Source organism: Diplotaxodon limnothrissa, linkage group LG10, assembly GCF_057381915.1.
Source record: "Diplotaxodon limnothrissa isolate DT_005_m linkage group LG10, D_limnothrissa_male_GT1.1, whole genome shotgun sequence".
Lineage (NCBI taxonomy): Eukaryota > Metazoa > Chordata > Actinopteri > Cichliformes > Cichlidae > Diplotaxodon > Diplotaxodon limnothrissa.
The window spans coordinates 34,796,223-34,867,851 of record NC_140605.1 but is presented as its reverse complement, the minus strand read 5'-3'; the positions used below and the strand labels follow the sequence as shown (position 1 = coordinate 34,867,851).

Genomic DNA, 71,629 nt, shown 5'->3' with positions numbered 1-71,629 from the left:
TCCAGCACCATCACACTCAGCACCGGGTCTCCACAAGGATGTGTTTTGAGTCCCCTCCTGTTTACGCTCTACACATCCGACTGCTCCCCTACCCATCTCTCAAACACCATCATAAAGTTCGCGGATGACACCACAGTGGTTGGACTCATCTCAAGGGGGGATGAGTCGGACTACAGAGATGAGGTCAACAGACTGACTGAGTGGTGTTCAGTTAACAACCTCCAACTGAACACCACAAAAACTAAAGAACTTATCTTGGACTTCAGGAAGGGCAGAGCAGACCCGGCCCCACTTTACATTCACGGGAACTGTGTGGAGAGGGTACACTCCATGAGGTTTCTGGGTGTGCAGATATCTGATGACCTCTCCTGGACTGCAAATACTACGGCGGTGGTTAAAAAGGCCCAGCAGCGTCTCCACTTTCTGAGAGTGCTCAGGAGGAACAACCTGGAGGAGAGGCTGCTGGTGACATTTTACAGAGCCACCATAGAGAGCATCCTAACGTACGGCATAACATCATGGTATGCAGGGTGCTCAGCTGCGGACAGGAAAGTACTGCAGAGGGGCATCAACACAGCCCAGAAGATCACTGGCTGCTCTCTGCCCAGCCTGGAGGTCACTGCAAACTCTCGGTACCTCAGCAGAGCTGGCAATATCATCAAGGACCACTCTCACCCCAGCAACCAACTGTTTGAACTATTACCGTCAGGCCGACAGTACAGGTCACATAAAACCAGGACAAACAGATTCAGGGATAGCTTCTTTCCCAGAGCTATCACCGTAGTAAATAAGCACAAAAACAACTGAACCTATTGTCAAAGGAGCTTGCAAAGAAAAGCGTCTGGACTTCTTTAAGTTGCTTGAAGACGTTTCACCTCTCATCCGAGAAGCTTCTTCAGTTCTAAGGTCAAATGGTGGAGAGTCCCAGATATAACCTAGTGGGAGTAACCCCCCACAGAGGGACAAAAGGACCCCCTGATGATCCTCTAATCGCCTGAGCCAAGGTGTGAAACTGGGCGTGGGTCCCAATCAGCCAGAGTTTCGGGTGAGTTCATTGTGAAACCTGGCCCCACCTTATCATGCGAATTCCTGAGGTCAGATGGCCCAGGATGTGAGTGGGCGTTAAGGCGTCTGGGAAGGATCTCAAAACTGGATTATAGATGGCAGAGAGTTGTCGTAAACCCCCGCCTCTGTTCAAAGATGGTCGCTCACAGTGGACTCCTCTTTCAAACCATCTGTCCTCTCTGTCCAAAATGTGAACATTGGCATCCTCGAAAGAGTGACCTTTATCCTTAAGATGCAGATGGACTGCTGAGTCTTGTCCTGTGGAGGTGGCTCTTCTGTGTTGTGCCATGCGCTTGTGAAGTGGCTGTTTGGTCTCTCCAATGTAGAGGTCTGAGCATTCCTCGCTGTACTGTACAGCACACACCACATTGTTTAGTCTGTGTTTTGGCGTTTTGTCTTTCGGGTGAACCAGTTTTTGTCTGAGCGTGTTGCTGGGTCTGAAATGCACCGGGATGTCATGCTTGGAGAAAACTCTCCTGAGTTTTTCTGATACACTGGCTACATAGGGGATGACAATGTTGTTGCGTCTGTCCTTCTTATCCTCCCTCGCTGGTGTCTGGTCTTCTTTTCTGTGCCTCTTTGCTGACTTTAAGAACGCCCATTTAGGATGGCCGCACGTTTTGAGTGCTTCCTTTACATGTGTGTGTTCCTTCTTTTTTCCTTCAGGCTTAGAGGGAACATGTTCTGCCCGGTTGTGTAGGGTCCTGATTACTCCAAGTTTGTGTTCCAAAGGGTGATGGGAGTCAAAGAGGGAGTCAAAGGGTCAAAGTCCAGACGCTTTTCTTTGCAAACTCCTTTGACTACGATGACCTGGATGTCTGAGAACCTTCACAGACAATTGAACCTATTCCATACCGTCACTGTCATTATATTATGCTGCTATTCATACTGTCATTATATTATGCTGCTATCCTGTATATATTGTACATACTATTGTTTGAGTACTTACGATTGTTTTTTTGTACTTTTTATATTTTACATTTATATTTATTATTGAAACTTGCACCAAGGGAGTGGCACTCCAATTTCGTTGTACTCTGTACAATGACAATAAAAGGCTATTCTATTCTATTCTTGTGACCTTCTTTACAGTTAAACAGCTAATCTTCCAGGACGGGTGATTCTCTCCGCTCTTTTCCTCTTCTTGCTTCAAACTCAGGGGTGGAATACCCTGAGGTCCGGGATTTTTTCTGACTCAGCCAAGTCAGGACCTCCGGCCTCTTTGGTGCAGTGCTTCTGTATTTCCACCAACCCCCTTCGTGATTATTGCTGTGGTTCTAGAATCCTCACGAGGTGACTAGCAGGAGCCCAAATGGCATGACCCTTGACCCCAATTGCTATCTTGGCAGTCTCGGCTTCTGCTACCAAGGATCCTCGTATCTCCGTGACCTCACCTAGTGTCTGCTCCTTTCTCTGTAAGAGACAGAAAACAAAAACACCTCTTTGCCTAGCCTTAATAATCTACTGTTATTATCCATTGTTCTTCTAGTGATTCAAAGTTGGTTTAGAATATCATATTCGGAGCTCTCTGACCCAGAGACTTATTCTAATCATAATCTATGTGTTTAAGTGTGTTTGCAATTACCCCTCTGCACTCTAAGTCATTTCAGTATACAATATATCAGTCCGGACAATCACGCGGAACAAAGCTTTTGGCCTTCAAAAGACTGAGTGCCAACTCTTATGAGCACATTCACAATGTGTGTATGAAAATAATTATAACTGCTTATTTTAGTAAAATAAATCAAACATTTTCAACCCTAACCTTCCCTCGTTTCACACATTTTAACATGTGAACAATAGAGCATGTGTTTTGTTCAGCCTGTCTCCTCATGAAAATGCACTAAATGAACACAGGCATTTTATCTTCTAAACACGATTCAGTTTCTTTTGATCGTTAAACCTGTGTATTAATAGCATTGGAAGTTTCAAGATGGCGCTGTCTTTCAAACTTTTTTTTCTCCACCTTCCTTTAGTTTGTGGAGAGCAGGGAAATTATTTTGCTGCTATTGTCAATAATCATCATCATTACCATTGCATTAATAATATAATCTACAGCATTGATATTGCATTCAGATGTTTAAACAGTGTGTGTCTTTCAGAAAGACTAAGTTGCAGGCTGACAGGAAATTGCATGTTTGCAGAGTGTGCCTTTTGCAGAAGTGAAACCGAAAGCAGAGTCTAAGTGCAGGTTATTCTGAGGAGCTGTTTGGATGATGCTATTTGAATAACCAGGTTATTCATTGTTATCTTTTATTTCATTTATATCTGTTGATTAAGCTTTTAGTAGAGGTTCTTGATTAGGACATTTATTCAATATATTACACATATTGTTTCAGTTGTGTACGTGCTGGCCTTCTGTCTGGTGGAAAAGGTTACAAGGTTCAGCTGATGAGGCGAGGGGGGAAACTGAGTGCATTTCATGCTGACACCCACACACACACACACACACAGTACATAGACTCATTTATAGGTGAGAGGTTAGTCATGTTTGCTTGCAACTGCGAAATTGTCTCTGCAAAAAGAGGAACAGTTTCTTGCAGGATGTGGGTCTGGTGTTCCAGACGAGAAGTGAAAGTCAAAAGGTTGACAGGAAACATCTGCCATGAAGATAGAGACAATGTTCCTTTTTAAACTGTGTTAAAAGTCATTGTGGTTTTGATCTGACCTATGTATGAAATGTATCTGACGTTGAAGGGGCGTCATTAAATTCAAGCCCTGATGGTATAAAATATCTGCTTATGCTTTGATTAGTCAGAGATCAGCGCTGTCTGTGAACGGAGCTGGTCCCCCCACGCGTGTATTTCATTAAAATCAATTGTTTGACCAAGCTCTTCTGGACCATGGTGTTTTGTATTCTCCTTCCTCAATTTTTGAACCTTAACAAGTTACTTTACTTTCTACCTTTTAGATATAGTATGGATAACGCACTTTTTAAAACTTCTGGAACCAGCTCCTTCATCTACTCGAGAATGGAGCTGCTGGCACTAAACACAAAGACACAGACTGGCATGAGACACAACATCCCAGCCGAGCGAAACAGGAGCTACAGAGGCTGCAAGGCTGGAGTGAGGAAAGCGGATCACCAAAGGCGATTCATGCCATCAATCCCGACAGTGATAATGGGCAACGTGAACTTGTTACAGAATACGATTGATGACCTGTGCGCTCTGAACAACCACCGACTCTACCGTGGGTGCAGTTTGTTTATCTTCACGGAGACATGGCTTACCAAGCTAACGCCGCAGGCTAACATAGATCTATGTGGATTCACATCCGTGAGAGCCGATAAGGGACACAGGCCAGCGGAAAAAGCGGAGGTGGGGGACTCACTGTCTACATTTTAACATTTTGTACATTTTGTAACCCTGGACACGTCTCCGTTAAAGTATCGGTATGCCGACCGGACCTGGAGCTGCTAGGCATTAGCTTGTGGCCGTATTATCTACCTCGGGAGTTCAGTCATGTGATCTGTGTGTGTGTTTACATCCCTCCAAGGGCCGACGCAGCAGCTGTCTGTGAGAAAATACGCACAGTTACAGCAAGACTGCAGACACAACACCCCAAGGCTTTCATTATTATATCTGGAGACTTTAATCATGCCACACTGGATTCTACTCTGACTGCTTTTCACCAGTTTGTGAATTGTCCCACAAGGAGCAACAGGACAATTGACCTACTGTATGCTAATGTGTCCCCCCACTAGGGAAGTCAGACCACAATCTGGTTTACCTACAGCCACAATACACACCCTTTGTCCAAAGGCAGCCTGTGACAACACGCTCCATTAGGAGATGGACCCCAGAAAAGGAGGATGCTCTGAGGGACTGTTATGACACCACAGATTGGGATGTGCTTCTGAACCCACAGGGTGAGGAGATAGAGGGGGCGACACACTGTCTGACAGACTATCTCAACTTTTGTGAGGACGCAGTCGCCCCTGCTAAGATGGTTATCCTAATAGGGCTTTGGAGTTGATGTCACGCCGCAGTGCATTGTGGGATCATGGCGCCATGTCAGTAGGCCAGAAAGCAAAACAAGCGCACAGTACTGGAGTGTTGGATTCGGGACTGCCAGAACCATGCTCAAAATCAGCGCAAAAGACAAAGAGCTTTATCGTGACCGATTGTGCCCAGACGCCAAGAGACAGTACTTTGAAAAAATTGCGTGCATCTTTGTGACCTCGTTGTGTGGACACAGAGAGACCTTGCTGTGATTCGCGTCTTCCCTGCTGTGGATTTCTGGAAACCGCGCTTAAAGCAAGCACAAGACTTCTTTCGTAAAGTGTGCATTCCTGAACTTGTTGGGAAATACTTCTGGAAACAACGTGCTGCTCTAAATAGCCTGTAATGTTTCATGTTGTGGTTAAAGATTGATGACAGCTGTGTGGTGTGATGTAAATAGTTTGCATTTCATTTTTATGTGATTGCTGTGTACATGTGAATAGATCTATAATAAAGAAAAACAAACAAATACACTATTCTTTTTTGTTTTATTAAAACAACTTCACACATAGTACAACTATTTACAATGTACTGTACATCCAAAAAAACAGCTTTAAGAATACTCAACAGGAGCAAGTGTCATTTGGCCCTGGTTTGGAACAACACATATTAACAAAAACACAGCAAACCTTAACGATCTTATCAAGAAATGTTGTGTCTTCAGCCTCACATGATAAGAGTAATCGGATTGGCATTGTAGTGTGTAACATTTTGAACGTATTGCGCAAACTACCTATTACTCGCTCAACATGAATTCTCAGGTGGGCAGTTGCTCTTGTTTGTTCAACGTCCCTTGCATCAAGTTGACAGTAGCCTTTTGTGAAAGCTGGAATCTTGACCTCCGCACACATCATTCCTACAGCATCTCTGATGTCAAAGCCTCTGTCAGCCAATACTACGTCCCCTGGTAACAGCCTTTGAAGAATGCCACATCTCTCTGTGATGTGTTTATCTGATGCACGACCCCCCCATCCCCTGGAAATGAAAGAAATAGCTCCATGGGGTGTAATCCCGATGAGGTATTTTATGGTGTGTGTACCCTTGTAATGAGAGTATGTTTGTGCACGTGCCTTTAAATTAGATGGTCTTTCTGTTCGAATCTCAAAACAGTCAACAATGATGGCTACTCGTTTTCCAAAAGTTTCAGTAAACTGTGGAGGCATTGTTGCCTGCAGACAGTGCCTCTCAGGCCAGTGCACCAGTGCTCCTAAGCGGGCATACAAAACATTAATGGTATCGGTGAAGACAGAAGACAGTGTTTTGTGGGACACATCGAATAGATGACAAAGATGCTGGACTGGAAGATCAAGTCTCAGACGCATCAGTGTGAGTAAGAGCATTTGGAAACCTGTCAGTGTCTTCGATATTGGCAGGAAATCTTTGACAGTGTTGAAGAGGGACATCAAGACAGCATAACAATGAAGTCCAGTGTAATAGCTTACTTTTTCGGTATTGTCCTTTAAGAAAGTTTCATTCAGCTCTGTCTTTTGCAACTGTGCTCGAAGCAGTCTGTTCTCCTCCAACAGCCGGTTTATTTCTGCTCTGCCCTGTTGACTGTACACACAATCCTTCGTCTGCCCTTCAGCTTCTGTGACGCTGTCACTCCCATCACCACTGTCCACATTTGCAGCTGGTACGTCAACCTCCACTTGTCCAACTGCTGTCCACTGCCTGCATGTCATGGTTATTTTGTTGTTGTTCTTCTGTCAGACCTTCATCGAACATCAAGCCTGTAAGATAAAAATAGTGCATAGACATAAGGTTAATGTACACCAATATTCCAATGACAGGTGTGTGATTCATCTTTAAGTTATGTGCGGATTAGTGTACCATAAGAGCAATTTAGTATGTTTTTAGAGGGGGGGGGTTTACCTGCAATGGGTGCTCTTTTTCGCTTCCGTTGCGTACGCCTTGCGTGCCGCTCCGAGTCTGACACAGGTTTGTCGTCCTGCCCCATGTGCAGTGTTGGTGCCCAGTCTGGATTTGTTACATCCATTTCATATGCTGGTTTGCCTGCAATAATGCCAAATCAAAAGCTACTCAGTCGACATGACGTGGTTCTGCAGCATCACACATTAGCATCTTTTATCTCATTATCTATGACTGCAGCGTGTTGAAAAAAAATTACTAAAAGCCTTTTAATAGTGATATGAATTAATTTAGAACTCACCGGAAAGAAAATGCCGTGAGCAAACCAACAAAAAGCTGGGGATTGCACGGAACTCGATATCCGCTCGTCTCACCGCTGCAATCCATGCCTGCCGTCTTTGTTTGGTGATATCGGATACATGGGATCCCTCACGTTGCCGCCAGGATGGAAAACGATGAAAAGATAGCCCATTATCCAGTTTCTTGCCTTCACGATCGTGAGATCTAACATTGCAACCGACTACACAACACGTACGAACCATAGCTGAAGCTGTATCCTTTGTCTGGCCTACTGTCATGGCGGCGGGGGGCGTGGCCCGCCTCCTGTGACATCACGCTCCAAAGCCCTATAGCAAACAGTGGGTTTGTTATTAGGATAGGGAAAGCTGTCCTCAACATGAAGAAGAAGGCCTTCAGGAGCAAAGTGAAGGAGGAGATGAAAGCAGCACAGCGGGAGGTAAAATGCTGCCTGAGGGAAGCACACCTACAGGAGGAAGGTGGAGCAGAAGTTGGAGAGGAACAATATGAGGGGAGTCTGGAACGGCGTGAAAACCATCACAGGCCACAACATCAAGAACAGCACAGTGGGGGGGACTGTGGAGAAGGCAAACGAACTCAACAACTTCTTCAACAGGTTTGACCAGCCCACAACCCCCCCACCCTCACCTTTACTACAGAGCCCTCTCCCTACTCTCGTACCCTCCTCGCTCCCCCCCCCCTCCCTGACACTATGACACCCCCTCCTCCTCCTCCAACCCCTCTCTAAACAGCATGACAGCCCCCCCCCCCTTTCCAATCCACTCCCAGTGTCATAGTTGACCAGGTCAGGAGACAACTGAGGAAGCTTCGCCCCAGGAAGGCAGCAGGCCCAGACAAGGTGTGTCCTAGGATGCTAAAGGTGTGTGCTGCTGAACTTGGGGAGCCGCTACAACGAGTCTTAAAAAAAATACATAAATACAATTTTTATTTATATAGCACCTTTCAAGACAGAATCACAAAGTGCTGCATATAAGATTACAAGTCACAAGATTACAAGATAGATTTAAAAAGACAAAATAAAACAGGCAAAAAATTAACCAAAAGCAGTTTTAAAAAGGCGAGTTTTGAGTTGTTTTTTAAAAAACAGCTACTGAGTCCACAGTTCTTAATGTTTGGGGGAGAGAGTTCCACAGTCTCGGTACCACAGTGGCAAAAGCTCTGTCACCCTTAGTTCTCCTCTTAGTACATTCAACAAAAATATAAACGCAACACCTTTGTTACTGCTCCCATTCCCCATGGGATGGACGTAGAGACCTAAAATTCATTCCAGATACACAATATAACCATCCCTCCCAAACAGTGGTCACAAATCAGTCCAAATGTGTGGTAGTGGGCACATCTGCTATATTGAGATAATCCATCCCACCTCACAGGTGTGCCACATCAGGATGCTGATCTGACATCATGAGTAGTGCACAGGTGTACCTCAGACTGCCCACAACAAAAGGCCACCCTGGAATGTGCAGTTTTGTCTCACAGCAAAATGCCACAGATGCCACAAGCAATGAGGGAGCGTGCAATTGGCATGCTGACAGCAGGAATGTCAACCAGATCTGTCGCCCGTGCATTGAATGTTCATTTCTCAACCATAAGCCGTCTCCACAGGCGTTTCAGAGAATATGGCAGCACATCCAACCGGCCTCACAACCGCAGACCTCGTGTAACCACACCAGCCCAGGACCTCCACATCCAGCAGGTTCACCTCCAAGATCGTCTGAGACCAGCCACCCAGACAGCTGCTGGAACAATTGGTTTGCACAACCAAACAATTTCTGCACAAACTGTCAGAAACCGTCTCAGGGACGCTCAACTGCATGCCCGTCGTCCTCATCGGGGTCTTGACCTGACTCCAGCTCGTCGCCGTAACAGACTTGTGTGGGCAAATGCTCACATTCGATGGCGTCTGGCACGTTGGAGAGGTGTGCGCTTCACGGATGAATCATGGTTCACATTGTTCAGGGCAGATGGCAGCTGAGAATGTCCCAGTTCTTGCATGGCCAGCATACTCACCGGACATGTCACCCATTGAGCATGTTCGGGATGTGCTTGACCGGCGTATACGACAGCGTGTACCAGTTCCCACGAATATCCAACAACCTCGCACAGCCATTGAAGTGGAGTGGACCAACATTCCACAGGCCACAATTGACAATCTGATAGACTCCATGCAACGATGTGTTGCACTGCATGAGGCAAATGGTGGTCACACCAGATACTGACCGGTTCTGGGTCCCCAGACCCCCAATAGCGCAAAAAACTGCACATTCCAGGGTGGCCTTTTGTTGTGGGCAGTCTGAGGTACACCTGTGCACTACTCATGATGTCAGATCAGCATCCTGATGTGGCACACCTGTGAGGTGGGATGGATTATCTCAATATAGCAGATGTGCCCACTACCACACATTTGGACTGATTTGTGACCACTGTTTGGGAGGGATGGTTATATTGTGTATCTGGAATGAATTTTAGGTCTCTACGTCCATCCCATGGGGAATGGGAGCAGTAACAAAGGTGTTGCGTTTATATTTTTGTTGAGTGTATTTTGAGTGTATACAGCCAGTGTAACTGAGATAACAACGGTGTCACATGTGAGTACTTTGGCAAACCTCTTCAACCTCAGCCTGTGACTAGGGAGAGTGCCCGCCCTCTGGAAGACATCCTGCATCATCCCGGTCCCCAAAAGGAACCGGCCCAATGAGCTGAATGACTTCCGACCGACTTTCAACTCCCGCCACAGATTTTCTATGGGGTTGAGGTCTGGAGACTGGCTAGGCCACTCCAGGACTTTCAAATGCTTCTTACGGAGCCACTCCTTTGTTGCCCGGGCGGTGTGTTTTGGATCATTGTCATGTTGGAAGACCCAGCCTCGTTTCATCTTCAAAGTTCTCACTGATGGAAGGAGGTTTTGGCTCAAAATCTCACGATACATGGCCCCATTCATTCTGTCCTTAACACGGATCAGTCGTCCTGTCCCCTTGGCAGAAAAACAGCCCCATAGCATGATGTTTCCACCCCCATGCTTCACAGTAGGTATGGTGTTCTTGGGATGCAACTCAGTATTCTTCTTCCTCCAAACACGACGAGTTGAGTTTATACCAAAAAGTTCTACTTTGGTTTCATCTGACCACATGACATTCTCCCAATCCTCTGCTGTATCATCCATGTGCTCTCTGGCAAACTTCAGACGGGCCTGGACATGCACTGGCTTCAGCAGCGGAACACGTCTGGCACTGCGGGATTTGATTCCCTGCCGTTGTAGTGTGTTACTGATGGTGACCTTTGTTACTTTGGTCCCAGCTCTCTGCAGGTCATTCACCAGGTCCCCCCGTGTGGTTCTGGGATCTTTGCTCACCGTTCTCATGATCATTTTGACCCCACAGGATGAGATCTTGCGTGGAGCCCCAGATCGAGGGAGATTATCAGTGGTCTTGTATGTCTTCCATTTTCTGATGATTGCTCCCACAGTTGATTTTTTCACACCAAGCTGCTTGCCTATTGTAGATTCACTCTTCCCAGTCTGGTGCAGGTCTACAATACTTTTCCTGGTGTCCTTCGAAAGCTCTTTGGTCTTGGCCATGGCGGAGTTTGGAGTCTGACTGTTTGAGGCTGTGGACAGGTGTCTTTTATACAGATGATGGGTTCAAACAGGTGCCATTCATACAGGTAACGAGTGGGGGACAGAAAAGCTTCTTACAGAAGACGTTACAGGTCTGCGAGAGCCAGAGATTTTCCATGTTTGAGGTGACCAAATACTTATTTTCCACCCTAATGTACGAATAAATTCTTTACAAAGCCTACCATGTGAATTCATGGATTTTTTTTTCACATTCTGTCTCTCACAGGTGAAGTGTACCTCTGGTGCAAATTACTGACCTCTGTCATCATTTTAAGTGGGGGAACTTGCACAATCGGTGGCTGACTAAATACTTTTTTGCCCCACTGTACACCTAACTGATAATAACCTTTACGAACAGTTCCAGTCTGGCTTCCGTCCTCTGCATAGCACCGAAACTGCTCTTATAAAAATAACAAACGACCTTCTTATGGCAGCTGATTCTGGTCTCCTCTCCATCCTTATTCTCCTTGATCTGAGTGCAGCCTTTGACACCATCTCCCATCCCATTCTTCTTAGCAGATTAGCTTCTATTGGTCTCTCTCATACTCCATTAGCCTGGTTTAAATCATACCTGTCTGACTGCACTCAGTTCATTCAATTAAAATCCTTCACTTCTCAGCCTTCTCCTCTATCTACTGGGGTGCCGCAGGGATCTGTCCTCGGGCCCCTTCTTTTCATCCTTTACCTTCTTCAACTCGGACATATTTTTCGTAAATATAATATTCAGTTCCACTGCTACACCGATGACACCCAGCTCTATCTCTCTACCAAACCCGATTCTACTCTTCCTCCACCCTCCCTTATCCTCTGCTTAGCTGAACTCAATTCCTGGTTCTCCTCCAACTTCCTTAAACTCAACAGCAAAAAATCAGAACTTCTTCTGGTTGGCACTAAACGACTGCTATCCAGAATTAACAATTTCTCTCTCACCATCAATAATTGGCTGGTCCCTGTCTCTCCCTCTGTGAAAAGCTTGGGTGTCATTCTCGATAGCACATTATCCTTTAATTCACATATCAGTAATGTCACACGTGCAGCATATTTTCAACTCCGTAATATCAATCGCCTCCGCCCTTTCTTCACTCCTCATGCCACTGCCATTCTCGTCCATAATCTTGTTATCTCTCGAATTGATTACTGTAACTCACTATTATTTGGCCTTACACAAAAATCTATTAACAAGCTGCAACGTGTCCAGAACTCTGCTGCCCGTATTATTACTAGGACTTCCTCTACCCACCACATCTCCCCAATCCTGAAGCAGCTTCACTGGCTCCCGGTTAAATTTCGCATCCATTTTAAAGTAATCCTTTATACATTTAAGGCTATTCATTCTCTCACTCCACCATACCTCTCCGATTTAGTACAGATGAACTTCCCATCCCGGTGCCTCAGATCTTCATCTTCTCTTTCTCTCTCTGTTCCTTCCGCTCGTCTGATTGCAATGGGGGGCGGGGCTTTTAGTTGCTCTGCCCCTCGACTTTGGAATTCCTTACCCCCTGACCTCAGAAATATTATAATAATATAATATTATAACAATATTATCATTCCCTCTTTTTAAGTGCACCCTCAAAACTCATCTGTTTAAAATTGCTTATGTTTAAACCTCTGTATGCTCTAACTTTTATCTGTTATTCTTATTATTGTGTATATTTCCAGTTTCTGTGTTTTTATCTGTTGTACAGTGTCCTTGGGTACTTTGAAAGGCGCTATTTTTAAATAAAATGTATTATTATTATTATTATTAAAGGAGGCATGAAAGCCAAAAGACTGCATGATGGAGAAACACGAATGGCATTTCACCCAATAGTTACCACTTTTTTGATTGCCTTGGATGTTCCTCATTGAATAAACTTTTTTGACCTCATTTAAACAGAAAATGACATTTAATCCTCTGCTTGTTATCTCAACTACCCTCGTGTTCGTCATATGTTGCACTTTTTTAAGTTAAACATTCTGCTCTGCTTGTTTACTGAAAGCTACGTTCTAACTAGATACTTCTCAATCATCATGTCATCATAAAACTTTTGTGTAGTTAATTAGCATGAACCAAAATTCTAATTCTTCCAGCTGCTCCTTTTACAGTTCATCACAGCAGATCCTCTGCCTCCATCTTACACCACCTTAAGCATCCTCCTCTGTCACACCCTCTGCTTGTCCTCACCTGCTATATACACAAATCTTATAGCATTTTAAGTCTGTTCTGACTATTGCCAATTTTGTACATTTTTTGTTCAGCATGGTGGTTAGTGTGCTGACCCTTTAAGAGAAAGGCATGGCCCATGCGGACAGGAGACGTGTCAGAAAAACTCAGACAATCGACTTAACATGTGTTGTGAAAGGTTCATAAAAATACATTCCCTGTGAGTATGCATTATTGCTTGGCACTTTATGTCAATTAATGGCAGTTACTTACATGCTGTATTACGCAGGCTAATTTATGGTTTAGGTATTTAGGTATTTATTTATTTATTGTCATTGTCAAGAACAATGAAATTGCGTTTGGGGCTTCCATACAACCCAAAAAAAAAGAAGAAAATAATAAATACCCCTTTGTAGGCAGTTATTGGCTGTCAGCATAAGCACATGGTCATGCCGCTTGTTAAGTAACTATTTTAGTTTGTCACTCATATACACTGTATTTTGTTGTTACAGTTTCACACCTGCCATATAAAGCGAAGTCTAAACCCACACTAGCGTCAGTGACTTTTGTGTGGAGGTGTTTAACTCCTGGAAAGTAGAAAGTGGTTCCACGAGACCAGTACGAAGTCAACCAGAAAACCCAGGTTGACCTCTCTGACACAATCCCAGCAAAACCTGTTGAAAATTACACAAGTGCTTCATTGTAGATTCTCAGTTTCCATTTATTTTAATTCTGTGTGTATGCAGTGTGTCTGTATGGTATGCAGGGGACACTAATGGGAACAGGAAGGCTGCGCAGAGGGTAACTAACACAACCCAAAAAATGATTGGCTGCTCTCTGCCACCCTGGAGGCCATTGCCAGATCCTCCTGTCTCAGGTAAACCAGGGCCCTCACAGGTGAACCCGCCCACCACCTGTTTGACCCGCTGCTCTCTGGTCTGTGCCTCAGGTCAATCAGGTCCTACACCTCCAGACTCACTAACAGCTTCTTCCCCTTGGTCATTCAGACTGTTAACAAACACTATTCCCCCACACCCCAGCCCTGCCCACCCACGTTAATCTGAGCCATGGTCAGATTAACCCTACATGACTCTATTCAGACCAAGTCTTGTCTTTGCACTACTTCCAAGCACTTTGCTCTCCACTGTGTGCCTTTCTATGTTTTGTATATGTATTCCTCTAGACTCTATATGTCTTTTCTGTTTGCTATTTATTCCTATTTATGTATTTTTTTATACTCCTGCAGAGTGTAGCACCCATAATTTCACTGTACATGTACAATGACAATAAAGGGCTATTCTATTCTAAAGTAATTAACTTCCTTGAGGCATTAAGACATTCACTTTTTTTCATAGATGTAGAAAGGAAGACAAATCAGGTCATTCATTCTGAAATTACAGGAGTTTGGGTCCATTCATCTTGACATTAATACAATTTGGTATCATTTATATATAAATCACAACAACAATTAATAAATAAATATTAATTAATAATATCAATAATATTAAAAAACTTTGTTGGGCTTTGTTCTGCCTCTTGTATGAGTATCCAGTATTTTTGGAACATTTACACTGCACTAGATTGTGAAGTGTTTAATGATGCTGCTGCGTAACTCTTTACTGACCAGTCCGTAGATAATGGGGTTGATGGCTGGTGGAACGATGATGAACAGAATGCTAAAGAATTTCTTTAGGTTTTCAGACACTGAAGGAAACCTGTAACTCACAATTATGATCACTGAGGCTATTTGGTAGAGCACGTACACGACGAGGTGAGAAGCACAGGTTTGAAAGGCCTTGCTGCGGATGCTGGTGTCGATTCTGCTGTGTTTTAGAGATACTTGCAGGATCCTGATGTAGGAAAAAGCAATGATAAGGAAGATCCCTGTACTCACAGTCCAGGTCATGGCCAGACCTACCGAATAAAAAGAGACAACTGTCCTTTCAATCAAGTATTACATGTCCCCATACCCATGTGGTTTAATTGTTCCCTCAGTTAAAATCTGTTTATATCTGGAAAAAACAGCTAATAAATGCTTGAGATCTCACTGTGGGGACAAGCTTTTCTTTAAAAAAAAAACCATGACAACACAATCAGTTTAATTCCTTTCTCTAAAAATCCAACAAAACACAGAAGTTGCTTGTACAACAGTATAAAGTGGAGACAATGGTTTGCAATACTGCACTCATCATTTTAACTATTGAGGGAGAGAAAAAAAATTAAACTGTGAAACTAAGGCTATGAATCAAGCTGATTTGAAGCTGATAAAATGTTCAATCATCTACTGCATACACTTAGGACTGACCATAGATGTCACTGGCAGGTGTGGGAATGCAGGCCAGGCCTAGGATACCCCGGTTGCTGCAGTAAACATGCAGAATGACTCTGCCACACAATGGGACATTCATGTGGAAGCTGAAGAGCACAGCAATAGGCAGCAGAGCAAGCAACCAGGCCAGGGCGCAGCAGGAGTGCAGCCAAGCCGAGGTCATGATAGCGTGATACCTGAGAGGCTCACAGACTGCAATGTACCTGCACAGAGAAATAGAAGGGGCATTTATACTAAAAGATATGTAGTAGGTTTTAATTTAGAAGTTTTGTTAATGAAAAAAAAAAATTTGTCTTTTCAAAATCCTGTACTTTCTCATTTCTTTGGAAAAAAAAACTTTTTCTTACAATTCTACAAACAAAAAGAAGATAAAAACAGAAGAAGAACAGACGAAAAGAACACAATGCTGACATACAGCTAAAGGTTGGAGACATAATCCATTATCAATTCAAACAGCAGCATCAAAAAGGAAAGTTCGATTTTCTTTTTTCTTTGATTTTTACGTTGAGCTGATAGTTTTATTACCTGTCGTAGGCCATCGCACCCAGAATAGCCTGCACTGCTAGCCCATATGTGTGCACAGAAAAGGCCTGGGCAATGGCTGGGATGTATGCAATCCTCTTCTGCCCCATCAAGAAGTGCATCATGAGACCAGGCAGCACAGCTGTGGACCCCAAAAGATCACAGACTAGCAGGTGGCACACCATTACAAACATGGGTCTGTGCAGGTTCTTGTCAATAACAATCACGGATACTATGACACCATTGCCCAGCAACACCAACATGTAGGTAAACAGAGCCAGGAAGAACAGTAAAGGGCCAAACCCTGGAGGTATATAGAAGCCTTCAAGTTCAAACACAATCGGCTGTTTGAGAGGAGTCGCCATTGTTAGGTTCTCCATCCACAGCAGCTCGTTTCTGCAAAACACATCAAAACCCAAGAAACAGGTAACACAAACCAGACAAAGCTTTTAGATTCATAGATACATGTTTTAGTAAAATGTAATAAAAGATTTTTTAAAAAGCTTTGAATTAATACACCACAAGATCTGGAATCAAAGAAGAGAATGACAGACAATGTCTAATGATCAAAAACTCGAAAAGCTTGAATTATACTTTTTTATCTTCTTATCCTTCTGCCTTCTCGTCTGCGTGCTGAAGTTGCTCTGACTGTTTGAGGAAACTGTGCTGTGCTTTTATTAATTTGCAGATCGTTTCTCATTCATGTTTACCACTGAAACATCAGCCTCCATCCTGGATACAACCAATAAGCTCTGTGCCTGAAGTGCCACAAACTGCAGTTCCTTGCATGGCCATTTGATTCTGGCTCCAGAATCAGTCACTCAAAGCTTCCATGTTAAAATGTCCATCTATGCAATAGAAAGCAACATGTAATGAACCAGAGATTCATATAAAGTTTTTGGACCCAAATGCAGACTCATAACATGCAAATGACTATTTACAATAATTTATTTACTCACAAACTTGAGCTCAGAATCACAACACAACTTCAGATGACAAGCATCGCCAGGGCAAGGGATCATCAGAGATTGCTGCTGGAGAATGATTAGTGACAGGCAACAGAGGGAATGATGGAGCAGCAACTCTGCAACAAAGGAAAGAGGGGTTACTGGACAAGAAGGCAAGGAAATGGCTAAAGATGAGTACTGATTGTCGTGGAGTTGGTGGGAGTGTGTTATGTACAGATTGGACGCAGGTCCTGTTCCAGAGATTCCAGAGGGGGTCCAGGGGAGGCACGATGGGCAGGAGGGCAGACAGATAAGCGGGATGAATATTGAAACCTTTGCTGTAGACAGACCTTAGAAGTGGAAGCAACCTGAACCAGCACTGGAGAGTAACAGGGCAGGAGGAGAAGACACAAAGAGGCAACGGTAGACACGGGTGAAATGAGCATATCAAATCAAATCACTTTTATTGTCACATCACATGTGCAGGTACATTGGTACAGCACATGTGAGTGAAATTCTTGTGTGCGAGCTTCACAAGCAACAGAGTTGTGCAAAATACAACAATGTAAACAAGCAAAATACAAGAATGGCTACATCTGAAACTAATAAATATATGTACAATATATAATAGTATATGCTGAGAACAAAAGAGTTACTACCAAATGTAGCAGGATGAACTGGCAAAGAGTAGGAGGCAGCACTGATTTAACCCTCTGGGGTCGACGGTTGCAATTCACATGACCAATTTAAGACAACACTGCAACAAGATGCAGTGACCCAGAGTCTCCATTTCACTTTGTGTTAAAGTGCAGACTTCAAACTACATACCGGTTTCAAATTGTGTTGATAGGCCATGTAACACCAGAGCAGTTATGAAAAATGTAAGCTGTGTTTCTTCCTAAATACTATTGTCGCATTTCCTGCAGGAAAAAAAATGCATTTTCTAGCATACACTCTCTGCTATGCGTGTTAAAATGTATCATGTCAACCAATCAAAAAATTATATGGCAACATGCATAGCTGGACTGTGATTTCTCTTTTTTATGGACCGATGTTTTTTTTGTTTGTTTGTTTGTTGTTTTGTTTTTTTGTGTGGTATAAACAATGAAAGGTGGTGGATTGGCCAGATGCTGGCCGATGTGTAAAAATAACTCAGTTGTTTGCAGCGATGGGAATAACGGCGTTACTTTTTTCAGTAACGAGTAATCTAACTAATTACTATTCCTATCGTTACAAAGCCGTTACCGTTACTAAGAAGAAAATGCTGTCTGTTACTATTTTTCAACAAACAGACGGTTGAAGCTGTGTTCAGCTTACAGCATCTTATATCAGTTGCACGGAAGTAGCTGTAAGTAATCTGGACGCTACGGCTTTAAGCAGCTGCGCTCCCGCGGTAATCATGATCACTGTCTGGCACAACACCTGGAGCTCAGGGGGCAAAACAATCACATGAGTGCTGCTGTTTGACTGAGGAAGAATAAAGTAGTCGTGGTCAATCACATGACCACTTAAAGACAAAGCAACAAGGTGACATATACCAGTTTATAAACTGTGTTGATCGGCCACGTAAAACCAGAGTCATGATAAACAAGATATACGCAGCATTTTTTCCTCAATAGTTTCATGTTTACTGTCTAAGGACAGCGCAGCGAGCACTCTCTGCTTATGAGCAAGAAATAAAAAAACAAAACATAAAACAGCCCGTTTGTGTTGGTGGAAAAATGCACCATGTCGACCAATCAAAAAATGATTTGGCAACATGACATTTGGTTGTTTAGGAAGAGGCGGAAGATTTAGGAGTGACGGCGAGAGAGAGCGAGAGAGAGAAAAAGAGAGAGCGAGTTTTGAGATGTGAGAGATTTGTGACGTTTAGCGTGTTTGCAGTGTGTAGTTAATGTGTAGTGTTGTGGATAGTTTTGTGTTGTGTGTCAGAACATTGAGGCGACTGCTGTCTCCAGGTAGAAACAGGAGTGATACACCTGCTGCTGTCAGACCTGCAGGTATCAGGCTGTGATGTTTCCTTTATAGTGGACAGAAATATTTGGAGTGGCACAAGTTACAGTAAAAAATATCACTTTTTCTACTCGGATTTTATGTTTTTTGTCTGATTTTAGATCAGTTGTGTTAGTACAGTCAAAATGAAAACAAAGCTGTAAATTCAGACACGTGAGGTTGTGCTGAAAAGAATGAGACCAAACAAGGCAAATAAATAGTTTTTAAAGGTGAAATGTGGAGGAAACATCAGACGTAGTTAAAAATGGCCAATTATACCCTGGACCCCAGAGGGTTAAACATTTTTTAAAGTAACATAATAGTTACTTTTGAAGTAATTAATTACTTTTTAGAATCTTGTAACTCAGTTACTAACTCAGTTACTTTTTTGAAGAAGTAACTAGTAACTATAATTAATAACTTTTTCAAAGTAACTTGCCCAACACTGTTTGGTGCTGGCTTCTGCAGAGGCCAGCAGTTGGAAGCTTTTTGAAACAGGAGCCAACAGCAGATGAATGGAGAGGCAAGCCTTTATTTGTCTGGTGGCAGATGATGAGCATGAAAACTATGAAAAAACTATGACACACTACGAATCACTACGACAGACTGTGGTGAGGATAACAGACATCCTGACAATACACACTGACTAAATACACACTAGGATGATTAGGGGGAGTGAAAACATATGAGGAAACAGCTGATACACATGAATGACGGGACAGGGGAAGTGAAACTGTGGCGTGGGTGTGGTCTCTGGCCAGCTGCAGAGGAGGGTGACGCAATGAGCTCCCGAAGCAGCGCAGGGGCGGGGTGAACAGGTGTGCTGGAATGTGAATGTGACTCTTTATATGTTCACAGTGACTGTCGGAGGGGAAGGAGAGCGGCCATGACAGCGGAGCGGGACTGTCTTTGTTCCATTGTAAAATCACACTAAAACCTAATGTCAAAATAAAGAAGTGCTGTCACCACGTCCGTGTCTTGTACGTGTGTAAAGGGTCCAACTTCACAGAAACTAAATACAATGAACAAAGAACACAAGATTCCTTCAAAATAAAACAGGAAACATGGAGAAAAATACAAAAAAAAAACAGCGAAATAAAACTAAAATGCGCACAACACTGCGTCGCAGACCCAGTACCATGAAATTTTTTGTCTGAATTTCTTAGGGTGCCTGGGTCATCAACCCAGAGTTTTCAGTTTTGCGTTATTATTGAACTGATTTTTATATTATTTATCATTTTGTTTTGGTTTCTTTGTTAGAGTTGTGCTTTCTGGTTTCTCTCGCTGGTTCCCGTGTCTGCTGTATCCGCTTGTCAGTGATCACTGTCAGCCTAACCATCGGGAACCCTCACGTTAACCTTTATCAAGTGGAAAAAAGTTAGCTTTCATCCTCCAGCTTCACTGTGTTTATGCTAACATAGCTGTGTCGCTAGCAATCACGTAGCACATCATTATATACCAGCTAGCCCAACTTCAGTAACCCTACAAACGTCACTGCTGTTTAGTTTTCTGTCTTCATTTATGTTGGAGGTGGCAGCAGAGCTGGTGTATCATGTTCAGGTGGAAACAATCTAACTTCTAACTGTTAAATTTCATATATTCTGTTTTCATGGATGCCTGGATGTTACACCTGGTAAAACAGCCACACTGATCATTTTATTAAAGATGAAAGAATTTAGACAGTTTGTAACTCTCAGTAATGCTGCAGAGCTCCTTTGACTTTGGGACCTGCAGCGGAGTTTGGACCTGGAATCAGCTAATGACATCAAACTTAAAGACCGGATAGCATCTCTATTGCTTAATGCATAATTGTGTTGTGAATATTCATCCTTAATCTGTATAAATGCACATGCTTCAGAAAAATTATAGTAATTACAAAATGGTACATTTCAGGCTAGAATAGCAAAGGGGAAGCTGTCAGAGGAACGGAAGAGAACGAACAATGATATTTAAAAAAGAAGGAGAGAAAACATTAACAGCCAGCCTGAGTTGAAGAAAGAGTTTCTCATAAAGTGAAAGATGGAGAAAAAGAGTGAAAAAGAGAAAAATAAAGAACATCAGTGATCTGAAAGGAAGAGAAAAAAGTCAGAAGAGAAGGTTTTGGAAACAAGCACAGAGACAAAAGGAGAGAAAGTCCAGCAGCGTCTAAACACAACCACAGAGAACTTTAGGAATCAGGAGCAGGCGGCTGCTTGCTGGTGAACTATTAAGATGCAGAACTTGACGTGTGCAAAAACAGAATAGTTATGATGCGTCTTGTGATATTACAAAGGTTGTTAAGGTTTAATGGTCATTTTGAAAGAAATAATATCTTGTTTTCTACTAGTTTGTCACCACCGTCAGACGTTGTCAACTCCATAATATGGAGTTTTTGTTTACTTTTCTGTTTTGAAGAACCATATATTTTCCTCCCATATCTTTTTGAAAAATCAAAAAATATATTTTAGAAAATTAAAACCTGTTTTGTCCCTGATCTCAGGAATCACTGAGGTACATACAAGGGTTAAAAAGTTTAACACAGATTACAACTCACACTGGGTAAAAAGTCAAGGAGAAAACATGTATTTTTAAGTGAGTTAAAAAAAAAAAAAAAGCAGGGGCTGGAGCCTGCCCGACCTCCAGAGGCAGGTTATTCTACAGTTTAGGAGCGAGAACTTCAAAGGCTCCTCTGGATTTGTAAAATGTCTTTGAGACAGTCAAAAGCACCTGGTTAGCTGATCTTTAGAGCATGTGATGGCATGTGATGGTGAAACAGCACAGACAAATACGATTAAGACACTTAAAAACAAATCAAATAATTTTAAAATGGATTCAAAACTTAACGAGGAACCAATGAAGCGACACTAAAACCGGAGTTATGTGCCCTCGTTTGCTTGTACCAGTTAAAAATCGTGCAGCAGCGTTTTGTACCAGCTGTTGACGAAAGGGGAAGGACTGGCTAATCCGAATCAACAGAGGATTGCAATAACCCAGACAAGAGGTGATAACTGCATAGATCAGAGTCTCTAGGTGTCATCTACACAGGAAGGTAGATATTGACACACACAGTCATTACTTTTACTGTGGCACAAATTGTTGTAAAGCTTTTGAGGGTCAGCCTTCAGTTTACTAAGTCATTGTGATTATTTTGTAAGCTTGTTAAACAGTTTGACGCTTTTTCCAAAACTTCGGTTTCAGCAACAAACAAGGAGCAAATAAGTCACTGAGGGCCGAGTGCTTGTTTCTTTGAGCTGCAGTGACGGCACTCATTAGTGACTACAGCCACTCCAGAGAAAATCAGTCCAGCTGGGACTCTTTTCCTCTGCTGAGATCATTTCATGTCTTATTAGCGAGAGTTAATTCTGCAAGTGTCCTAGTTTCAAACTAATTGCACAATGAACCTTTAGAGTCTGAACAAATAATATTCCTTATTATAGTTAGACCAATGACGCTAATATGAAACATAAACATAGGATATACATGACTTATATTTTTTCATTTTAACAGTGTGTGTGTGTGTGTGTGTGTGTGTGTGTGTGTGTGTGTGTGTGTGTGTGTGTGTGTGTGTCTTCTGTTTTGTATCACAAGAGAAGATCAACAAAAACTAAATATAAACAGTTCCAGTTATCTCTGTGAAATCCAGGATAGTTTTCGACTATCACTGATGAAACTGTAAGAGTTTCAGCTTATTTGGTAAATTCAGACACCCAGAAAAATTACAGCTAAAAGGTTAAATTTACAGAGCTCACACTTTGTCATGTGACTCAAAGTTTCCTCCTCTGGTCTCCTCCTTCTCCTGCAACAAAAGACACACACCCATAAATCCACCCCTTTGTCACATCTGGGTGGGGGTAACCTTGCATAGTGGTGTTAAGTCAGTCAACTTTTGTCAGCTTTTACCAGTCCAGTCAGTTCCCCATTTTTTCATTCATTATTCATTCATTCATTGCTGATTGTGGAATCTATCGTCGCATTTCATTTCCACCCTCAGCAATATGATGCCATTTCAAAAAGAAAAAGAATTGAGACTAGATTACTTCGCTAAATCCTTTCAGACAGGAACTCACTTTGCGACTGTTCCTGACAACACTGTCTAGCTCTTCCTGTTCTGATTGTGGTTGTTTTAGGCTGAGAAACACCAAACACTCTGCATATTATTGTTGCTTGTTTTCATCAACAACGCAACTATTTTCTTTCGTTTGTGTCCACTGGAGTAGAAGGTGACCTGCAGACTCACCTCTTCCCCAGTTGGAGACCGCTTCACACACACTCTTCTGGAGCACGCACACACACACTGACATCAGACACATTCACCTGCTTTGCGCACTTATTTTCTTCCTTCAATGACCTACATACTACGTGCTGCCCGGTGAATACTTTCAATGTATTCCATCCCCTTTCAAGGCAGATTTACTCAGTTTATTCCCCATTTCAAGACAACTTTCAGCCACACACAGAACACGTCTGGTCTGTACTCACTCACATCCTGCACACACACACAAAATAGGCCTATGATCTCCCTTACAGCAGAGGAGAAACCATCCTTAAAAACTCAACGGCCCTAATTGCGGAGAACCCTGCTTAAAAAAACTTGCGGAGAAACCAGACCTCCTTAAAAAACTGGTGGGGAAACCAGGTAGCTTGCGTCTGCATGCACAGCTAGCACGCTGCCGTACATGCGTTTAATCGCATGGTCACGGTGACGAATAAGGCCCTCTCTCTTTACTTACTGTTGTGTTGCTTCTCGTTCACAGGGAGAGTCTCTGGATGCCGTCAATCAGCCTCCAACCTGAGGGGAGGTCAGACGTTAACTCACCGGCCTGGCCACAAATTAAATACCGGGGCTTTCATCAAGCATCTCGGACGTCCTGGCTGCTAGCAGACTGCGGCGTCGGCGTCTCTCCCTCCTCAGTGGAAGCCATTTGCTGGGCTCTGGCTCGGAAGGACCAAATAAATGTTGTGTCTGCGCTTCCACAGGCCCCGCTGATTTAGAAACTTATTCCCGTTAACGAAGCAAGACAAACAGCTTAACCGGGATTTCACATGCTATAGCAAGGGAAGGATCTCAGAGCAGCCCTTTTGCCTTCGGTGTCAGACCACTTCGAAGAACCACCACCCCACAGCAGCCTTTTATTTCTGTGACACACAGTTTACACAAACACCCATTGTAAACCCCCTTATGGTGTCAAGCACTAGGTGTGTGTGTGTGTGTGTGTGTGTGTGTGTGTGTGTGTGTGTTTGGGGGTGCATTTGTGTGACCTCCTGCTCACAAAAGGGTCATAAAGGCAGGAAGTTTACTAAACAAGAAAACAGAACCTTCATGTGCCTATAATAAAGCACTACAGCCTCCCCCACCATTCAACAGGCTGGGGAGGGGGTCCGAAACATGTCTTTGATCCTATAGTTTGAACCAAGACTTACAAATGTAAGTACAATGATGGCAACATTTAACAATTTGACTCCAACAGGAAACATTTCCCAGCTTGGTGAAGAACACTCATTCAGACAGAAAGATCCCTCAAACATCAGTAAGATAGTTTGGATTCATGCAGGTTTCATAGTAAAAATGTAATCAGATTAATTTATCTGATTCTTCACAGTACATTTATGTTCCCCATTTTTGTCTGTGTGCTGCGCTCATTTCCCCTTTGTTTTTATTGTTTTAAGATCCCAGGTATCACTTTTTTAACAAACTAATAATTAAATACATACACAAACACCACTTAGCTGATTAACTGGCTAGAGCCTGCTTCACACTACATATATGCAAACCACACAACACTATTAAATATCTCTTTGCAGAGATTGTCTGAAAATATGTACCATTAGTCTGTTTTTTGGAGAATGTGAGAAAGTAATGGCTGCGCGTTATTAAATGTTATGGTCCTTAACATGTCAGCTCAAACTCTGATATACTATGTAGGTATAGTGCACGTAAACTATGGAGAATTTCCAACTGTTGGCATGCTCTATCCAGAAAACACAATAATCTGAAGCAGATTATTTCCTGCTGGGTCCTAAATATGGGAAAGTGTAACTTTACACAAAGTCCAAACAACATTATCATGACACTGTTAATATGTTGATGAATGGTAATAAATAAACTGATGTTTACTGACAAGTGTGAGAATAGATTATCGTATTATTGGGGATTTAGTTGTATTAACCATAGTAAAGCATTATATTCATCATTCATTTACACACACACTGAACATTCTGGTCACTTCATCACTTAAATCACTTTAAGCATATTTGCACTGCACAAGACATAATGTGGATCGCACAACACTGGTCACTATATTCTTCATTTCCATTTAATACTTGTACAGCTGCTGTTATTGTGTATATATTTATATTTCTCATACATTCGTATATAGTTCTATACTGTGTATTTTGTTGTACAGTTATTTTATTTTTCAACTTTAATTTTTATATTTTATTTTATTTTATTCCTTCCTAGTTAAATTTACCCTTTTTAATTTTCATATTTATTTCCTATCTTATTCGTAGCCTTTTCTTTTTTCTTTAGGTCACGAGCAGTTGTGTAAGCATTTCACTGCATATCGTACTGTGTATGACTGTGTATGTGACAAATAAAATTTGAATTTGATTTGATTTGAATTTTAAGTAGGTCACAGGTAAAGCTACTAAACATTCACACATAGAATTGGGAGAATAGGTCACAGGTGTATGTGAGAAGCAGAGGCGACAGAAAAGCTGCCGTTAGTGGGATAAGGAGTTGGTAAGCCAAAGCAAGGAGAATACAGTGTGCGAAGAAGTGGGCAGCAAGGACGTGAGATAGGGAGGCAGGAGGTAGAGAGGGATCCGCAGGAACCTAGTTTGAGAGACAAAGGTTGTTGATGTCTGTGATTAAATGTGTGCTGCTGGAACTGCCCCAGCAGATTTTGATGTTGGATGCTGACCTGTGAAAATCCCCATGTATATGTAATAAAATTAATTGGTTGTTGACTTTGGCTGCGTTAGGTTTGTTTTGGTTTTTGCTTTTGACACTATTACATGTGTTAGGGAGTTTTTATCATCATTTTCCACTCATCCATTCGTTCACACACTACTGGTGGTACTGATTACACACACCACTCTGTTTTTGACAGTAGGGTTCTTTTCGGTTTTATTTGTTTAAAAGAATAAAGCAGCTTGGATTACATTCCTAACCATGTCTGTGTTAGGTGTGGCTGTGTGCAGACAGGAATAGGACCCAAGGTGCAGACTCCGGAGACAGAACTTAAACAAAAACAGCTTTAATGCTGAACGCAAACATGACATAACTGGAAAAACTCAAAATAAACTTACACCGGTGGACAGGCAAAACACACAGCAAAATAAACGGTAGATCGCGACACGGACACAGAGAAACACTGGGCTTAAATACACAGAGGGAGCAATCAGGGAATGGGTAACAGGAGGGAAACACAGCTGGGACAAATCAGGACTGACGAGACCAAAGAAGCGTAAACTGAACACACTGAGACAAGACAGAGACCTTCAAAGTAAAACAGGAAACGCATAACACAGACTGAACAAAGACACAGACTCATAAGCAGGCACTACAAAGGGAACAGAGACGTGGGAACAGGGCAGACACAAAACACTGACTGAACACGGGGATATAGGAACTTAAGATACACATAGACGCGAACTAGACAAGGGGATGCTCTGTCTCCCCTATCACCTGCAACTAAAGAAGACAGAGACATAAACCATAAGACAGAACTCAAAGAAACCAAAAACTAGGAAGTATAAATAATATAATAAACTCAAAAACCCTGGGTCGACGACCCAGGCATCCTAACAGTCTGGGGGTTTTTTTTGTCATGACTGTACGGCCCGGTTCGAGAGAAAAACAGGAATGGAATATTACACTGTTTTATGGTGCAATATACTGCTGATTTATAAGAAGTTCTGTTTGCATAGAATCATGGCCTTATTTCTCTGATTAGGGAGAACAAAACATACTGCACAGGAAGCCATAACTGAAGCTCACTGAGAGGGAGAGAAAGAAAGTGCATGTTTAGATTTTATGACTTTGGAGGGGAGAAGAAGCTATAAGAATGTGTGAAACGGTCAGACACTTCGAGATCTGCCGGACCCCCTCCCATGCACATCTCCCATCCGGACGTTTGTATTGTGTTTGTATGGAATAAAGAGAATTGTACTGATTAAAGAGATTGTTGATTGAGCATTAAAACACCGAGTGTTGTTCTTCCTTCAGCCCGAAGATCAAAGAATTGGGTTTTCAACACTGGTAAGTCAATAAGTTTGTGAACAAAAGTTTTATGTACTTTATTTATCCCCAAGGGGCAATTAACATACAACAGAGCAGCATGCCTTTGAAGATAAGGACAGTGCATAAAGACTGAGATAATAAATACACAGAATATACATTATATACACAGTTTTAAAATAACTGTAAGTGAGTAAAAGTGAATAAAGTGTCTGCAGTGGATGACTTATACAGAGTCAGTGAGGGCCTCAGGTAATAATAAGATTACCATTGTATCCTCTCCGTTAGGTTCTTAGTGTCTCCCAGTCTTTCACCTCAAAACAGCCCTGTAGTTCTGCTATGGCCACCTATGACCACCTCCTAATACTTCTAGCCCTCCAGTTGTGGTCACCCCACAACTGAACACTGACAGGAAGGCTAGTGGTCACAGGCTCCCTGTTCAAAACAGGCATATAGCGGGGTTTGAGGTGAATCGGGTTATGAGGAGGAGGAGGAACTGTATGCATCCCTGACATTAGCATACAGTAGCAGAGTAAAAACACTGAGACAGCACTAGAAAGAAGTTAAGAGGTAACAGATACTTTTAACCATTTCTGAATGTCTCACTGTGTTTTTTGGAGCACTGTCTGTTCCCCTTATTTGTTTTTTGTTTTTGTTTTTTTTTGGGGGGGGGGGAGTTGTTTTTGCTTTGTTTTATTTTATTTATCTATATAAAAAAAATTCTGCAATAATATCTGAATGATCTACATGGGAGAATATGTATAACTATATCTATGGGTTTGCCCAACACTGTTCATATACGATGTACATACATTATTATTATACACTCAATTTTTTTAAATTAATTTCCTTCTCTATTTTATTAGAACTCTCCCTTCCTGTTGGTTAAAATGTTGTTGGAAAAGCAATAAATAAATCTTTGAGAAAAAAACCCCATTTCTGAATGTCCACAGCAAAAGTTTTGACAACTGGCTACTGTTTGAGATTTAGAAAGCTCAGTAGTCAAAGTTTTCTTTGTTGTATGTGTAAGACCTGTAATTCCCTGGATCATCATTACTGCCTGCTGTGTTATCCTCTGGGAACTATTAACGACCTACATTCTCTCTCCCAGAGGACTAATTACCACCAAAAGCTGTTAATAAGTGCTGCATTAAGAAGCAGCCCACAGGGGACGTCATCAATAATTACCTTTGTTTCAAAAACATTAACGCTCATTACTAGCTGTAACAATTGGCAATTGGCAGAGTACTCCCTCAGCTCCAAACATGCAAGGGTTAAGACAACAAAGTTACAACAAAGTTTAATCACTGAGAACAAGAGGCTTTGTTTGATTGAAGAAAAACTTTTTCTTTTAAGAGTGCTATGTTTCATAATTTTTGGAGGAAGAAAAACGAATTAAAAGATAAATAGTGAAGTAAAATACCGATGCAGTTAGGTACAGTTATAGTTTTTTTTAACCTGTTTACTGAAACATATTCCAATCAAAGCTGTATAATGGATCTGGACATAAGTGTAGACTCTTAGCTTTCATTTAAGGGTATCCACATTCAAATTGAATGATTCTGTTGTTATGTCATTATCAGTTAAGCAGATGCTTGCATTTGGAAGATTTTGCTGCGACCAGACAACGTGTGGTCTACAGCTCCATGGTGGAAAAACAAGCCATCCTTAAACTGCGAAAAGAGGAAAGAAAAAAAAAGATCAGAAAACTTGAGCTACAATATAAGGCGTGGCAAAATCTAGAGTTTGGTACATCCTGACAAAGAAAGAAAGCACTGGTGAACTCAGCAACACAAAAAGTCCTAGGCATCTACCAACGAGAACTGTGGGGGATGATCACAGATTCATTTCCATGGTAAAAAGAAACCCCTTCACAACAGCCAACCAAGTGAACAGCACTCTCCAGGAGGTAGGAGTATTGGTATCCATAAAGAGAACACAGAAGGTTCACTGCAAGATGCAAGCCACTCATAAGCCTCAAGAATAGAAAGGTCAGATACGAATTGGCTAAAAAAAAAAAAAATCTAAAAAACCCAGCAAAGTTCTGGAAAAATATTCTTTGGACAGATGAAACCAAGATCAACCAAGTATGGAGAAGGCCAGGCAAACGACATGAAAACGGCGTTTTCAAATTAATCCACTTTGGAGAGCTTTTTCAAAAAGCTCAGTTTTCCTTGACCAAAAACGTCATCTCAGTGTGGAAGGAAGGGCCCAGTCTGGATCGCATTCCTGCATTTTGTAGGCTGGTTTTCCTACAAAACACAACAAACATTAGCCCGCAAAGCCACAGTGAACAAAGCAGCATAGCACAACGAATTCAATTCAAATCAATATAAGACTTATTTGTAACCTACATCAACAATTATGTTATGATAAATTATGTAATAACTACAACAGAAGACTTGTGGAAATGCTTGGAGCAGACTAACATGTGAGCTACGGAGCCCCGCAGGGGACATGGGAGAAAAAAAATTAAGACGGACTTTTGCGAGATCTCGCAAAAGTTGAATTTCAACAATTTTAACAATTCCAACAATGGCGGCAGCTACTTAGTTGTAATATTACTCTTTCTGGGTCACAAAATACACTTTTGAGATATTTTGAGGCGTGAATGTAGTTGTGTAAACGTCAGATACCTGCTCGGTTTACAAGACATCACATATTTGCAAAAGTGCTCCGACGTTTTCGGAGATCTGACACCCTTAGCTCGAAGCTAACGGGAGGTCGAGACCTACTACAGCCAGGAGGAACACCACTTTCCCGGCACATCGTGCCTCGACCTCCCGGTCGGCTTCGAGCTGGCGGCCTCCAAAGAATGCGGCTAAAACTTTTGCGAGATCCCGAGTTTGTTGCGAGATCTCGTAAAAGTCCGTTTTAATTTTTTTTTTCTCCCATGTCCCCTGCGAGGCTCCGTAGTGAGCTGGAGTGTTCTGGGACGTTATATTTGGTCTTTGAATGGCTGCAATCCAGGCCATCCGTCGGCTCTTTGTTACTTCGGAAACATGGCTCGAACAATTTCTCTTCCACGACGTAATCCGATAACAACCGATCTCTTTGTGACGTTTGTAGGGTTACTGAAGTTGGGCTAGCTGGTATATAATGATGTGCTACGTGATTGCTAGCGACACAGCTATGTTAGCATAAACACAGTGAAGCTGGAGGATGAAAGCTAACTTTTTTCCACTTGATAAAGGTTAACGTGAGGGTTCCCAATGGTTAGGCTGACAGTGATCACTGACAAGCGGATACAGCAGACACGGGAACCAGCGAGAGAAACCAGAAAGCACAACTCTAACAAAGAAACCAAAACAAAATGATAAATAATATAAAAATCAGTTCAATAATAACGCAAAACTGAAAACTCTGGGTTGATGACCCAGGCACCCTAAGAAATTCAGACAAAAAATTTCATGGTACTGGGTCTGCGACGCAGTGTTGTGCGCATTTTAGTTTTATTTCGCTGTTTTTTTTTACCCGTCGGCTTCCCCTGGCTGTCATGCGACCGGCTATTGCAGTTAATAATACAACAGCTTCTTTCCATTTTTTGTTTCTTTTTATCGCTGTGTAATGTAATTTCAATTGAAAGCCTGCGTGCGCTAGTACCGCTTGTCACGAGTTCGCAGAATCCTTTGCGGTTTTACCCCGAATGACGTCACATTTTCAATCTCTATAAGATGAGCCTGCAATGCAAGTAATAATAAGACCATTCATGTGCTATTATAACCTGGTTGTCAAATAACCCATGTAAATTTATTAAAATGCACTTTTTAAACTTTTCTCCAGTAAATTATCTGAAAACAGACAAAAGAGTCAGGCTACAAATGCTTGTTTTGGTTCTTCTAAGTTGCGAACATTAAACTGATAAAAGCTAAAACTGTGATATATCCTTTTTTTTTTTTTCGCCTGTCCCATTTGGTTCTTTAGTCGTCAGAATTGTTGTCTGAAGACCAACAAGGATACCCAATGGATTTACTTTGCCAAATGGATCATCGTGGCATTGCCGTATTGGTCCATTTGGTCGATCTTTGTTTTTATTATTTATTATATTTTATTTTCAGATGTTACAGACGGGACAGACATAAGTGAGAGATAGGAAAGAGAGAAAGAAAGAGGAAGGAAAGGAAAAACAGAAGGGGAGAGGGACAGTGAGAAAGGGGGGGAGAAAAAAAATAAAAATCTCCTGGATCACCTGTTGAGAGAAGAATAGAAAACAAGCAAAAAAAGACAAAAAAAACAAAAAACAAAGCAACATACTAAACACAACACCATCGCATTAATCTAGCTAAGTGTAAACAGCAGTAAATACTAAATATTCAATGTTGTTGTGCAGCACGCAGGACAGATGTGCTTCGAAGTAGCAGCCAAGAAAGGTGTAATTTGGGTCTACGAGCAGTGAACACCCGTGTGCATACCTGTGTGGATCAGCGCGCTTGTATTCCAAAGGTTTCTCCATGTAACGATCTGCTAGGGAGTGTGGGGGGGCCACAGCCCCGTCCTCCAGGGTGTGAAGCAGGTATGGAGGAGATCAAAACTCCAGACATCCAGAGGCCCCCAGAACACAAGAAACCATGGAAGACCAACAGAGGGGCAGCCGCGCCACTGTTCCAGTAAGAGCTGAGGAGAGTCCCAGATGAGGGTTCACTCAGCAGCCGTGGAGCAGAAGCCAGGGGGAGTTGCAGTGACGCGCCCGTGAGCTCCGCCGGCCGCCAGCCGTGCCTGAGTGACCGAGCCCCAGGCCGAGAGGCCGGGGGCACCCCACCCCCGAAGGGGCCCGAGCGAGCCCCAGGCTCCAGGCCCCGATAAGCGGCTGCCAATGAGTGAGCCGGTGTGTACCTGGACGCCCATCCCCGGACACAAAGAACCACCAACGCACCGACACCTGAGGGAGTCCGCCACCGGCAGGGGAAGTGGTGGTAGGTGGAGATAGGCCTCCAAACCTTGGAGGGCCTGAGGTGTCCCCAGAGAGGTGGCGTCTGATACCCAACCTGACATATAGACACAGACATACAGGCACACACAGATACAAACATCCATTCCCCCCCTCATGCTCTCATATGCACTCACTCCACACTCAACCAACGTGGAGACAGACATAAAGAGACGCTGTACACACGATCACACTCCCCAAGCGTACTCTACAAACCGGGTCTAGGTGCCCCCGCCCCTGGAGGGGGGAACTGCACCCAGACCCAGGTGGTGTTACCCTTTTCCCTGCGGTGGGGAGAGGCAGACCACCCCGACTCTGTAGCAGCAGGGAGGCCCCACACTCCAGACCGCAGTCGGACGGCCAACTCCACCTAGCCCTCCCGCTCCAGCAGGCCGCAGAGAATGGGGGTGAGAGAAGACTCCAAACCTCCCTCCACCCGCTCATTGTAGTGTTGATGCATGTGTGTTCTAAGGTGCAATTAAAACCCAGGAGGGCATGGAGCTACCTGCCAAGGAGCAGCAGGTAAGCGCATAGTCCCTCCTGATAGCCCTCAATGTCTACGTGTATTTAAAATTGAGAGGTGGGCAACGACGCCAGGGGGGAGGTGTACACCCTGATGGTAATTTGGACTCCGTGATTGTGCCCACCCCCAAGATCCTATATGTATGTGTAATGAGAGTGTGAATAATGTGAATGTCTAAGTTGTGGGATAAAATTGAGGCAGAGGCAGCCAGAAGGGGACAGAGGGGGGGGGGGGGTAGCCTCCTCTGCACCCTGGTGACATACCCCTACTCCACCCCTACTGGGTGGTTGTGGTGGAGCGGGAAGAGAGAGGCAGCTGGAGATGGGGAGGGAAGGAAGGGAGGGGCAGGTAACCCCTCTCTGGGGCCAGCTCCCCCGCTGACCCCAGTAGGCACTCCCACACTCCGCGACCCGCCAGGGAAAGGGGACCCAGGCCCATCCAGACCGGGGCCCAGTGCAGCAGCGCCCCCCGGCCCCACAGAGCCCGGGACAGTCCACCCAACCCCACCACAGAGAAAACTGCACCCACCCCACCATCCACTCATCTTCCAGACTACATAAGACAATAAACACCCAGGCTGAGATCTTCCTCCACCTCTCCTGTATCTCCCCCTCCTGCAGAGAGAGTTCCTGAAGAGAGGAAAGCTCCTGCAAGATGTGACCATCTCCCCCACCAGTTGAAGAGCCCCCAGGTGGTTCGACGCACCGGCGGCACCCCGCTCCAAGGCCGGGCCCCCATGCACCCACCCGCCCACAACCCCGGCAACACACCAACCAGGATCCAAGCCCCCGAGGCCCGGCCCAGGCCCCAGCCCAGAGACGGAGCGCCCCCAGAACCTCACGCCCATCCCGGACCCACCCAGGGCCAGCCAGGCTACCAGGTCAGTAACCCACGTCCGTCAGCACAGACCCTCCCCTAGCCCCGCTGCACGCAGCCGCGAGGAAACAGTCACCTGAGAGCCAACAGAGCCCCCAACCGGACATGACCGCTACCCCGGGTTGAGCCCCCCAAGGAAGATGCCTCCGGGGAACCCCCCGACGCCCTAAGCCTGTCCCTACCCCCACACCAATCACAACAGTGAAGGCGGGACCAAATTATGACCCCCCCACCCCCACTAGGTGATGGAGCTGATAAAAGGAGTCCAGAGCAATTGATCTGATGTGGTGGCAGAGGCTGTATCAAGACTAATGTAATCTAATAGATAATTTCTATATTGGTTAGAATTAAGATTATTTTTATTTTTCCAGTTCATGAGGACTGTTTTCTTGGCTATGCATAGGGCAGTGAAAATCATATGGGCTATATTCTTTTCTGAAGTGACATTATCTAAGCTGCCCAGTAAACACACTAAGGGGGAGGTTGGAATGTTACATTTCAGACACTTTGATAAGTCTTCACATATCTCGCGCCAAAACTTTTGCACTGGTGGACAGAACCAAAGAGCGTGGATGTAATTGTCTGGTGTATTGCCTTGACAGTGTGAGCAGTTGTTGGAAGATGTAAAGCCCATCTTGAACATCCGATGACCTGTATAGTGCACTCTATGTAGTATTTTGTATTGTATTAATTGCAGACTGGGATTTTTAATTAATTTAAAGGTTTTTAAGCAAATCTGAGACCAGAAGTTTTGGTCTAAGCTGACTGATAAATCTGCTTCCCACTTTGCAATAGGAAGGGATATTGATTCATCTAATTTAGAAAGTGTTCTGTATATTTTAGATAATAATTTGGGGGATTTAAGAGTAAGAAAATGTGCTGCACTTAGTGGTGTTTGTAATTCAACTTGACTGAGGTTAAATTTCTTTTTTACTATGGATTTAATTTGTTGATATTCTAAAAATCTTGTCTTGTTGATCCCATATTGTGCAACTAGTCTGTCAAATGGAATAAATTCTGTTCCCTCTAATATATGTTCCAAGTATTTAATTCCTTTACAACTCCATTCTGGGAAATTAATCATATTATTGTTTTGTAATATGTCAGGGTTATTCCAGATAGGTGTACGTTTGCATGGGATTAATGAAGACTCCGTTATTTTTAGAAACTCCCACCATGCTGTCAGAGAAGAGCTGATGTTGATGCTTTTAAAGCATTCATGTCTTTTGATGTTTGAGCTAATAAATGGTAGGTCTGAAATCTCTAGATCCTTGCATAGTGCCTGTTCAACATCTAGCCAGGGCTCAACTAAGAAGGTATGTTTTAACCATTCTGAGATGAACTGAAGCCTGTTGGCTAAGAAGTATTGGTGAAAATTAGGCAGGTCTAATCCTCCTCTATCCTTGGTTCTTTGTAGCGTTTTTAAGCTGATACGCGGGGGTTTATCTTTCCAAAGGAATTTGGAAATATATGAATCCAGAGATCTGAACCAATGTTGTGATGGTTTGTTAGGGATCATCAAAAATAAGTAATTTATTTTTGGCAAGATCATCATTTTTATAGTGGCGACCCTTCCCATGAGTGATATGGGTAAAGATTTCCATCTAGTCAGATCGCCTTCTACTTTCTTTAGAAGTGGGATGTGGTTTAATTTAGTTAAGTCTGAAAGCTTAGGAGAGACATTAATACCTAAATATTTAATATTTCCGGATTGCAGTGGGGCAGAGGAAGAATTATGGAAGGAGCAGTTAATGGGGAGAACTGTAGATTTTGGCCAGTTAATTGAATAATCTGAAACTCTTGAAAACCAGTTTATTAAAGTAATTACCTCAGAGAGGTTGATTTGTGTGTTTTGCAGAAAAAGCAACACATCATCCGCATAGAGACTGATTTTATGTTCTATGTTCTTACATTTTATGCCCTTAATTGTTGTAGCCTGTCTAAATGCTGCTGCTAGAGGTTCGATAAAAATTGCAAAAAGTGAAGGGGAGAGTGGGCATCCCTGTCTGGTGCCCCTCAGGAGACAGAAGCTGGAGGATGTCTGGTCATTTGTTCTGATACGAGCTGTTGGGGAATTGTATAATATTCTTATCCAGTTTATGAAAGAGTTTCCAAAACCAAATTTGTGTAAAGTTGCGAATAAAAATTTCCAGTTAACTCTGTCAAATCCTTCTTCTGCATCTAGAGATAATATTATGGTTTCGATGTTTTTATCGTATGAGTAGTCTATTAAATTAAGTAATCTACGAGTGTTTGTTGAGGAGTGCCGACCTTTTATGAAACCAGTTTGGTCAGGATGAATTAAGAGGGGGGTCATTTTCTCTAATCTCTTTGAGAGAGCTTTGCAGATTATTTTAAGGTCTACATTTAAAAGAGAAATTGGACGATAGCTTGAGGGAAATAAAGGGTCTTTGCCTGGTTTTAGCAGGAGACTAATGTTGGCAGAATTCATATTTGGTGGTAGTCTGCCATTTTCCTCGATTTCCTGCAACATGCTGTGGAATACTGGTGCCAAAATTATCCAGAATTCTTTGTAGAATTCTGCAGGGAAGCCGTCTGGACCTGGAGCCTTATTATTGGGCATACTTATCAGGGCTTCCTGGAGTTCACTTGGCGTCAGTGGCGAATCCAGTTCCATTGCTTGACTATCTAGTAATTTTGGAAGAGTTACGTTGTCAAGAAACAGATCAATTTCATTTTTAGATGGGTTTTTTTGTGGTGAGTATAAAGTTTCATAGAAATCCCTAAAAATGTTGTTTATTCTTCCAGGATCATATATTGTGTTCCCCGATAAATCTTTAGCAGCACATATAGTTGTTTTTTCTTTATTTATTTTTAGCTGGTTAGCTAGAAATCGACCTGATTTGTTACTGTGTTCAAAATTCTGCAAGCGAAGTCTTTGTATAAGGAATTGTGTTTTTTTATTAATAATTTCATTTAATTCTAGTTTTGTTTTGCATATTTTGTTCAGTGTTTCCTGATCTTGGTGGGACGCGTAGGCTTCTTCTAGTGATTTGATGTTTTTTTCTAATTCCTGAATATTTTTGTTTTCTTCTTTCTTTTTGTGTGATGAGAAAGAAATTATTTTACCTCTCATCACAGCTTTCCCTGCTTCCCATAGAACAGAAGCAGATATTCCGGGAGTGTCATTAAAGTCTAAATATGAAGTCCATTCCTTTTTAAAATATTTAATAAAGTCTTCATCTTTAAGTAGTGATGTATTAAATCTCCAGTTTTTTCTTGGCGTAGTGTTATTCTTGTGCATTAGTGTTAAAGATACAGGAGCATGATCGCTGACAGCTATAGGATGAATCTCAGTGTCTGAAATGTCACACAGCAGTGAGCTGCTGACCAAAAAATAATCCAGACGAGAGTAGGAGTGATGAACATGCGAGAAAAAAGTATATTCCTTACTGGTGGGGTGAAGAGAGCGCCATGCATCGCAAAGACCAAAGTCGCTCATATACTGTTTGATTATATTTGTGGACTGCCAATTGCGCTGAGTTCCTGTTGTGTTGAGCCTATCCATGTCTTCATTTAGTCCAAGGTTGAGGTCACCGCCAAGAATGAGTGTGCAATCAAGGTGTTCAGAGAGTGCACTAAAAAATCCGTGGAAGAATGAGGGTTCATCAACATTTGGACCGTATATACTTACAATACATAGTTTTTTGTTCAATATTGATAGTTTAATAATTAGAAATCTACCCTCTGGATCTATAACTGTATCGAGTACTGTAAAATCAACATTTTTATGTATTAAAATTGCTACTCCCCGTTGTCTAGAATTATAACAGGCTGCAAACACGTTAGGAAACTCAGGTGTTTTAAGTTCGTTTAAACCTGTGACAGGTCTGTGAGTTTCTTGTAATAAAACAACATCTGCCTGTAGTTTTTTAAGCTGGTTAAATATCTTTAACCTCTTTCCTCTGGAGCCAGCTCCATTTACATTCCATGTGACAAACCTCAGCATGCCCATAATTGTGTGTGTATGTCTAATGATGTACGCTGGGTGTTTCGTTTAGACAGGTGGAGAGAATGTGGAAACATCCCTTGTTTGTAAATAGAAAGAGAAAAAGAAGTGTGGTGAGAGGCTCCATAAGTCTGACTATGTGTGTGAATATTCACTAATATGAACAAGCGTGGCTTGCTTATGTGTCCTGCAAGTCTGTGCGTGCTGTGAGGCTGTTGTGAATGCGCCGCCGTTGAGCTGATGTGTTTGCGTGATCGTGGTGTGAAAATATGGAGAAATAGAGGGTGTTGTTTGTAGGTGAGTGGGGAAGTAGGTGACCACAGCAGTGAAAGACAAGAGAAAGAAAGAAACCACATGAACTGTGAGCGACAACAACAAAAAAGAAACGAAACGGAAACATTCCAATTAAAGCAATGACGGAGGGTGACGGTGTTATATCTGCTATGACATCATATTGATATTACTAGGTTAAACACATGTTAAAAGAGAAAGTGTGAATGAATAAGAAAAGAGTGTAGCGGGTTCTTATCTGGAGTACAGTCAATATAACCACGGTGTGGTGCTGGGGTCGCGGTAGAGCTGTCCGTCCACGTAGAGCCGGTCCACGGCGATGACAGCACGGGAGCCTTTCTGGATGAAGCTACGTCGAGCTGGGAACAGGACCTTGCGTCGTTCCAGGATCTCTTTGGGGAACTGGTCGTTCACGCTGAAGTCCGTTCCTTTCAGCTCTCTGCCACGACTCTTCACCTGTTCCTTCTGTTTGAATTGACCGAATTTGGCCACAATAGGCCGTGGTCTCCCGGTCCGCGACCGCACGCCCCCCAAGCGATGTACTCTATCGAAGTTGATGTTCTTTACGATGTCCTCCGGCAGCTTCAGGTGGATTTTAATGAAGCTTTTCACCGTTGCCTCTGCGTCCTCTCCGGCAGTTTCTGGAATCTGCTATCTTTTATGGCGTGGTCTGCTGGGGCGGCAGCATCTCTGCTGGGGACAGGAAGAGACTGAACAGGGTGATCCGAAGGGCCAGCTCTGTTCTAGGATGCCCTCTGGACCCAGTGGAGGTGGTGAGTGACAGGAGAACGGCGGCTAAGCTGTCATCCCTGATGGACAACATCTCCCACCCCATGCAGCAGACTGTGACAGCACTGAGCAGCTCCTTCAGTGGGAGACTGCGGCACCCACGGTGTGGGACGGAGAGATTTCGCAGGTCTTTCCTCCCCACTGCTGTCAGACTCCATAATAAAGACTTTAACTGATCAAGCACACACATCCATACATATGCAATAATACTAAGTGCAATAATCCTTTCTGTCATCGTTGTATTTTTACTCAGTTGTATATAGCATTTGTATTTGTATTCTATTTTTATCTTATTGTATATTTATTTTATTTTATTCTACTGTATATAGTATATTATTCTATTCTGTACAGTTGTGTACTGTATTTATTCTTATTGTATTCTAATTTTTGCCTCATAACTTTTGCACTGTCCACTTCCTGCTGTGACAAAACAAATTTCCCACGTGTGGGACTAATAAAGGTTATCTTATCTTATCTTATCTTAATACCAGAAAACACAAGATTATCTCTCATGCTACGGGCTTGTAGATCGATAACGGACTCTTTTATCTTTTTATTTTCAATGTTTAGCTGGGTCACATTATTGGTGAGAGATTTGACCGACTCCCGTAGCGTGGCATTTTCAGCGGCAAGCGTTTCCACCTGCTGCTGGCTGAATTCCAGGGATTCTCTCAGAGATTTAAATTCCCGGTGTAAAATCTCCACCAGGGACAGCCTCGCATCGAAACTGGACAATCGCTTGTCGATTGACTCCAGGATGTCTGCGATGTCTTTGCCGGCAGGCGATGTTGTACCGGGGGAGTCTGCCGGGCGACATCTCTTCGATGACGGCGTCTCAATTTTGGCCGGGGAAGATGCACTCTGGGCCTTATTCATTACTAAATCTTGAAAACAGCGGTCGATGTAATCTTGGAGACCGTCTAAACTCTCCCCGTTGTCCTCCAGGGTGTTAGAGATGATAAAACAGATGTTGTTAGTTATATGACAATTGATTAGTATATTTGGTAATACTGAAGCTTGAAAAACCTTTGTTAAACTCTATGCTACCATTTGCTTTTTCTCCGCCAAAATCTCCGGCGTCTGACGTCACCTACAACATGGGTCGCTTACCTTGTCCGTCACTTCCGTCACTTACCCAGCGTTTTCACGTCGCAGTGTGGACTGCGAAAACTGTGATATATCCAATGGTTTCAATAGGAAAAACAAACCTGGTTGTAGAATAAAATATCTTTAGACTGTGACACTTGACTTGGTTAGAATTTGCAACTGAGCTTAAATGTGTTTTTCAGTACTGGTAAGTTCACACGGACAGCTCCTGCACTTAAGTGATGGAGGATCAAAAACTCTAGAAAAAATGTAAAAACTTCATCTGGTATTTTTACAGCATTATCAATAAAAACTTAGCTGATTCTGAAGGAAAGTTATGTTTCACACGATATAAACTACACAGGTAGATATACAATTTGCACTTCAGATGAAGTTTTTTTCCCACGTCTTCACTCACAGTTTGTTTTCCTTTTCATTCATGCTGTTGTTTGAGGTGTTTATTGAGATCATAATAATGTAGCTGATGGTGTGCTCATCACATCAGAGTTCAGCCTCACAGAGCTGTCAGCATTACTGTAGATGATGTTTTAAAAGCAGCTCTTTCTAAACACCACGTGATAGTAACTCCCAGCATGTGTAAGTTTGTATGAAACACATATAAAGAAATCAACAGCGTTAGTTCAATGATGCTTTTATTTTGAAACTAAAGAATTTAAAGAAATGAACCCGAGTAAGTTTACAGTCAGTTATCTGTGTCTGCATTTGGATGAAAAATAAGGAAACATTCCTCCACAGCACTGACACACATTTTTATATCAAACTAAATCAGCTGTTTACATTTTTATCATGATAGTCAGATTAGGTTTAACATCTGTTAAGAGTTTAAGAAAAACACCTGCATGATTATCAAAGAAGAGAAAAAAACTGTTGGATTTTGCTCAACTTAACAGGAAAGACTCCAGTTAAAAGCAAACATGTGGGCCAGCAGTCACCAAAATAACAGACTGACCAACACAGGACAGTGGAGCCAATAAAAAACGATGCCGTTTACCAACTTATAGAAAATAGTCAGGACCTAATGGAGGAGCAGCACTTTGTGAAGAGCTAACTCAAAGAAAGGACAAAGAGAAGAGAATCACTGAGCATTTAACTGGATTGATTTGAATCAAAGATAACAAGAAGAAGTAAATTATCTGAGTCAGTAGAAACAAATAAACACAAAACTAGAACCCAACCAGAAAGAGAGAGAGAGCAAGAAACTGATTATGGCAAATGATTTACTTCCTGTTTATCTAATGGCTAAGCTCCGCCCACACAGGACAGGCCAAACAGGAAGTGTTGGAGCTGTCACACCTCTCACATGGTGAAGATCAGATGACCACTGAAGGTGTTATGATGGTTTTCATTGTCATATATCTTTGCATTAGGCCAAAGACGTACAAACACCTGATCTCCAACCTCTAGAAGCAGTGAGGCTCCATGAGAGCCACTGACACTACCAGATCCTTGATTTCCGTATGCAAGAAAAATGTGTTCTCCATTCCTGACCAACACAGCACCTGCAACGCCATCAACATTCGCAAGTATGGTCCAGACAAAGTGGTAGACTCCTCTCACTGGTGCAGTGAAAATACCTGTGGGACATTTGTTTTTGTTCTGTTAAATCAGCTGTTAGAACATCTGGAACATCAGCCTGACGTCAACATAGCTGAGAAGTGACATTCAGTGTTATGACCTGTGTGTTTGTTGTAAGCATTTCCAGTGTTTGTGACAACATGTTTGAAGACCAGAGTGGTCTCTGTGTTATAGGGTCCAGTATATCCACTTCCTGTCTCCAGCTGAGAGGCTGAGAAAGCCACCCGTGTGACTGAGAGAGAGAGAAATGTCATTATTTTGAACTTTCTGTTTTAGAGTTACTCTTACTGAAAAAATGACCATGACCACAACTTTCATCTCAACAAAAGAAACAGCCAAAAGCATTTCATTGTCACAGAAGAAATCAGACTCTGTGATTGGAAACTGAAATTTGATTGGATCTATTTTTTAAGGATGCCAGACAGGAAGTTATTTTGTAGCTTCTGCGAAAACAACAAACTGTGTTACTCAGTGTTTTAGTTGCATCTTGGTTTGTGCTTCAGACAAACATGAACTCAGTTTAATGTCATTCAGTAAATTTGATCCAGTAATGAACTTAATGTGTGCTCTGAAACTTGAATTTTAAAATGTGATGTTGAGCTGACCAGAGCAGTTTTTAGTTTCAGTGTCTAACATTAATCCATTCAGACATAGATTTTTGAATTCAGGTCAATCATCCGTCCATTTCCTTCCACTTATCCTTGACAGGATTGCAGGGGGCTGGAGCCGATCCCAGAGTTAGGGGTACACCCTGGACAAGTCACCAGTCGGTCGCAGGGCTAAGACATAGAGACTGACAGACAGACATTTGCATTCACACTCCTACCCACATTCACACCTATGGGCAATTTATGATTACCAGTTAACCTAACCCCATTTCCGCGTGTCTTTGGACCAGAGTACCTGGAGAGAACCAAACGAACACGAGGAGAACATACAAACTCAGCACAGAAAGACAGTGCTAATCACTGCGCCATGTTGCAACCCTAATTACATAAATGTGTGTTTTTCTATTTATATTTTCAGATTCCCACACAGTACCTTCTAGCTGCTGCTTCAGCTGATCAGTCTCAGCCTTCTGACTCTCCAGCTTCACTGCTTGTTCTGAGAAAATGCAAAATGAAAGAAATCTCACTGACAGCACACAGTGATTCACATGGTTTTCTCTGTAAGTAAGAAAGTAACTGTGACTCTTATTCTGTTCATGCTACACTCAGCAGTAGTCTCTATGGGCAGAACTTTGTGCCATCACAAACTGGATTTGAATAAGTTAAATTCGAATTTGAATTGCTCAGATTGAATCTGAATTGTAACTTGAATAAATCAGACTCAGAGAGACTTTATTTATCCCAAAAGGGGCAAGAAAGATACAACAGAGCAGCATGATGTTGAAGATAAGGACAGGGCATAAACAGGCAATAAGAATGAGATACTAAATACACAGAATATACATTATATACACAGTTTTAAAATTTCACTGTTTTGAATGCTTTTTAATTTATAAAAATTAAAAACATATATATGTATATATACATATATATAACATATATACAACATATAAACACCCAGCACGCCCCTGCGGGCGGTTTATCCTTCAAGCTCGGGTCCTCTACCAGAGGCCTGGGAGCTTGAGGGTCCTGCGCAGTATCTTAGCTGTTCCCAGGACTGCGCTCTTCTGGACAGAGATCTCCAATGTTGTTCCCGGGATCTGCTGGAGCCACTCGCCTAGCTTGGGAGTCACCGCACCTAGTGCTCCGATTACCACGGGGACCACCGTTACCTTCACCCTCCACATCCTCTCGAGCTCTTCTCTGAGCCCTTGGTATTTCTCCAGCTTCTCGTGTTCCTTCTTCCTGATATTGCTGTCATTCGGAACCGCTACATCGATCACTACGGCCGTCTTCTTCTGTTTGTCTACCACCACTATGTCCGGTTGGTTAGCCACCACCATTTTGTCCGTCTGTATCTGGAAGTCCCACAGGATCTTAGCTCGGTCATTCTCCACCACCCTTGGGGGCATCTCCCATTTTGACCTCGGGACTTCCAGGTTATACTCGGCACAGATGTTCCTGTACACTATGCCGGCCACTTGGTTATGGCGTTCCATGTATGCCTTGCCTGCTAGCATCTTGCACCCTGCTCTTATGTGCTGGATTGTCTCTGGGGCATCTTTACACAGCCTGCACCTGGGGTCTTGCCTGGTGTGATAGACCCCAGCCTCTATGGATCTTGTGCTCAGAGCTTGTTCTTGTGCTGCCATGATTAGTGCCTCTGTGCTGTCTTTCAGTCCAGCTTTGTCCAGCCACTGGTAGGATTTCTGGATATCAGCCACCTCCTCTATCTGCCGGTGGTACATACCGTGCAGGGGCCTGTCCTTCCATGATGGTTCCTCGTCTCCCTCCTCTTTCTTGGGTTTCTGTATATATATATATATATATATATATATATATATATATATATATATATATATATATATATATATATATAGCCATCTTCATTCTGTCAACAGAAACCTGCTGTATAACTGTCATCTGTTAATCTGAGAGTTTTATAACGAGGGGAAAAGAGGCGTGAATGAGGAGGTTTCTGCCCCACATGTCCCCTCATCCTCCACCTGACACACTGCAGAGCCACAAGACCACGCCTCCTACAGGTGCTGTTGGTGAATGATTGAAGAAGCAGACTGCATGAATAAACAAACAGGGTCATGTAAACAGAGCAGGAATGAAGAGACTCTTTGCAGTAGACTATGTACACAGAGTTCATGCATATATATGTATATATAATTCCTAAGGTCCTAAGTTAATTTGTAAATTTTGTAGTAAACTGTAAATTGTAAATATTGTAAAACTTTTCTTCTGTCATTTAATGGTCGGGCATTGTACAGCTACAAGCATTTCACCCCCATGTCATACTGTGTATGGTTGTGTGTGTGTGACAAATAAAATTTGAATTTGAATTTGATATGCATATATTTATATATGTATACTCTGAATATAAATAATGGATATAACCACCATACCATAGCTGTTGTATTCACCTTTGGTTTGACATTCTCAAGATTTGCTGTCATGTTTTTTTTTCAAGTCTCAATTTGATTTCATTTTATTTATACGGTGCAAAATCCCAACAACTGCTGCCTGAAAGCACTTTATATTGTAAGGTAGACCCTCCAATAACAATCTGGACATCACAGCAGTGCTTGGACTTAACAGCTAACACTAGCACTGCATAGCTAGATTTGTTAGCATCCATAATCCACTATGTTTGTATGTTTAACAGCATACTGAAATGCATGTAATAAAATGTGCTACATACAAAGAACTGCCAATTACAACCACAACGTGAACAGATATTCATTTCAAAACAGCCATAATAAAGATTAAATTGAACGTTTTTTAATAGTTTTAGCTTTGGCTTCACAGAGCAAGAGAGAGCAAACATTTGTTTGTCAAGTGTGTTAAAAGAACCAAAGTACAATTCAACAAAACGAAGAACTGTAACTCATTGACCTCAGCTTCTCCATGATTACTTGAAATCAGCTGATGTTTAATTTGGCTGCATGTCTTCCTGAGACAAAAACAGACACAGGATTTGTGCCTCACTGTATCCAGGTATTTCAGACCAACATACAGACCTCAAAAATGCATTTATTGCATTAATTAGGTTTTCTTTAACTGTAGTAACCACAGAGTCATGTCACAGCTATCCAGCACTGGAAAGATCACTGCCTGCGTTCTTTTCAAGTGATTCCTCCGTCTGTCCGGAGAAATCTTCCATGAATCGTCGTGGTTTCAACTCCACCCGTGACACAAACCGCAGCCAGACTGCTGCAATATGAAAACAAAAAGAATCAGATCCTTGGGGTGGACCAGTTTTTGGCGCAGCATGTTTTAGGGCAGCGGTCCCCAACCCCCGGGCCTCAGACCGGTACCAGTCCGTGAATCGTTTGGTACCGGGCCGCGAGAGTTGAGGCTCAGGTGTGAAATGTCTGGTTTTCAGGGTTTTTATCGGTTTTCAGCGTTATTTTGTAAGTTAGACCCTATAATAATACATACAGAGGAAAAAAACAACAACAATCATATGACCCCCTATGAGCAAGCCCTTTGGTGACAGTGGGAAGGAAAAACTTCCTTTTAACAGGAAGAAACCTCCGACATAACCAGGCTCAGGGAGGGGCGGGGCTATCTGCTGTGATTGGTTGGGGTGAGAGAAGGAAGACAGGATAAAGACATGCTGTGGAAGAGAGACAGAGGTTAATAACAGATATGATTCAGTGCGGGACCAGACAAAAAGCGATTCAGAAGACCCTTATGAAAAGGACATCGAGGGAACAGTTTACCCTGCCCGGGATAGGGTTACCGGGGCCCCGCCCTGGAGCCAGGCCCGGGGAGGGTGCTCGAGGGCGAGCGCCTGGTGGCCGGGCCTTAGTCCATGGGGCCCGGCCGGGCACAGCCCGAAGAGGAGACATGGGCCCATCCTCCCGCAGGCCCACCACCCGCAGGAGGCGCCATAGGGGTCGGGTGCATTGTGTGTCGGGTGGCTGCCAGGAGCGGAGGCCCTGGCGGACTGACCCCCGGCTGCCAAGACTGGCAATAGGGACATGGAATGTCACCTCTCTGGTGGGGAAGGAGCCTGAGTTAGTGCGTGAGGTTGAGAGGTACCGGCTAGATATAGTTGGGCTCACCTCTACGCATGGCTTGGGCTCTGGAACCAGTCTCCTGGAGAGGGGCTGGACTCTGTCTCAGTCTGGAGTTGCCCCTGGTGAGAGGCGGCGGGCTGGGGTGGGTATTCTAATATCCCCTCGGCTTGCTGCCGGTACGTTGGGGTTTTTCCCGGTGGACGAGAGGGTTTGTTCCCTGCGCCTTAGGGTCGGGGAACGGGTCCTGACTGTCATCTGCGCTTATGCGCCGAGTGGCAGTTCAGAGTACCCAGCCTTCTTAGAGTCCCTGGGGGGGGTGCTGGAAGGTGCTCCACCTGGAGACTCTGTTGTCCTGCTGGGAGACTTCAATGCTCACGTGGGTAACGACAGCGAGACCTGGAGGGGCGTGATTGGGAGGAACGGCCTCCCTGATCTGAACCCGAGCGGTGCTTTGTTATTGGACTTCTGTGCTAATCACAGTTTGTCCATAACGAACACCCTGTTCGAACATAAAAGTGTCCATAAGTGCACGTGGCACCAGGACGCTCTAGGTCGTAGGTCGATGATCGATTTTGTAATCGTATCACCAGACCTGCGACCATATGTTCTGGACACTCGGGTAAAGAGAGGGGCTGAGCTGTCAACTGATCACCACCTGGTGGTGAGTTGGATCAGGTGGTGGGGGAGGACGCTGGACAGACCTGGTGCACCTAAACGCGTAGTGAGGGTGTGCTGGGAACGTCTAGCAGAGGCCCCAGTCCGTGAGATCTTCAACGCACACCTCCGGCAGAGCTTCAACAGCATTCCGAGGGAGACTGGGGACATTGAGTCCGAATGGACCATGTTCAGCCATGTTGCCGAAGCTGCTGCATTGAGCTGCGGCCGCAGGGTGGTTGGTGCCTGCCGTGGTGGTAATCCCCGAACCAAATGGTGGACACCAGAGGTGAAGGGAGCCACCAGGCTGAAGAAGGAGTCCTATCTGGCTTGGTTAGCCTGTGGGACTCCGGAGGCAGCTGACAGGTATCGACAGGCCAAGCGGAATGCGGCTCGGGCAGTGGCTGAAGCAAAAACTCGGGTGTGGGAGGAGTTCGGAGAGGCCATGGAAAAAGACTTTCGGACTGCCTCGAAGAGATTCTGGCAAACCGTCAGGCGTCTCAGGAGGGGAAAGCGGTGCTCTACCTGCACTGTGTATAGTGCTGGTGGAGCGCTGTTGACGTCGACTGAGAAAATTGTCAGGCGGTGGAAGGAATACTTTGAGGACCTCCTTAATCCCACTGACACGTCTTCCGAGGAGGAAGCAGAGTCTGGGGATGAGGGGAATGACCCGCCAATTTCCGGGGGCGAGGTCACTGAGGCAGTTAAACAACTCCTTGGTGGCAGAGCCCCTGGTGTTGACGAGGTCCGCCCCGAGTTCCTGAAGGCTCTGGACGTTGTAGGGCTGTCCTGGTTGACACGCCTTTGCAATGTTGCGTGGAGATCAGGGGCAGTACCTGTGGACTGGCAGACCGGGGTGGTGGTCCCCATCTTTAAGAAGGGGGACCGGAGGGTGTGTTCCAACTACAGGGGGATCACACTCCTCAGCCTCCCTGGGAAAGTCTATGCCAGGGTGCTGGAAAGGAGAGTTCGTCCGCTAGTCGAACCTCGGATACAGGAGGAACAATGCGGTTTTCGTCCTGGTCGCGGAACACTGGACCAGCTCTTTATCCTCTCGAGGGTACTTGAGGGCGCATGGGAGTTTGCCCAACCAGTCTACATGTGTTTTGTGGACTTGGAGAAGGCATTCGACCGTGTCCCTCGGGGTGTCCTGTGGGAGGTGCTGCGGGAGTATGGGGTGTCTGGCCCATTGCTACGGGCCATTCGATCCCTATACAACCGTTGCAGGAGCTTGGTTCGCATTGCCGGCAATAAGTCGGACTCGTTCCCGGTGGGTGATGGGCTCCGCCAGGGCTGCCCTTTGTCTCCGGTTCTGTTCATAATTTTTATGGACAGGATTTCTAGGCGCAGCCAAGTGGCGGAGGGCTTTCGCTTTGGTGGCCTCAGAATCTCATCTCTGATTTTTGCAGATGATGTGGTTCTGTTGGCTTCATCAGGTGAGGGCCTCCAGCTCGCACTGGAACGGTTCGCAGCCGAGTGTGAAGCAGCGGGAATGAGGATCAGCACTTCCAAATCTGAGGCCATGGTTCTCAGCCGGAAAAGGGTGGAGTGCCCTCTCCGGGTCGGGGATGAGTTCCTGCCCCAAGTGGAGGAGTTCAAGTATCTCGGGGTCTTGTTCGCGAGTGATGGGAGAAGGGAGCCGGAGATTGACAGACGGATTGGGGCTGCAGCTGCTGTAATGCGGACGCTGCACCGGTCCGTCGTGGTGAAGAGGGAGCTGAGTGTAAAAGCGAAGCTCTCAATTTACCGGTCGATCTACGTCCCTACCCTCACCTATGGCCACGAGCTGTGGGTAGTGACCGAAAGAACGAGATCGCGGATACAAGCGGCGGAAATGAGCTTCCTCCGAAGGGTGGCTGGCCTCTCCCTTAGAGATAGGGTGAGAAGTTCGGCCATCCGGGAGGGGCTCAGAGTAGAGCCGCTGCTGCTCCACATCGAAAGGAGTCAGCTGAGGTGGTTCGGGCATCTGACAAGGATGCCCCCTGGGCGCCTCCTGGGTGAGGTGTTCCAGGCATGTCCCACCGGGAGGAGGCCCCGGGGAAGACCCAGGACACGCTGGAGAGATTATATCTCTCGGCTGGCCTGGGAACGCCTTGGTATTCCCCCGGATAAGCTGGAGGAGGTGGCTGGGGAGAGGGAGGTCTGGGCCTCTTTGCTTAGGCTGCTGCCCCCGCGACCCGGCCTCGGATAAGCGGTTGAAAATGGATGGATGGATGGATGGATGGATGATTCAGTGCAGAGAGGTCTGTTAACACATAGTGAGTGAGAAAGGTGACTGGAAAGGAAAAACTCAATGCATCATGGGAATCCCCGGCAGCCTACGTCTATTGCAGCATAACTAAGGGAGGATTCAGGGTCACCTGGTCCAGCCCTAACTATATGCTTTAGCAAAAAGGAAAGTTCGAAGCCTGATCTTGAAAGTAGAGATAGTGTCTGTCTCCTGAATCCAAACTGGAAGCTGGTTCCACAGAAGAGGGGCCTGAAAACTGAAGGCTCTGCCTCCCATTCTACTTTTAAATACTCTAGGAACAACAAGTAGGCCTGCAGAGCGAGAGCGAAGTGCTCTAATAGGGTGATATGGTACTACAAGGTCATTAAGATAAGATGGGGCCTGATTATTTAAGACCTTGTATGTGAGGAGCAGGATTTTGAATTCTGGATTTAACAGGAAGCCAAAACAGGAGAAATCTGCTCTCTCTTTCTAGTCCCTGTCAGGACTCTTGCTGCAGCATTTTGGATCAGCTGAAGGCTTTTCAGGGAGTTTTTAGGACTTCCTGATAATAATGAATTACAGTCGTCCAGCCTGGAAGTAATAAATGCATGAACTAGTTTTTCAGCGTCACTCTGAGACAGGATATTTCTAACTTTAGAGATGTTGGGCAAACACAGATGAACAACACAAACACCACTGTGCACTGTAACAGGAACATGAAGTAATACTGTTAGGATGCCTGTGTTGTTGACCCAGAGGTTTGAGTTTATTATATTATTTATCATTTCTAGTCTTTGGTTTCTTTGTCTGTGTTCTGTCTTATGGTTCACGTCTCGGTTCCCTCTGTTGCAGTGCCTGCGTGTGAGTCTGTGTCTTTAGTTCAGTCTGTGTTGTTTCCTGTTTTATTTTGAAGGTCCATGTCTCATGTTAATGTATCTGGTTTTGCTTCCCCTGTTTCGTTAGGCCTGATTTGCCCCAGCTATGTTTCCTTCCTGTTACTCATTCCCTGATTGCTCCCTCTGTGTATTTAAGCCCTGTGTTTCTCTATGTTTGTGTAGTGATCTACCCTTGTGCCATGCTGTGTGTTCTGTAAGTCTTCCTGTGTAGGTTTATTTTGATATGTCCAGTTATGTTACATCTGAGTTTAGCATTAAAGTTGTTTTGAGTTCAAGTTTTGCCTCCGAGTGTCTGCACCTTGGGTCCTTCTCCTGCCTGCACACAGCTGTTTCATAACCAATACAATACCACAGAGGATGAGAACTAAGGAGTCCAGCCTAAGTGAAAACCCGAATTTCCTTTTAATGTGTAATGATGGCTGTTCTGAGTTGTCGGTTTGTGTTTGTTTTCATAAATATAATTTAAAAAAATAATTCACCCACTTGAACACTGTAGTGCAGGGCCTGGCTGCTTGTAACGCTACTCGTTCATCCAAATCTAGTCAATTTTTAAAATAAAAAAAAACCCAAACAACAACAACAACAACTCGGTAGTGAGTAAACTAACCCTGATCTTTCAAAAAGCAAAATCTAAAACCAGAGAGTGACATTACGGTGACCAGTTTATCTTTTTATACAACTGTTTTAATGGTTTATGTTCCTCCATCTTTGTTAAATATCCACCTTTTTGGTCAGCTCATCAGCAGAGTTTTCAAAGTGTGGCTCACAGGCTAAAGCTGACCTTTGGTAATCTTAGGACAGCAGGAAGTAACTGTAGATCATTCATCCATTCATTGTCTGTGAAGGATCTCAGTCATCCAGGTCATCGTAGTCTAAGGAGCTTGGAAAGAAAAGCGTTCTTTCCAAGCTCACTCCTCAGTCTCAACCTACACAACTCAGAGAAGAACACACACCTGAGGACAGTCAAGAAAAATGGGTGAAGAACTTTTCGGACCGGAATCTCACTGAACCTGAAAAGAGGGTTTTAGCCAAAGGACTCAATTTTGCCATTTCTCTGCAACAGTTGCCCATGGTGGACCTCATCACAGCCACAGAATCTGCCATACGGATTAATAAATTACCACAGACAGAAGCAGAGCAAATCAGCATGAAAGTCTCAGCCACGCTCTCCAGTGCCAAAGTCCCTCCGTCCAACCTCCCAATACAAGAAAAGAAGGCCGTCTCTTCCCTGAGCAAAGACCACAACATCACTGTTTTACCAGCTGATAAGGGAAGGTGCACCGTGGTCCTAAACACTACAGATTACCATACAAAGATCACTACTCTCCTCAGTGACAACAATACCTACGAAGCCTTAAAGCGAGACCCCACAAGCAGCTACAAAAAGAAAGTTATAGCTTGCCTTCAAGACTTTGAAAAGGACAAAATTATTGACCGCCTTACATATCACCGCCTTTACCCAGGGGATGCCATACCCTGCATTTACGGACTTCCTAAGATCCACAAAGAAGCTGTCCCACTCAGACCCATAGTCAGTAGCATAAACTCAGCCACTTATAACATTGCTAAACACCTTGCTACCGTCCTGGCACCTCTTGTGGGGAACACCCCACACCACATGAAGAACGCCACCGACTTCACCGACAAGGTCCAGAAACTTCCCCTGGATCCAGATGAAACCATGGTGTCCTTTGATGTAAATGGCCTGTATTTATATAGCGCTTTACTAGTCCCTAAGGACCCCAAAGTGCATTACACAACCAGTCATCCACCCATTCACACACACATTCACACACTGGTGATGGCAGCTACAGTGTAGCCACAGCCACCCTGGGGCGCACTGACAGAGGCGAGGCTGCCGGACACTGGCGCCACCGGGCCCTCTGACCACCACCAGTAGGCAACGGGTGAAGTGTCTTGCCCAAGGACACAACGACCGAGACTGTCCAAGCCGGGGCTCGAACCGGCAACCTTCCGATTACAAGGCGAACTCCCAACTCTTGAGCCACGATCGCCCGAGAGACTTCTTGTAGTCTCTCTCTTCACTTGCATACCCACCACGGAGGCCGTGGAGACTGTCAGAAAACGACTACAAGAAGACAGCTCCTTGGAGGACAGGACCAACTTCACACCCGATCAGATCTGCACACTGTTAGACCTCTGCCTCACCACTACATAATTCAAATACAACGACGGTTTCTACAGACAAAAACATGGCGGTGCCATGGGCTCCCCCGTGTCACCTATTGTAGCCAACCTTTACATGGAGGAAGTGGAAAGGAAGGCTCTTGGCTCTTTTAAAGGGAGAGTACCCAGGCATTGACAATCCATTCATTGGATTCGCTGTTTGTTTAATTTTGTGCATCGTTGTAAGTTGACATATTTGCAGAACAATTTGTGTCGTGCACTTTAATAATAAAGCAATGTGCTGGTTTTGCACCGTCTTCTCTCACTGTTTCCATTTTAAAGGGAAAGCAGAAGAAAGCTGACATGTATTTTTATAACTACAGGATCAAACATTTCCCAGAGGTTTGTTCAGTCTGATGATGCTGCATCAAAACCTGCAGCATCTATCATACAATGTTTAGATCTTAGGAATCAGTTAAATGAGTCAGACTTCAGACCTTTAGGACAGTGTGGGATGTTTTTATACATGAAAATTATCCACAAGTTCTAAAGAAACATATATTTAAAATCACCTGCTGTCCTTGGGTTTAGCTTGTGCAGTTTTGTGCTTTATTTGCTCCTCCCATCTCAAGACTGACATGACCTTTCTGAGTGCGGGTTATCTATGTAGAGCAACCGTCCAAAGATGCAGCTGCACTGCCCTCTTCTGCAGAGAAGCCAAACTGCAACATCAAGAAATAAAAGTAAACCTGACACGTCCTTCTACTCACCTCTTCTCAAACCAATCTCATGTTTCTTCTGGTTAAAACAATAATAAGTGTTTGTTAGACTCCTTAAAATATACTCTAAAGTAAAAGCTCTTTTGCCTTTTCCATTTCAGGGTCCAGAGGGGGCCGTAGTCTATCCCCCTCCCAGCAACCATACAGCAAGAGGTGGGTTACACCCTGGAAACCTCGCCAACCAGGGCCAAAGAGAGACAGACAACCATTCACTCACCTTCACACCTAAGTGTGATCTAGAATCAGAAAGTACCCCCCCACACACACACGGAGAGCAAACCCCACAGACCCACAATACCACACACACATCATGTCAGAAAAGTCCCAACAAACCTCTGTGAACAAAACAGTTTTAATAAGAACTTTCACGGCATTAACAGAGTGTCCCGTGTGAACAGCTCACAAACCAAAAACACGGGCAGATAAATTTAACAGTTGTTGTGCTGACACTGGATGTTTCAAACACAGCAAAGAAATAAGCAGAGTAACATTTTTCTTGGTTTCATGCATATAAAATTACAGTGATTTTTTATCTTTAGTCTTAAATATTTAGTCTCATAAATTTGCCTTTTTATTCCTTTCATAATAAAGCAAAAGCCTGTCTCTGGCCTTCAGAGGACAAACTAGTTCACAGAGACGTTAATGCTCTATGAGTCTGTAAAACAGCTTCTTTTTTAAAAACAAACAAAAGTTGATGCATTTTTACTCCATCCTGGTAACATAAACAAACCCTGAAGCTGCATTTATAGAGACCAAACCAAAAAAACAGAAAATTCTGTTTTCTTCAAGTGAACCTTCGATAAACTCTGTGCCACTGTGAGGTTAGGATCATCACACACTCAGGATTATAACACTCAGTGTTTCATTGTGCAGACGTGCTGAATCACATGCATTGGATTACAAAAAGACACCAAACCAGAACAAAAAAACAACCTGGCGAACATTGTAAGGGAAACACACATGAGACAGTTTACTGCAGACTGTATGTGAGCCAAGGTTACACCTGCAAAACAGAAAGATGAAGCCAGAGCTGCAGTTCCTCTGATATCCACTCTATCCCTGCAGCTGTTTTGCATCCTCATGATAACTGTGCTGGATGTGACTTATCTTTGGTGTCTTTGACTGACAGCTGTGAATCACCTCGGCTATTTCACCACAGCTGATTGGAGTCCCTGAAATGGACCTCTGGACCGTGTTTGTGCTGTTGGAGTATTTATTTAACCACTAATATGACTGCTGTGCAGTTAAATGTACAAACAGATCATCTAACACAGCGGTCCCCAACCCCCGGGCCTCAGACCGGTACCGGTCCGTGAGTCGTTTGGTACCGGGCGGTGAGAGTTGAGGCTCAGGTGTGAAATGTCTGGTTTTCAGGGTTTTTATCGGTTTTCAGCGTTATTTTGTTATCGTTTTTATCGTTAACTCGGTTTTCCTGGGTCTGTTCACGTGTGTTATGAATAAATCTTCTTTTTTTCGGTACCAGTACTAGTTTTATTTTGTTGTATTTATCCGCGACACCTTAAAGGTCGGTCCGTGAAAATATTGTCGGGCATAAACCGGCCCGTGGTGCAGAAAAGGTTGGAGACCGCTGATCTAACATACCCGAGCTCCAGTTTGGTGAGTGGAATTTTAGGGCTTTACTCATCAGTTATTAACTAATTAGCCGGATCTGTGTCTACAAAGCTGCACCAATAGAGTCTGTGGATACAGTCGGCTAACTATCCAGACAGCCAAAGAAAACTGCAGATGTGAGGCACATTTGGGACAAGCAGTCATTCCCGTCTGAGCTAGCGTTCTAGCATCATGAACCCGTCCTCTCTGATGTCTCTGTTTGTTTGCTCTCAAATGTTTTGCTCAGTTGTTGTAAACTTTTGTGCGATTCCACAAACCCACGTGATTAAAAAAACGATCATATGAGACTTTACGCTTATTATTTAACATGCTGTAGTAAAAGACAAAATGCTGAACAAAGAATCTGTGTGATGTGATGAAACCAATTATTTTGCAAACAGCGTCAATAAAAAAAACATCCAGACGTGTAAAGTAAGACTTTCAAACTCTGATATGAGGCTTTGTGCAGAGCTGTTTAGCTTTTGATCACTGCAAATATTTGGAAGTGATTTTCTGTGTCACTGGTTTTGACTTTAAAAGCAGTAAAAGTGTGAGGTGTGTTTGGATTTAAAATAAAAGTAAACTACATATAATTGCAGGGGTTTTTTCTCCTGGAACTACAGTTTATTTGAGCTTTCTTAGAAACTTAAATGACCACAACTTGTGAGTGAATTTTAGTTTGTTTAAGATTGAGCCTGAAAATGTTTTATCAACCATTTAAAGTTTGTTTTTGTTTTTTTCTTCAGTAGCAAAATGTACCAGAAAGCATTTTTGGAGGGAAAAACCAGATTTGACTCTTATGAGATTTCCCTTTTTTCCTTTTTGTTTCCAGATTATGATTATTTGCAAGAAAACAGTTTGTAGTTCAGATTGTAATCACAGAAGCAGCATTACCATGTTTAGAGTATAAAAAGTCTGTATTTGCCAGACAGAATTGATTCAGATTAAAGTGTGTTAAATATGAATAATGTGGGACAAGAAAGGACAAATTGAACCTATTATTACTTCATCAAGGCTACAAAGTCGAGATCAGATGCATCAAAGCACCGATACCAACTTACCCTCAGGAACAAAGGTGGTGGGGATGCTGTTCTGAGAGTCAGATAGCTCAATGAAAAGTATTAAGGCATGATGAATGGGTTCATAAATGCCTGAATGCTGAAATCTAGAGTGACCAATTCAGTGCTGGAATGAAAACAGTCGCAAGCCTAAAACCTCTGTGATCTGAAGATATGAGCACGATACAACTTAAATTAAGAAAAACAGCAGATCACTTATTTCTAATCTTGTCAGCGTTAATCTCATTAAAATGACGTTAACGTCATAACCGCATTGACGCGGCAAATTTCCGTTAGCAAATTATCACGGATCACCCCGAGCGTGGGGCTGGACCGCGTCAACACATTAGCGCGGTTAGCTCGTTAATGCGTTAGCGCTATCCAGCCCCACGCACGGGGCGATCCGTGATAATTTGCTAACCATACTTGCCACGTTAATGTGGTCATGGTGTTAATGTAATTTTAACGCTGAGATTAACGCTTAGAGCTCTACTCATTTCATTTCATTCATCCTTCTCAACTAACGGCTCTGCAGACACCCATCTACACATCTAACTGGTAAATTTCAGTTGCTGCATCATGCAAACCACTTTGCAACCCACCCTTGATTCTCCCTTCATGCTGTGTCCAACAGAGAGGTGTTTAGCTTCTCCAGCATTTGTTAGGATCTTTGTAAATAATTAGAAACTATTTTTTTCCCAATCATTTTACTTTCATCAGCCTTCAGAGTCTCTTTCAAATCCAAAGATAAGCATTTTAAATTCTGGTGGAAATGATTTTGAGGAAAGCTACCAGGTACCAGCTTACAAAACAGTAAACTGACCCTTAAAACCATCATTCAGTTATTTTTTAGCTGTTTACGTGTGTCAGAAAAAAAGGAATAAAAAATGATTTAATCGTTAAACAAACAATTTTATCATCTCGTGAATTCTTAGGCTGAGCTCCATCAGACGGACTTTCCCAGGATGAGGATGCTCATGAAGAAGGCCATGATGAAGAAGAGCCACATGAAGAAGCGATCCATGACCTTGGCGACCTTCCTCCACTCGCCGATGCGCAGCTGTGCTGCTCGCTGGTCCTGGTAGGAGTTGGCAATGTACTCAACATTCTTGCCCAGTTCCTGGTGTTGGCATAAACACTTCACCAAGATCTCCCTCCTGTTCCCCCCATCTCCACCTCCTCCCTCAACACCTACGCCTTTCTTTTCCTCTTCGTGCTCACCGCAGTTTGATTCCTCCCCTCGCACTACAGCAGCTCCTTTCTCCTGTGAGTGGTCAATGGTCACAAACAGATCCTCTTTCCAGTCTGTCTGGTTGGTTACTTCCTGCCCCATCTTCAGAGGCTCCACCTCCACCTTTCCTCCCCACGCCTTCCCATTGACATCCCAATTTGCTCCTTTGGTGCTGCCGCCATTGGCTGATGGGCTGTCAGACCCCTCCTGTGATAAAGGTTCTTTCCTGGCGCCACCGAGGCAGTTCTCACCCACCTCGTACACGAAGCAGATGCGGGCGAGGTACTTGAGGATGAAGCGCTCGGCCCATTCAGGCACGGGACGAGCCTCCCCGCCACAGTGGTGGATGTTCATGATGAAGATGGTGAGCGCTGTTGATGCAGTGACCATGGTCATGGTGGCAATGTAGTACTTTCCTATAGAAATAAGACACCGAAAAGTCAGGTAGAGGTTGGTGACCCTTATTTGCTGTCCCTATAACTCCAAATCAAGCTTTAGTCTTAGTTGCAGTAAAAGCATACAGCTGGTGAATATAGGACACTCTGATTAACCCTGTGAAGTCTAAAGTGGGTGTGACTACAGACAGCGGCAGACGAGCAAACATTCCTCTTATACTTCTTTATTTACTGCAGAGGCACTTGGGTAGTTGCTGCATTGCTGCATTGAAGTCTCTGAAAATTGAAAGCTGAAAATCACAGTTAGAGTAAGATCCAAGCTGCTTTGCAACCCACCTCCATCCAAGCTCCACCTATCATTTTGATTGGGTCTGTATCTGAATCCTCTTTGTCAGTGGTCCTCTTATCATTGATGCCAAGGCTCAGTGACTCAATGAGAGCTGCAAGCTGGAGGTTTTGAAAGGTCCTCAAATCCATCGACAACAACTGTGCCCCAGCAATCACTGAGATGTGCTACTTTTATCCAAATTACATACTTTAAAGGCATCTACAAAAGACTTCTGAAGTCAGTGAAGGTCATGTCTGACTGTAAACAATCAATGAACACAATAGTGTAAATTAGACTTTATAAACTGGTCAGCATCAGGTGTTGTTGGGCAATCACCAGTATTTTCTGCTAATAGATTTAATACAAAAGATTACATCTTTCACGTAATCTAAAAACAGCCCCACCTTCTCCAGCTTCGATTTTAGACAGAGATCAGCGCGACGGTAAGCAAGAACATCCCTCAGAGAGATGTCCAGTAACCATTCGGAGACCTCAGAGTGATTTTCCGTTTCCTGTTGATTGACTCTTTGGTGACTCCTAAATCCCATTTAGTCTTCCCTTTAACCTGAACCTCATTGTAGGAGCCATTTTCATGTTTTGTGTATTATCTTATGTGTGGGACTAGTTTTCACTTTTTGTGTTTGTAAATGATTGGATTTAAGGTAGGAACATTTAATTAGGGTCAGGTTTAATTGGTTGAAGGGACCAAACAGTTTGTGACTGCTGGGATTTATTTTGGATATTAAGATGAACTGTGGAACAGCAAGTTCAAGCAATGATGAGCAATAAATGCTTAATCTAAACAACGCTGGAGCTATTGGAGTTTCTCCATACCACAAGTTTTCAGTCATATTAGTGACATCATGTCAACCCCACCCATCAAACACCTCAGTGGCTTCAAACATAGGCTTAGCCTCTGCACTCTTTCTGCAGGGAAGCTCTGCTTGCCTAACACATTGGCATAACAGGAAAATCTCTTTGGATTACTCCGAGGATACACTCTAGGGACATCCCTAAGGCTGAAATGTGTCTGTCTGAGGTATCCTAAGGCACCCTCAAATATTAGTAACTTGTCAGATACAGTGTAGCCATGTAACATTTGCAGGAGGGATGATGAATATAAACATTACAATAATTCTGATTCATCATGAATGTTTTTTTTAAATACATAGATGTAAATAAAAGTCAGAGGCTGTTCTCACCTATCAGCGGGACGCTCTCAGAGGGTGGCATGCTCTCAGCTACGAGCAGCTGAAACACGGTGAGGGCCAGCAGCACTGTGACACCCAGAGAAACCTTTTCACCTGAATCCGCTGGCAGGTAAAAGCCCAGCGGAGCCAGAAAGGAGATCATCATGCAGGGAATGAGGAGGTTGAAGATGTAGAAGGAGGCCCGCCTCTTCAGGTGGAGGGAAAAGGTAATGTCTGGGTATGGCTCTGAGCAGCAGCCATACAAGATGACATTTTTCTTGGCTGGCATTCCCAGAACCTGGTTAGAGAAAATTTTGGGTTCGTCAAAACATTCATTAAGGATGTGCTAAACACATGACACCATTACTGACCTCCCATTCCACATTGGGGACAAAGTCTTTCAAGTCGGCGCTGTCCAGGGCATTGATCAAATCCATCTGGTTTCCGTTGTGAGTCCAGGAGCCAAAGGTTAGGTTACACTGCTGCAAATCGAAGGGGAAGAAGGCCACATCAACAGAGCAGGAGCTTTTGGTGATGGCTGGCTGGTCCCACATGACTTGGCCATCGTTACGAAGAACAACATTGGTCTCCATGGAGCTGGAAAACTCATCATCTGCACTATGATAGAAACAAGGAAGGAGTTTGAAAACATCAATAAATATCCTGAAGATCAGCCAGCAGGATGATACACCTACCTGTTATACAGAACAATATCGGGTCTCCAAACGTAGCTGCTGGGTATGCGGATGGTGTCAAGGCCATCATAGTCCTCCTTCTTCCATGTGAGAAAGGCATCCATCCATACCTGGCGGACCCACAGGTAGGTAGTCAGGATCTGGTTCCGCTCATCCTGGTGAAAATCCATGAAAACGGCAAGGTCACACCAGTACCTGCCTGACTAGATACAGCATAAAGAGCTGGATAGGCATTCAGGGTTTGATTACCATGTCAATGATCTGGGAGAGAGTGACCTGTAATGTGACATTGATGATGTAGTCGGTGTCCTCCACCGGCCGCAGAGCATTGGTGTAGTTGGTAAATAAGTCTTTCATCAGTTTCTGAGCGAAGCGCCCATGAGCAGCCCGGCAAACTGAGGATCAGAAAACAGATGACAAGCATAGTGCCGGGTCAGGCAGACCTCAAAGTCATTACCTGCAATCGCAACAGATCAACTGATGCACAACTGTTGTGCATTTACAGGCTGCTTTGCAACCCACCTCTACCTGCTGTGGCAGTCGCTCAGTGAAACTGGTCACAAAGAGGGTGCTGCACCAAAACCTTCCTTGCAATAGCATTGGTTCTAGCAGGTCAATGCAATTATCCATAGTTTGCATGGAAGATGCTGAGATGTGCCTAATTATTAGCTAGGTGCTAGCAAAAGCTATAGTGTGACATCAGATATAAACACAGAACATTTGCCCTCAGAGTAAAAGTTGTGCCTCACCTTTGCAGCCAACATGTTTCAGAACATGAGACACACTTTTACTCTGAAGACAGATGTTCTCTCTTTCACTTTTCACAGCTGCTGAATGTTTGCAGGCAAGTTCCTCCATAAAAACTACTGGTACCTGGTACTGGTTAAATGTGATCACTTTCAAGGACCAAATACTTCAGGCTAATGGAGTGTGAAGCGTATGTACGCTTTTTTTTTTTTTTTTTTGGCCTGTCCCGTTTGGCTCTTTTGCATCAGAATTGTTGTCTAAAGGCAAAGAAAGATGCCCAACGGATTTACTTTACCAAATTGACCATCCCAGCCTTGCCGTAATGGTCCATTTGATTCACCTTTTATTGTTTATTTTATTTTCACTTACTGAATACGGGACAGACTTGACTGGGGGAAAGAAGGGGAGAAAGAAAGAGGGAAAGAGAAACAGCTGAGAAGAGGGACGGGGGAGAAGGGCAAAAGACAAAAACCAACAGAACGGGCAGAGAAAAAATGCATATATCAATCACCTGGATCACCTGCTGAGAAAGAAAAAAGAAAACAAGCAGAAGAGAACAAGAGTAATAGAATAAACAGCATCACAATGATATATGGGAATATGACAGTAAATACTAAATATTAAACATTATTGTGCAGCACATAAGATCAACAGAACACAGTGTGCTTTGAGGTAGGAGCCAAAAAGGGTGTAGTTTGTGGGTGTGATCACCCGTGTGCACACCTGTGAGCATGGACGCGCTTGTTTTTAAAAGGTTCCTTCATGTAATGATCTGCTAGAGGGTGTGGGGGGGCCACAGCCCCGTCCTCCAGGGCATGAAGCAGGTATGGAGGAGATCAAAACTCCAGACATCCAGAGGCCCCCAGAACACAAGTATATACGCTTTTTAAATGATGGCGATAAATGTATTTGATATTTTTGTTTAAAGGAGAAGAAGCTGCTTTCCTGGATTTATTAAAAAGACGGCGCATCATGTCAATTTGTTAGTTAAAGGTCTGCCTGTCCATGCTTTAGGAACGATGTGACCACATTCTAATCAGCTGAAGTGAATCCTGTGCTGATGTAAACAGAAAAGAAAAACGGAAGTGATTTTATTTGGCCCAAATGTCTGTGAAGGTTCTCAGTCATCCAGGTCATCGTAGTCAAAGGAGCTTGCAAAGAAAAGCGTCTGGACTTCTTTAAGTTGCTTGAAGACGTTTCACCTCTCATCCGAGAAGCTTCTTCAGTTCTAAGGTCAAATGGTGGAGAGTCCAATTTGGCCCAAATCCATTTCCTGACCCTCCAGATGTTGATTTCACTGTTTGATCTCTCATTTGAAGAATTCAATCACAAATCTTGGAGTAAAAATTGATTCTTGATGGCCACGTGAATGGGGCGGTAAAATCAGCATTCTACCACCTCAGATGTCTATCGAAGATCAAGCACTTTCTCTCCAAACGTAACTTAGAAGCTGTAATTCATGCTTTTATTACTTCACTCCTGGATTACTGTAATTCCCTTTTAATAGGGGCTGGGCACTTTGTCACGCTTACAATTAGTGCAAAAATGAAATTCGACCGCATCACTCCGGTTTTGGCCTTTCAACATTGGCTTTGAATCAAATTTAGGATCCATTTTAAAGTTCTTTTATTGGTTTTTAAATCTTTAAATGCTTTGGCACCTGTTTATTTGTCCGATTTGTTGAAGCCTTACGTTCCAACTCGTTCCCTCCAGTCAGCTGAGCAACTGCTGCTTTCAGTCCCTAAGTCACGGCTGAGACTCAGATTAGACCGGGCGTTCTCTGCTGTGGCCCCGTTGCTTTGCAACAATCTTCCTCTTCATATTAGACAGACTACATCAGTGCCGGTTTTTAAGTCGAGATTAAAAACCTATTTTTATTCTCTGGCTTTTAACTCTTTATTGATTTAATTGCTTTGTTCAGTTCTTATATTATTACTATTTATAGATGTATTGTTCAACACTTGGTCTACCAGGTGTGTTTTTTAAAGTGCTATATAAATAAACGATGATGACGTAAAAAGGATCAAGAAGTCAAGGTGTATAATCGTTCACTCTTCACGCTGTGGTGCACATCTTTAGAATATTTTGCACATGAAACTTTAAGTGTTGTCAAGTCTTATGTAATTTCTCTGTTGCTTTTCTCTGCATTGATCTGCTGCTGGATCCTTTCTACAGAAATGCTCAACGCTACATACCATAACACACACATGCAAACCACATTTCCCAGTTCAATTAACCCAGTAATCACCTCAGCGTTTAATCAGCGAGGGTCTCCAGAGCAGCAGCAGGTTGATAACTGCTCTAATATCCTGTTTACAGTTAATGATGGTGACAGCAGTGCTGAAGGCAAACGATGACTCTGTTTATGAGTCTGTCCAATAGATTTTTCACATAATAAAAACTGGAACAAACAACAAAGGATGAAATTATTGAGTCGTACTTACAAACAACAACAAACAAGCTTTATTTGTCACATACACAATTCTATATAGTACAACATGAGTGATGTGCTTGTGTCCGAGCTGCAGACGTGGCCGTCATTCCAGGGCTTGGTTTGGGGTTTTTTTTAGCATGGGCGGTCTGGTCAGGACCCTTACTGGATACTCCAAAGGTGTGTGGTCTTAGTTTTTACAGTGTAAAAAGCAACTCAAGTTTCAAATGTATTTTTTCACGAGCATAAAATACATTCACAAACTGTGCATATTCACCTTTCACACACCATATTTCTTTCCTGAATGTGTTTTTACTCTGCAACAAGATCACACTGTAAATATCTGATGAGAATGATAATCCATCTACTCTCCTATCCCAGCCTGGGTCACAGGGGCAGTAGTCTCAGCTTGTGCCTGACCCTCTGTCACCTCAGCCACCCTCTCATGCTCTTCTATGGAAGTCCTGATGTGTTCTCGGGATAAGGGAGGAATCCTGGTTGGATGCCTGAACTCGCTCAGCTGCTTCCTCTTAATGTCGAGGGCAGCAGCTTTACTTGGAGCCCTTCACCCTCTCTAATAATAACAATAATAGTGGCCCATGAATCATTTCTGTAGGAATAATAAAATGGTGTCTGAGGGGGAGAATAAATATTTCATGTTCTCCAAAGTTGTTATCAGGTCAGACATCGTGGCTGGCAGTGCTGATGATTCATGTGAACTCTCAGCCAGACAGCAGCAGATAAACAGCACAGACCTCACTGTTGGCTGCAGAGTGACGCTCACTGAGAAAATCACCTCGCAACCACAACATGCTGTCGCTTTCTGCCTGACACCTCGCAGATTATTGGCTTTATGTAATAAAAAGATTACACTTTATTACAGACCTACAGTCTGTATAAGAGGGAAAATAGAAATGACTTCTTTTGTTTCACAGACTGTAGAGAAACTGTTCGATTCAAATTCAGTAAATTAAAATCTACATAACAACAAAATCCAGACCTAATAGTCTGCTTTTTACGTGATGTTCATTTAAAGATGGCGCAATTCAGAAACCTTTACGGATAAAATAAAGTAAAATAAAAACTCAGATGCTAAACCTTCACCCACTCTGAACACTCGATAACAAGGACAACACACATGCTTTGCACAAAAAAGGAGACACACGAGACTCCGTTTTTGGTTTAACGACCTTCACTTAACAGGAAATAATACATTACTGCAATATGACTGTAGAGACACAGCGAGGGGGGTCAGAGTGTTCACATCGTCTGTACTAAAATGGAAATGTGGACGTGAAGCTCTGGATCTGTGCAACAGAAGAAAACGGGATTGGGTGTCGTTTCGAGGAACACATGGAGATGGTCCAGTTCTGCTTCAGCTCTGTTTCTGTGTTTAAGGCTGATTCACAGCTGATGTTTTTGTCTGCAAACAAACCCACTGATGGAGAAAAGGTTAAGGTTCTGTTCTTGACCAAATGTGCTACAAAGACACGGTTAGAAGGAAATACCTGCAGGTAAAGCCCCAAATTAGTGACAATCTTCAGTTTAAATGGAGCAAATTTATAGAAATAGCTGATCTTTACTTAAAAAAGATCCATAAATTAACTGAGTGGTTTGTAAAGTTTTTGATAGTTTGGCATAAAAAACAAACAACATTTTACCTTTTGATTTAAATTAACTCATCTTTTCAGCAGTGCTTATAAGTAGATATACGTACTTTTTACTAAGTTACTGTGTTTTTAGTAAAAATCGGAATTCACACTAATAAAAATATTTAAGCTTGGTATTCCAGATTGTGCATTTTAATGGTATTTTTACCCAAACAGCAATAAATGTTCGGCCCAGATGTGACCCATGACTGGAGTTTCCTTTGAGCCACATTAACATGACTTTCACTCAGGACGAGTTCCAGTGTCCTTAACTTACCACTGGTCTGCTGTACACGCACCAAATGTCAGCATGGACCACATCTGAACCACACAACATTTACAGCACAGAACATGCCAGAAGTGAGTGTGAAATTTTTGTCATGTGTTTCATTTCAAAGTATTTTCATTTTTCCCTGATTGCCAACATTTGGGAGCACAACTTAATAAAAACCAGACTTCTTGCCCACTACTTTTGCACGACTTCCAATTACTTACAACCTGCTGGTTGGCTTTTTCTCTGTATGTATTATCGTAGGGTCTACCTTACAATGTAAAGCACCTTGAGGTGTCTGTTGTTGTGATTTGGAGCTGTATAAATAAAACTGAAAATTGAAATTGAATTGTTCTTGTGTTATCTGCTTTCACTTTGTTTGTATCTTACTATATACATTTTATATCTGCACAGTTAGTGTGGAGCAGCCACAACTTTATTGTACATGTACAATGGCAATAAAGGTCTATTCTATTCTATTCTATCCTACTGTGAGAGTTAGAGTTGGGGATTATGCAGGGACAAGGACAGGACACAAACTTAATGCTTCAGCAAGCTGAGGAAATGTATCTGCAATAAAAACACCCTTCATGTCTCTAGTTTCAACACCTTACGCCAGGCGAAATATCCAAACAACTATGGGCCAGAAATCCATTAGATCTGACAGCGTATAAACCAACTGATGACAAATGAAAGTGAAACGCAGCATAAAGGTGCTGAGGACGGGGTAGAGTCTGTAAGAATATACACGTGGATCACAACAGCATGAGAATATCCTTATTTGGTGCTTTGATGATAATGGAGGATAGTCCAGTTGAACATGTTGCTTAACATTTTTCCATAAGGTGTTAAACATACGTATCACAGACTGTACCTCTTTAATAAGTACTTGAACCTCCTCATTAATGACTAACAGAAAAACACTTGAAGACCCTGATGGGCCCAAAATCTCCTGGATCTGGATGCAGATCCAGTCTTTACCGATAAACTTTGTGATCTGTTGTGATCAGTATGGAATGGACAGTGTTGGGGAGTAACAGAATACACGTACCGGCGTTACGTATTTAAAATGCAAAATATGAGTAACTGTATTCTGTTACAGTTACTTTGCTGAAATAAATGGATTACACGGCCGTATTTTCCTGTTTCATATGTTCGGCTATGCCGTCTCTATTTTTGGTGATTCCACGCCGGGGGAAACCCAAACACGCATCAAGAGGCTCTAATGTCTGTGTCTCAATCTCGCGGCTCATGTCACCTCTACTTACGGCTGCATAATGACGTGAAGAAATATTTTTTAAAAGTGTTATTCAAAAAATGATTTAATATGAAGGCAACAGGCAGAGTGTTACAGGCATAGCATGTATGAAGCATGTAAATATAATAATAACCACTGACGAGCCCAGCTGTAAGTAAGCTGTTAAGACTCGACTGTACGCTGTGTTCGTGTTTTCCTCTGAAACAATAAGCTCCGTTGGAGCAGCCTTACCTAATGTCCACCCTACTGTTACTCATTTATATTAAGATTTAAAAATCTAGTTGGTGTTGGTAACCTTCAGTAATAGTAATAAATCACAGCAATATTTCTACGAACATTATTGCTAAGGATTGTCTTATTGCATTGGAGTCACACTGGGTTAAATATGTACACTTGGGTTTTAAGGGGTATTTATTATTTTCTTCTTTTTTTGGGGTTGTATGGAAGCCCCAAACACAATTTCATTGTTCTTGACAATGACAATAAATAAATAAATACTAAATACTAAATAGTACATTCAGTTGTAAAAAGCATGATAATATATTAAGTAATCCAAAGTATTCAGAATACGTTACTCTCATTGAGTAACGTAACAGAATACGATACAAAATACATTTTGGGGCATGTAATCTGTAATCTGTAGTTGAATACAGGAACGGACCAAATTTCATTCATTCTTTACACATCAGTCTTCATTGACCGATCCTAGCAATGCCTGTTTATTGTTTACTAGCAACTAGCACTTACTATCTAACTTCATAAGAAACAAAAAGAAGCAGTAAATGTGGGAAGTTCACCATCTGGAGACAGTTCACTGCATGGGCCAGTGACTCTTCATCAGTTTGTTTCCTGTCCCTACAAACCAACAGATGTTTGACCAACTGTGATTTCAGTGTGTGCATCAACATTACGATTGTTTTTTCCTGTCAGATAATTGTCTGGATGATCTTCAGCAGATCGAATCAAAACGGCCTAACATACAAACAGGACGTCAGCAGCTGCTGGCTGGATTTTTGTGAAATGTTGTGCAACTGTTTGCCGCAGAGGGCGGCTGATTTTGATGATGCCTTGACTTTTTTCATCTTCAGTTCAAAGTATGTCCATTGTGTCTAGTGCTGGTAAACAAATATCTGCATATTAGCATGCTCATATAAACATTGTTTTACCACGATGTCATATGATGTGAGCATGTCCTGTCCAGCACTTTGGTCCATCATCAACTTTTAACCTCACTGTTCACTGAATTGAGGACCTGAAGGAAAACTTCTCAGTTCTGCTCTCCTGATTCATGATCCCACTGATGTATGCAACCATGCTAACCAAACAAACTGCCATGGAGCAAAGGGGGTTTTCAACAGTTTGTCATTTATCTCGATAAGGATGGCAGTATGCCTTTAATAACCTCATTAGGTGGGTTTATTGATAGTTTGCTTCACACATTCATTAATTTTCTCCTGTATATGTTTTGCAGTTCCTGAGTGTTCCCAGACCAAATAGGATTATCTCTTCAGTGTGGTCTGAGGAAAATACTAATCTCCAAATGCTTCTCCAGTCACCAAAAGCAAACAAATACTCAGACATAAGTACATATGTGCAACAACATTGTTAGCCACTCTAACAGCTGTGCACACGAACAAAAATGAGAAATACTGGCGGCGGTCAGTGCCGCCCTCTGCCTCCTCGTAGATGCACCTGTGCTATCGTCTTAAACATCCTAGATTACATTTATTGTGTTCACAAGATTTTCAGAAAAGTTCAAACTCATCTGAAATTTTTTGTACATGTATCTGTGGTGTGAATTTCAAGAAACTGCGTCACCTCTTTCTCAAGTTATCACAGTCACAAACCCAGGTGTCCACGCCGCCCGCCAGTGCAGCACGCTGACACAAATCCCCCATCAGTGATCCGATTCTGATCAACACTACCAAAGCTAAACGAAATCATCACACTAACATCTGTGTTAGCTAGGCAGTGCTTCATTTTTGGAAAATGTAAAATCAGTAGGTTGAAGTGATTTTTGAAGTTTTTTAAAGACAATAATTTAAGACAAATAAAAAAAAAACAAGGCGCAAAACACTGCAACAAAGTCTCCTTAAAAACAGCCTGATTTAACAAACAAATCCTTCAGCCAGTGGAAGTTCTGCAGATGGATCAGAACACCAAACTGCCCCACCTGAAATCAAAGACTGGTCTTAGTGAGTGACTGATAAAAACTAAAATATCTAAATCTATCTAATCATCATTCATGGTCTCCAGAGGAAACCTCCCTGACTGCCGTCATCAGGGCAATTTTTATTTTTTTAGGGTTTTTTGTTGTTACTTCTTTAATGACTTCGACAATTGGTTCAATACAGACGTTTCAGTGCAAATGTTTACCTTTGCTGACATTTGATTCTGTCAATACACTCTGAGTCACAAAAACAAGTTTTTGGCAAAAAAACGAGTTTTTGTTTTTGGGGGGATTTTTTTGCTCTTATCTGGACATTCTCCAGCTTGGTTTTCATGTTACAACGGAGACCTACCACAAACTTCCACAAGCAATTATTGCTGTGAAGGAAGCATATTGCGATCATGAGACCCGTTACAGCATGCAGACAAATTAACACCTCTCATGATGAAAAAGAAATGATGAAGAAGCTCAGATTTGTTATGTGACGGCTGTGTGCAGGCAGGAACAGGGCCCTGTTTCAGGAAGCCGGTTTGGAAAACTCAGAGTGAAAAACGATACGCAGGGTTGAGTAACCCCGAACTGTCCAACTCGGAATATTCGGTTTCAGAAAGGCTGATAACAATTAGTTCAATCAACGCGGAGTTGCTTTAACCCCAAGTGAAGCGCGCGGACGAGGATACATAAAGCCCTGATAAGCGGAGCACAGATTAAGCGAGTCACCATGGAGACGGAGGGAAAGAAGGCGCGGTCAATGTATTTTACAGCGCTTGAGGCCGAAATTCTGATGGCAGCATATGCCGATAACATGCAAATTCCGCGGAAAAAAGTAACACAGCCACAGCTGCAAAAGAAAGGGAGCATGCATGGCAAAACATAGCCGACAGAGTCAATGCGTGAGTGTTAATATAAACATTGATCGAGGGATTTCCACCCATTTAACACGTTATTTTATCATATGTTATTTTATTTGTTATTTTATACATTTTATTTTGTGACGTGATGTGAGCGCAGGTGCAACCCAACAGGCCCCAAACGTTCCTGGCAGCAAGTAAAAATGAAATATAAAAATATAGTCCAAACAGGTAAGGTGTAATTGTATTATGAGCCATAGTGCTTGGTCTGTTTGTCCGATGTAAATCAATTGCAGTTAGAGGCTACATTAATTTTCTTTCTGTAAGCACTTATTGAAATTATCTGAGCACATTACAAGTACATATTTGCTTACTCTGTATGCTCAAATGTGGCCCGTTATAGCCAACAGAAAAAAAGCGGAGGCCCGAAAAACAGGTGGGGGTCCTCCACCACCACCACTCACAGAGGCTGAGCAGTTGGCCCTCAGCCAAAACAGTGGGCGCCCTGTGGCCGAAGGCATCTCTGTGGGGACATCCTCTGAGTCAATAACCCCGCAAGACACAAGTGCCTACATAAGGGGTAAATTCTAAATAATACATGATGTGCATACATCCTTTCTTCACAGTCACCTTTGCAGTGCTACTCATTCATTTGATAAACTCTTTACCATAATGAATTATTTTGTAGTGAAGTTATTTTCCTACTGATTTTGCCTTCCCTCAGCCTTGGTTGTCTTTGAGAGCATAATGACAATGAAGTGTAAGGTGCTTGGTATGTTTGTTAATTGCCATTTGGTCCCTTGTAAGTTATAAGTGACCTGTATGAACCTCATATTCTATCAGTTGATGGTGATGGTGTACTGCATCTGGTGCAGCCTCCTGTTGAGCCAGACCAACATGCAGTTGTGAGTAATACTCCACAGATTATATGAGTTTACAGTAGAACAGCAATGTTGTTAATTTCTTTACTACAGGAAAATAATGAAGAAACATTGACAGCTGTTACAGAGGAGGAAGCAACAGAGACACTTTATGAGGTTTACATCTTTTAATACTTTGTGTACAGGAAACACAGGCGACCAATAAAGCCAGTTGAACAAAAAATCTGTTTATTCTTCTTTCAACATGTTGAGGTGATGGGTCAAAAGAAATGATTGTGACATATGGTGTCTCTGACTGCGCTTCCATCTTGTATGTCCGTGCGAGGGTCAGGATGTTCATGGTTTGGATCACTGCTGATGTTTGGTTCAGAAGGACAGTGTTCTCCTCTAATTGTGGCAATGTTGTGAAGAATCACACATGCCACAATAATGTCACATGCCCTTTCTGGGGTGACCCTGAGTCTTTGCAGGCACTGGAACCGGGCCTTAAGCATTCCGATAGTCATTTCAATTCTGGCTCTTGTCCTGCAATTAGCCAGATTATATCGCTGCTGTGGGCCCGGTTCAGGGTCAGGGTAAGGGGTAAGCAAATAGGGTAAACATGGATACCCCCTATCACCAAGCAAGTAGCCAGTGAACTCTCCTAAGACAGAAGGGTACACTTCAGTTCAAATGTCCCTGAAGCAATTGGTCTTTATATATTTTAAAGTATTCTCAACTCACCATGTCCAAATTTTGTGCTCAGTGTACATTCACGGAATATTTGTGAGTCATGGACAGAGCCTGGCCGCTTGGCTTCCACATTTGTGATAATGTTGGCAGCATCACATATGATCTTCACAGTGCAGAGAACACAAATTAGCATCCATTACTATAATGAAATAATTTGTTAGTTTGACATGCTACAGGGAACTATGTACCTGTACATTAATGCTGTGGAAAGACTTCCTGTTCACATAGTCTCCTTCATTTACTGAAGGAGCAATGATTGGAATGTGAGTGCCATCTGTACAGCCAATCACGCCTGGGAACCCTGAAAATAAATGTGCAATTTAAGTAGTAGTCCAAGTATCACCACATCATACATTAAGTTTCGTTCATCCTGATACCTGCAATTTTGTGGAATCCCTCTTTGATGAATCTTGTGGGTCTGTGACCGGGGAACACCACAAACGAGTACAGGAGACGTTTCAGTGCAACTGTAACATTCCTGACTGCCCGACAGACGGTAGCCTTGGAAACGTGCTCAGCGTCACCAATATTATACAGAAAGCTCCCGTTTGCAAAAAACCGAAGTGCAATACAAATAATATGCAATGAACTGAGAGCATGTCCGCGATGTGTCACATGCGTAATATATGGCCTGAGGATGTTATTCAAATAACTTATAGATTGTGCTGAGAAACGGTAACGTTCGCACAGACAATCATCAGGAAATGATAAAATGTCCAAACGCGCTCTGATCACTCTCTCCCGGCGGAGAGCTCTGCAGAGAATTTGGGCTTCAAGATCTACTGGCTCTTCAAGGAAGTGGCACGCCATGTCCGACACTTCCTACTGTCAGGTTTCCGACAAAGGGGCGGAGACAGTCAGGGTTAGTTGTAGTAAACCTGCTAGGGGGCAGGTTAGCTTCACGGAGTGTGTCGTCATAGTGACTCACTCAGGCTGCAGCTGAACTCGCTTTGTGAAACCGAAAACCCAGAGTTTTCGTTAACTCAGGGTATACTTACTCAGTTTTTCCACTAAACCGGCTTCCTGAAACAGGGCCCAGGACCCAAAGTGCAGACAGACAGACGTGAACTTAAAAAAAAACAAAAACAGCTTTAATGCTGAACTCAAAGTAAACAAACTTCCAAAATACAAAGAATAAACGCAGGCAGGCAGAACACAGCACGAATGAGGGTAGATAAGGGCGATCGCGACACAGACCAAAGAGAACACACAGGGGGAGCAATCAGGGAACGAGAGACAGGAGGGAAACACAGCTGGGACAAATCAGGGCTGATGACACAAAGGAAGCAAAACCAGACCCATTAACATGAGACACGGACTTTCAAAGTAAAACAGGAAACATAACACAGACACGCGGATTTGACAAAGGGATACAGCTGACAGGGGAGACAGAGCAACCAGAGAACACAGAGACACAAACCACAAGACAGAACTCTAACAAAGAAACCAAAGACTAGAAATAATAAATAATATCAAAATCAATTTCAATATCAAGTTCAATAATATAATAAACTCAAAGCTCTTAGGCACCCTAACAAGATTCAGATGAACAGATAGAGACACAGAGTGTTTACCAGTTCATGCTTTCAACATTGCAAGCACTTCCTTTCATTATTAAATCTTCTCTGCGATCTTAAAATTGCTTCCTTCTTGAAATAAATCCAACCCTTGTGGACAGGTACAGTTTAAATACCTTATTATTTGTTAGGATTAAATCTAGACTTTTGCAATACGAAT

General features: G+C 43.1%; 4 protein-coding genes across 4 annotated transcripts; all 4 read right to left on the bottom strand.

Moving 5' to 3' along the window:
* Positions 1-5,632: 5,632 nt before the first annotated feature.
* LOC146624816 (uncharacterized) lies at positions 5,633-7,480 on the bottom strand. Its single transcript, XM_085364160.1, has 3 exons — positions 7,240-7,480; positions 6,942-7,082; positions 5,633-6,726 (listed from the first exon to the last, which is right to left on the bottom strand). Exons 1-3 carry the CDS (start codon positions 7,478-7,480, stop codon positions 5,633-5,635), a joined length of 1,476 nt encoding a protein of 491 aa, XP_085220286.1.
* Positions 7,481-14,591: 7,111 nt separating this feature from the next.
* On the bottom strand, positions 14,592-16,246 carry LOC146624815 (olfactory receptor 2K2-like). Its single transcript, XM_085363475.1, has 3 exons — positions 15,870-16,246; positions 15,321-15,547; positions 14,592-14,929 (listed from the first exon to the last, which is right to left on the bottom strand). Exons 1-3 carry the CDS (start codon positions 16,244-16,246, stop codon positions 14,592-14,594), a joined length of 942 nt encoding a protein of 313 aa, XP_085219601.1.
* Positions 16,247-40,754: 24,508 nt separating this feature from the next.
* Positions 40,755-55,683, bottom strand: LOC146624814 (complement C1q-like protein 4). Its single transcript, XM_085363474.1, has 5 exons — positions 55,666-55,683; positions 55,067-55,097; positions 42,126-42,188; positions 41,185-41,316; positions 40,755-41,083 (listed from the first exon to the last, which is right to left on the bottom strand). Exons 1-5 carry the CDS (start codon positions 55,681-55,683, stop codon positions 40,806-40,808), a joined length of 522 nt encoding a protein of 173 aa, XP_085219600.1. The 3' UTR covers positions 40,755-40,805.
* Positions 55,684-56,009: 326 nt separating this feature from the next.
* On the bottom strand, positions 56,010-59,532 carry LOC146624813 (neuronal acetylcholine receptor subunit alpha-10-like). The gene is made up of 6 exons (XM_085363473.1): positions 59,406-59,532; positions 59,152-59,297; positions 58,903-59,057; positions 58,579-58,825; positions 58,220-58,505; positions 56,010-56,710 (listed from the first exon to the last, which is right to left on the bottom strand). Exons 1-6 carry the CDS (start codon positions 59,530-59,532, stop codon positions 56,010-56,012), a joined length of 1,662 nt encoding a protein of 553 aa, XP_085219599.1.
* Between the last annotated feature and the right edge of the window lie 12,097 nt (positions 59,533-71,629).

Bases quoted from the DNA above. Each gene is read 5' to 3' on its own strand.
- LOC146624816 (XM_085364160.1), bottom strand. From the start codon at position 7,480: ATGGTTCGTACGTGTTGTGTAGTCGGTTGCAATGTTAGATCTCACGAT. The intron at 7,083-7,239 runs GTGAGTTCTAAA...GCATTATTGCAG, and splicing joins CTCACGGCATTTTCTTTCCG to GCAAACCAGCATATGAAATG. The intron at 6,727-6,941 runs GTAAACCCCCCC...AGTGGACAGCAG, and splicing joins AAAAAGAGCACCCATTGCAG to TTGGACAAGTGGAGGTTGAC.
- LOC146624815 (XM_085363475.1), bottom strand. From the start codon at position 16,246: ATGGAGAACCTAACAATGGCGACTCCTCTCAAACAGCCGATTGTGTTT. The intron at 15,548-15,869 runs GTAATAAAACTA...TTCTCTGTGCAG, and splicing joins GGTGCGATGGCCTACGACAG to GTACATTGCAGTCTGTGAGC. The intron at 14,930-15,320 runs GTCAGTCCTAAG...TTTATTCGGTAG, and splicing joins ACCTGCCAGTGACATCTATG to GTCTGGCCATGACCTGGACT.
- LOC146624814 (XM_085363474.1), bottom strand. The intron at 42,189-55,066 runs GTAAGTTGGTAT...GCATTTTCTCAG, and splicing joins CACCACCTTTGTTCCTGAGG to AACAAGCAGTGAAGCTGGAG. The intron at 41,084-41,184 runs GTCATAACACTG...AATGTCCCACAG, and splicing joins TGCTTACAACAAACACACAG to GTATTTTCACTGCACCAGTG.
- LOC146624813 (XM_085363473.1), bottom strand. From the start codon at position 59,532: ATGGATAATTGCATTGACCTGCTAGAACCAATGCTATTGCAAGGAAGG. The intron at 58,826-58,902 runs GTAGGTGTATCA...TTTCTATCATAG, and splicing joins GATATTGTTCTGTATAACAG to TGCAGATGATGAGTTTTCCA. The intron at 58,506-58,578 runs GTCAGTAATGGT...TTCTCTAACCAG, and splicing joins TCCCCAATGTGGAATGGGAG to GTTCTGGGAATGCCAGCCAA.